Below are 72,089 nucleotides of genomic sequence, written 5' to 3' on the forward strand. Positions count from 1 at the left end.
ACAGCCACCCCGCTATGTGATTGACAGCCAGGCTGTGTGAATGGGGGATTTGGTGCATAAAAAGCCAGTTTCTGGGACTGGAAGGGGAGAACCAACGAGAAGCTGAAGGAAGACGACTGCTGCAGCTACTGGACACCCGGTGAAGCCCTGCTGCAGGTCCAAATCGCCTGAAACTTCGACTACAGAGGAGATCTGCAAGGAATCTTCTCCCCTTTAGCTTGGTGGGAACAACCAGCTCGTCAAACACCAGACACCAGTCCTCATCCTGGTCGAATTTGCTGTGCATTGCTACAGTAGATCGAATAGCCAGTAGGAAGAGAACCAGTTTCGGTTTTAAGGAGTGCACCTTTTATTCATCGTTTTGCTCCGTTGCTGGCTTCATCCCTGGGCAGTGCAGGACCCTACAGCTGTCCTCCTCCTTGTCCCCACGACGGAAGCTTCTGGAACCGCGAGCCTGCAGGAACTGCCAGGAACAACTGCCTCAGCTACAGCATTCTTCTTCTTTTAAGGTACTGTGCAAATTCGGTCGTTCGTACCATCCGACCGCGTTGAAAGTGCGGGAAACCTTTTGCCTCCCCGAAGGCATGTCCTTCTCTTGTCCTTTATATAACTTTTCCGCCGACCAACTTTGTTTTGAACTCTTGGCAAAGACTTAACAGCGAACTACTTTGAACTGTTTGACCCTCTGCAAAGACTCTGAACCATTAACATTGGCCTAGACCTATTGACTTGAATCCTAGTTGTAGTAGCCTTTTCTAGATTGCCCTTGTTTTTGCCTGGTGTCTGGCAGGCTCTCTGCCATTGCAGTCGCAAGGAAAAGGAAAAGGAGGAGCTTCACTACAAAACACCCGACCCCGCCGGAGCGGAGTGTAGCGCAGTGTTTCGAGTGTGTTGCCTGGTGTCTGGCAGTCTCTCTGCCATTGCAGTCGCGAGGAAAAGGAAAAGGAGGAACTTCACTACAAAACACCCGACCCCGCCGGAGCGGAGCGTAGCAGAGTGTTTCGAGTGTGTTGCCTGGTGTCTGGCAGTCTCTCTGCCATTGCAGTCGCGAGGAAAAGGAAAAGGAGGAGCTTCACTACAAAACACCCGACCCCGCCGGAGCGGAGCATAGCGGAGTGTTTCAAGTGTGTTGCCTGGTGTTCCCTGGTGGTCCCTGGAGGTCTCATGGGCCCCGTGGAGGCAGAAAGCGGTGGTTGTCTCAAGACTTTAATAGGATGCGTTGCCTGATTCACCACCCTTGAGACCAACAACGCTGACACTCCCGTACCCACCCTCCGTTACAAAACAACATAGCCGAAAGGAACACGGTAAGAGCACGGTAAGAGTAATGAGAGGGGTTATTATGAAAGCAAATACACGCGCACAAGCAAAGCGAGGGCTGTCTGCGACGTGCGCTCCAATCGGAATTTACGGTGAAGAAATTAGAACTGAAAAACAGCCCTCTGCAGCGCCTGCGGAAGTCACTGCGGTGTGTGAGTGTGACCCCAGGACGGTATGTGACGCCGCCGTGCAATTACACTCCAATAAGGAGCTACCCGCACAAGAACTAGTTGGTGTGGCGTGGTTGCGGAGAGAAAGAGACGTGAACGATACTCTTGATACCCTAGACCTGAGGAGTGATACTGAAAGGGACCAAGATCATGACCTGGTCCGGGATGAGAAGAGCGAGATCGAAATTATGGATGTGTACGAGCCAGAAATCAAGGGGCTAACGGAAAGGTGGAAGAAGTTGAATGAAAACACACAACTAGTCCCCACAGAGACATATGGCAAAAAAGCCAGCCCGACGTTGGGTCAGGGAGAAGAGGTAATGGGATCCGGTGCGCAAGAAAAGATTGGTGGTGCCAATGATAATCAGACGGGAGGGAAGAGTGAAGAAGTCTGCACCGTAATGATACACCAGGTCTGGAATGCGCAGCCTTCTTCAACTACCCCTATCCGTAGGTGGAGACAGGAGACACCGACACGTGACTCGGAACAAGTAACACAAGTTAAGGCTGGAAGTGAAATGAATCCACAAAGTGAGACAAACACGAGCGTGCATTTAAAATCGAGCTGGTCTCTAAAATCATTGGCATGGCTAAAGGTGGCTGAGATGCACAATCCAGAGCTAACCAAAAAAGACAATACACCCATGATGGGAAAAAGAGGTGATCAAATGAATGAGAGAATACAAGAAACGAGGGACTCTCTTGGCTCCACATACACAAATATAAGCATCAACCCGCTGGAGAAAACAAACGAGATTAGTGAGACTCTGCAACCACACGAAGTTTGGACCAAAAGCATTATGCTGCCAAATAATGCCCCCCATAACATGCTAAATCCAGGGGGAAGAAGAAACTCTATAGGGATAGCTGACCAAGTAATAAAAGATCTAACAAAGATGAACGCAAGTCTATCGCAAGCCCGAAGGATCTCCCAATTTAGCCCAATCGAGGGAAGCCCATCCAACGCTGAGTCATATCACCTTAAGCACAGGAGCATTCATGAGGTAATGACCCTAGAATCAAACTCTCCAGCGTTTGAATCGAGAAATGAAGAGATTGCATTGTCGCAAAAGAGAAATCGAAGAAGTGAAAGCTTTGAGAGTGAGAAGGGACACCTGAATAAACGATTCAAAAGGAAAAAACAAGAGGATAGCTCGTGTAGAAACGAAACAGGCGAGATAAGCTTGCCCAAAATGTCTAAACAGCGTACCACCTCAACTTCAACTGTGGAATCAGAAGGTGACGATGATGGGATAACTATGAGAAAATTAAATTGTGGGAAGTCCAATGAGATACCCTTGAAGGGAGGATCCAACACAGATGACATCTCACATGCCGTCGAGATAATAATATCGAAGCTAAGCCCTATTTTGATATCAGCTACAACGATAGCTGTCGCCCCCCTGATGAAGCTCTATGAGAATTTAAATGAGAATTGCAGAGACCAAACAACCCTGATCGCTATATTGAACTCCAAAATGAACAAATTAGAGACGGATCTCAAGGAAATGAATTCTGAGATTTTACTGACGAAAAGAGGAAACGATATTTCATTAACAACTTTGAAAGAATCGTTAAGAAATAATTCTGAAGACAAGAAACTTCTAGCGGAAGTGGTGAGGCAAGCTCTCACATTACTCCAAAATGAACGAGAAGGAAGGTGTGTTCTAGATAAAAATCGAGCCGCAGAAATTGCGCCAACGAGTATGAACACAGGGAACCCCCAGGAGTCAGTAGAGTCTTCGGAGAATCCAGGTCAAGCTAATCATCTGCCCATGAAAATGAGACGAGCTGAGCAAAAGAACTCCCATCGGAACTGCTGTTACAACACAGAGCTAGTAATCAGTTCTGAGGAAATTAATTGTGGAGAGATGGTCAGCCCGGGCCTGGAAACAATACAACCCAAGAAGATTTGCACAACCAATGTACCCATAAAATTTACAGAAAAAGAGGGTGAGACCAGCAAAACCCAAAGCGAACAAGTCGCAGCTAAAGAACAAGTTCTTCCACCCCCCAATCCACCCGAAATGTTAAAATCCAATGACAAAAATAAAAAGCCTACATGTAGCAATTTCGGAGATGACTCACCTAAAAGGAAGGAGGGTGAGTGGTTTGATATATTTGAACATCCGAAAGCTCAACTGGGAGCGAGCAAAGAGATGAGATCCAAAATCGACAAATCTAAAACAAATGTCTGTAAAAAGAAAACGAAGAACCAACAAGCCCAAAAGAACAAGAACTCACGTAGCTCAGCAAATTTCTTTCGAAACATCAAAGCCCTAAATATAACAGTGAATAATACTGAGCACACCGACATTAAAAGAGCAAAAAAAGATTGAGGAAGTGCCAATCGTGGAAGATAAAGCACAAACCGAAATCCAGGGTGGGGATAACATGCTTCAGAGTGAGAGCATTATAGAGGTGGACTCTGAAGACATAGAAGGCGATGAGGATGAATTGTTGAATATGTCAACTTACAGCTCGCCTGTGGCTGAGGAAAATAAGGAGGCCAATAAGGTGGCCAGCACAAAAGAACCAGCTAAGAGTTGCAAATTCGGTGGCCGTGAGGCCAAGACGGTGACGCCTAAACCATCAACATCTGAAAATGAAAGAAAAAAAGAAAAGGTACTGTTAAGCAAAAGAGTGATTACCTGGCATGAAACACCTAAAAAAATCATGCCCAGACCGAAGAGAAGTGGGAAAATGGCGGATGATCCGCCAATCTTCTCAACCCTAGAAGAGAAAAGGATGAAAAGTATGATGAAATTGAAATCCAACTCTAAATCCAGGGAAGATCCTCAAGATTCTACAAGAGATGATCAGGAGAACACTAAGTTTGATGTTGAGTTTCCGAAAGAGAATACAAAAAAATCAACACGAGTTGAAGGAGCAGATAGGGGGAGTGCAGAATCGTCTGCCAAGTCACAAAAAACTAACATGAATGTTGTCAAGAAAGTCGTAGGAAGGAATCATCAATATAGATTACTTGTCAAAAAAATTGATAGCAAAAAAAATGATACCTCACTAAACCGATACACCATCCTACAGATATTCCAAAAAATACCGTCATTGAGAGCAATAAAGAGCGATCGGATTGCACGTGTAGAAATTATTGCTGATATGATCCAGAAATATGTACTCTTTCACATAGATGACAAAAAAGATGTCGATTTGATCATGATGAGCGAGAGGCAACTCCTGGAAGTTGGGTATCAAGTATATGAGGTAGACAACTCACTTGGAGACTGTGAAGGTGAAAAAACAAAAGAAATTAAGGCTCCTAAAACAAAAGGGAAAACCTCACCGATACCTGAATCAACTGAACAAAGTACAAATTATGAGTGCGTGGCTAAAGTCAACTCAATAGAAGATGAAAGAGAATCTGAATTAGCATGTCTACCCGAAGAGATAAAAAAACAAGAAAATTAAAATAACAGTGGATAATTGTAAAAATCTAGGTGGAGGGAGTGCAAAAGATTTAGAACTTAAAGCCGCTGAGGATGAAAGGAAAAATTGGTCTTGGTTAGCCAAATCATTGAACTCATCAACGATGAGTTAATGTCACGCTGAAATAGGGCAAATGAGGTTAGCCTCGTGGAATACTAGAGGATTTGTACACCTTCTAGGAACTCCACCTGAAATGATAAGAAAGGCTGATGTAATATGCTTACAAGAGACATGGGTGACCAATTTACCATGTGTGGACGGGTTTGAAGTAGCATTAAACCCAGCCATAAAACAAAAAAAAGGACGGCCCATGTCAGGCCAAATGACATTAATTAAAAGATCATGTGGATTAAGAATCAAGGAAGCATGTAATTTGTCACCTTTCCTTCAGAAGGTCTGTCTAGTACAAACAGAGTCCATAGGGCAGCTGGTGAACCAACTGTATATACTAAATATATACTGGAACCCAACCCCCAAGTCCGATCACAAGCTTGAAGATGACATTATTGAAGCCATAGACGTAAATCAGAATGGAAGACTCAAAGGCCCCAATCATACTATGTGGGGATTTCAATATGAAATTAATTGAAGTAGACCCACAAAAAACATCGAGGACTAGCTGTGAGACTCTTAAAAATGAACGCTGGCTAGAAGAAATGGCAAGCAGAAATCTTTCTATGTTGAATGGAGTAACAAGAGGAGACATACCGGCAAAGCCGACCTGGAAAAGAGGAAGTCAGCAGTCCATTATAGATTACATCTTCGCATCTGAGAATATTCTACATGCAACGGTCTCTTTCAGAGTCACTAAAAACACGCAAAGTGACCATAATATTATATCAATGGAGTGGAAGTGGTGTAAGGGGGAGGAAAGGGAGCAGTGGAGATGTGGCATATCAGTGGTACCAGGGAGAAATAGATTAAGGATAACGAAAACGGAGATAAAGGTAGTATCTGATCAACTGCAACGATCTCATGAGCACGGGACAATTGAAGCATTGGAGTATCAACAGCTGATTGAAATATACAGAACCAAGAATAAGACCTCGCTAAGGAATCAAAACTTTTACAAACATAAGTATGATCCGGAGGTAGCGAAAAAAAAGAGAGAACTGAGAAAAACTCTAAGGGCGATCGTCGCTATTAAGGGCCAACAGAACCAAAGCCTGTCAAAAAAAGCAAGAAACCAATATAACAATTGGTGCAAAATACACAGAGCGAAGATGGAACAAAGAGAGGCTGAAACAATTATGAAGACTCTAAATCAAAGGAATTCGAAGGGATTTTGGGCTGTAATAAATGACTCAAGCAACTCAGAAAAGGCGATAATAACTAACATGGTAACGGAAAGAAAATGGGAGTGTCATTACAAAAATTTATTTAAAAGAAGGAAAGACATAAAAACAACAGAGATCCAAACTAAAGTACCATGGGATTTGAAAATAGACAGAGCGGACATTAAAACCTCAATTCTAAAGAGCAGTGCGTCGAGAGCCGCAGGACCCTACGGCCTGTCGAATGCGGATCTTAAAGAAAATATCGAGGAATGGTCAGAATTCTGCAATATTTTGTTTCAAGCAATAATAAAAGAAGGAAAGATACCTACAACTTGGAAGTTGGGAATAATCGTCCCAATATTTAAGAAGGGAATACGATCTGAGCCGGCAAATTATCGACCCATAGCCCTTCTCGATGTTATAGGTAAGGTTTTTGCAACCCAACTTCTTAACCAACTCACAAAATGGATTAGTCAAGAAAAGATCTATGACGAGCGTCAGTCCGGGTTTGTGAAAGGAGTGGGCTGCAGCACGAATCTCCTAATATTAAATCTATTAAAAATAGACGCCATACGAACAGGACAAAAAATCTACCTGGCTTTCATCGACATGGCAAATGCGTTCGATAGTGTAAACAGGGAAATCTTGTGGAGTAAACTAAAAGAGAGGGGCTGTCATGGAAGCTTAATTGCGGCTATTAAAGAACTTTACTCAGACACCTGTATTCAAGTAAGGCTAGAAAGTGACGGAAATCTGTCCAAATCAATACCCACAGAGACAGGTGTCAAACAGGGCTGCCCGTTAGGGGCGACCCTGTTCAATTTCTACATTTCAGAGGTCGGAAGTGCCCTGGCAAACGTGATTTCATTCCCACCAATCATCAATGGTTTCCAGCTGCACCACATCCTATACGCAGATGATATGGTGATCTTAGACCTTACGCCAATCGGTCTCCAGAGAAAACTGTCAGCTTTAGAGATCTACACAGACGAACTTGGGCTAGAAATAAACATTGCCAAATCTGAAATTATGGTTCTGGAAAACAAAAGAGGCAAGAAAGCCCACAAGTGTAGATCAAGCTGGTTCTTGGGAACAAAGAAACTAGACAAAGTACAATACACCAGGTGCTTGGGTACAACGATCAATTCCAGTATAAATGATGAGCTGATGGTGAAAAAAATCTTAAACAGCTGCAGACAACGAACCTCACAAGGATGTGTATTGCAGAAGAAATTTGGGAAATTCACATATGAGCCAGTGAGAAAATTTTACCAAAATAAAATTACACCAATCCTAATTTATGGGGCAGAGAACATGTTTGGCTGTGACCACAGGATATGGTCTAGGTGCGAAGGACTTTTTTGGAAGAAAATTCTCCAAATACCTCAAAGCACGCCGACTGCTTGTGTCCTATATAAAGTAGGAATCTCCACCCTGAACTCAAGGATTATGTGGAATAAGCTACTGCTCTTTCGGAAAACATATGAAGAAGCGAACCTACCACCATTCAAAATCCTGATGGGAAATGAGACAGGAAAAAGAATATCGGCCCTAAGAGACTGGAAATATCAATGTAGGCAGATCCTAAAACAACTGGGGACAGATGAGCTAACACTATGGAACAACCCAGAGTATGTAAAGAGAAAATTGCTCGATCTAGACTGGATTGAAATCGGGGAAAAAAGAGCTTCACAAAAATCCATGCTAAACCAACCTGAAGAAGCAAAAAAACGGAATACACCCCAGAAATATCTGGTTCTATCTTCATTTAAGCGTCTTAGAAGATACTATTTGAAGTTCTGGCTGAACATCTTAGAAACAAAAGAAATTCTGAGAAACAGGCGTGTCATTCCGAGGGGCGATGTCCTATGCCGATTTTGTGGGAAGGAAGAAGAAAATTTAAAACATCTCATCCTAAATTGTTTTGAATTAAATGGCCAACGTGAAATCTGCCTGGGAAAGGTGATGACAAACTACCGGACGCTTTCTGTAGAGGAATGGTGGAAACAACTGCACTTGACAGAAAGTAACTCAGTGTGGATTGCGTTGACGAAATTCCTAGAGCAAATACAGAACTACTTAGAATCGAGTCCAGTGGTCTCGAAAATAGAGGCCTATACGGAGATAAGTGAAGAGAACAAATTTGCAGATGAGATCCAGATTTAAGAATAAAGGAACGAGTGCCACCTTCGAGATCTACCAGAAGATAGTATCCAAGGATTCGACCGAAATAAGGCTAGAGAGGAGGTCATGTAAAGACGAAAGATGTAGCGTTTTGTATGTTTTAAGTAAAAAAAATAATTTCAAAAGTTTGTACAAACTAAATGAAAATAAAAAATAAAAAAAGATTGCCCTGCCTATAACTTGTTGGTGTTGTTGATTTTGAATAATCTTGTCTTTCCTTGCTTTTAAATAGCTGGAGTGCCATTTTGCTCACACTTCATTTTGAACTTAATTTATCCAGAATTGATTGGGTGTCATTGTAGTATATTAAGACTGTGATTTTCTGCTGCTTTATGATAGTGTACTGTTTTATAACTGATGGTGTAAATAAATGTATATTATTTTACTCAGACATATTGAATCAGTGTTTTTTGAATCATAGTAATTGTTGTCCTTTGTGTAAACTCTTGTACTGCTCACTTTACTCTTGCGATAAGTCTGGCTGCTCAGCCATTGCTACCACTTTACTGCGTAGTGCAGGCTTGTACCAAAGGTGAATTTGTACTGTCACTTCTAGTCTTAATTGTGTGTGGTGTTCCCAAAGGGTACTGCATATGATTCTGCCTAACAGTAAGGCACGGTTAGGAGGTAAGCAAAAGCAAGACAGTGAGGTGTGGGGCAAGGTGTGTAAGTAGGAAGAGGACTGGTCTTAAGTAAGTTTAGCATAAGACAATGAAATGCCACCCTGTGGTCGATGGCCAAAAAACAACTAGGGATATGCCAAGAGAGATCAAGGGACAAGCTAAGAAGAGGGAAGAGCTGGGTAGTGTGGCAAGGATGAGCATTGCCACACCATACACAGGAAAAACAGGTTTTCAGAAGGAGGATTTTATGTAGACTGTTAGGAATGGGATAACACAAATTGCCAGGTGTCCACATCCTCCATGTTGAGGCAGTTAAGGTGATCGGATTGAACGCCTTAAAACCTTTGAAATTCAGCGGATGTGGGAAGTGAGTACCATCTTAACTGGGCACCCCCCCTGTAGAGGTCCACCAAGGTGCCATTTTGTATGTCATTGTGAATCCCTTCTGTTACAAGATGCATGTTCTCATGGGCTTGCAATGGGGGGACGCTCGCTGTCTCCCCTTCAGTTTGATAATTTTCCTATAGCACTCGCCCAGGTTTCTTTTACTCTATCATTTCTTTTGATCTCCCAGGAAAGAGTGGGAATTCAGTCTTATATTTTCTCTCACCAGGGGCATTTGAGGTACTATCACACTAGACTTGTTTTTCTATATACCCTGGCTTCCAGGGTGGGTCCCTGAAGGAAAAAGGTGGTTAATACCGATATAGCTGCACAAAAGGTTATTTCAGCTCTGTTACACAGATGGAGTAGACTGCATTCTTTGATTGGGTCCTTCGCAAGCATCAGGCTAATGAGCTCCATTACGTTTGCTATGGAGCAAACAAAAATGTATGATCTCTTTCTGTAAAGGGTAGTTTTGCTAATAATAAGATTTATGTGGCCATGCCCCTGAGACTATGGCCTGTCAGTATTGTTAAGCATTTTAAAAGGGGCGTCACACTTCAGCCCAGGACTCTTTATACTGGCCAGGGATGCAGCGCACAATCAGAATGCTTTTAGATTCATGAATTTGAATTCAGCTTTGAGAAGGCAGCCAACCTGTCTCACCCACCCCTTAACATACACCCCATGTTGCAATGGACCATGAACCAGGCCGGTCTGTAATGATAACATATTTATTTATTTTTTAATTATGAACAAAATCAAACACATTCATGTTGTAAAGATGCTTGCATCACAAACAACAATAAAAAACACATTCAAAATAGGGCAGCAATCACCAGTGTGGTGACAATTACACAATAAAATGGTAGAATACACTTAGTTTAACCTTCTAGCATAGGATATACAATGCACAATTGAAAGAAAGCAAGCTTAGATTTACAGTAGTGTTTTTAAATGGCACCCCAGTTAAACATTCCCCCTGCAACTCCCCTCACATCTCTGTTAACCAAATTGTGTGTGGGTGGAGTTGAGTAGCAAAGAGTCAGGTATACTATGCAAAAATCGAAATGAAAATCCGACCTATCACCCCTGAACGGGAGGTCAAAATCGGATTAAGCTCCTAAGAAAAACGAACAACATGGCAGTCGGAATTACAGTTGTTTTACATGTGCGGTTGAATAAAGAAGGCAAGAATGTGTGTGGCTGTACTAACGAGGCAAGAAAACACACAAGCTACAAAGCAATGTGCTAAACAACGGGCATACAGCTTAGAAAATCGACTATGGAAGGAAACCCAGTGCAGCGAGAATCATACGTGGCAAAATTGCAATTGCTACGTTTCACGGGTTTAAAATAGCAAAGCAGCTTGGAAAATGAGCTAAACAGACAAATTCGGGATGCGGTTTTAATGCTAAGGTACTAAAGCACATAACATGGATGATATAAAAGTGAAAGGGTAACTGGATGGATGACTGTATGGGACTCTATGGGACTGTACGGGATTCTTTAAAGGAAAGGAAATCTTTTTTTTTTTTAAATGAAAACAGTTTCACAGGCATCTCAGTTTTGTTAGAAAAATGATTTATTCTTCTGCAACTATATTTTCAACGGCTAGATTGTTAAAGAAAGACACGGTACACGAGGAGGTTACTTGCAAGCTCAACATATCCATGCTGCGTTCAGCTCTATATGGGAATTAATTAAATTATTCAAAATAGTACTAAGGACTTATACAACGGACTGAAATGATTTGGAAAGAATGGCGCTAACACATGGAGATTACTACGGATTTTCCTAAGGACAGGATACACAGAGGAGTCTGACAATTTAAGAATTTACTAGGGTATTTATAGGATTTCTATGGGATTGGACATAATACCAGGTAACAAAGCAAGGGATGCGGTTTTTGGTTACTGGGGAAAGGAAATACTTACAAAGAGCCTTGAATGGGGTTATTTGGACAGCCAGCCGGGCCTCAGGACATAGGACAAAGATCTGGTCACTTGGGCAGGAGCGGGGCTCTCCTCTAGGGAAACAGTGGGGCAACCGGAGTCTGGTCTCAGTAGACAGTGGGCGCATCAGCTGGGCAAAACAGGTAGCTGGGCACAGCAGGTAGCTGGGCAAAGCAGGATAATCCCAAAAGGGTTCAGCAGCCTTCTCCCCTTTTCCCCTGAATTTTTGGGATTTTTGGAGGATTTAATTCTGGATTAGATGTTCAGCCTGGGTAAGAGGTTCTGATCTTGCTCTGGAGACTGGAATCTTGCAGGGTGAATATTGTATGTCTGGATCTCTGGATGTCGAGTTGTATTTTTGAATCTTGGATTTTTTTTAATGTCCTGACTGTCTGTATGTCTCCACCTTCTATAGACCGGATGACCTCAGAGGAGTTTTTACTATGTGGGCAGAACTAAGCTAGACATACCTCCAAATCGGATAGGCCAGCCTATAACTGTCGCCGCCTCCCTGTAAGCAGATTGGACTGAAGGAAGTGACTCAGGTTTAGTGTGGGTGTTTTTTTATAATGTGCTTTATTCTACCAAAGTAACTTTTGCCAAAATCAGTTATGACACAAAATGCTCATTTTTATAAACGTCACCCTTATAAAAATTAGATAGGCAAATACCATATTTCACAAGGAACATTTCTGTCCACACGCCAAGTTTGTACAATACTGTTTAGTCATTCTAGCAATCATTCACCATTTCCATGTAAAACATTTCACCTAAAATTCTACAATGTTCTACATATACACACATTATCACTGGGCATATTTTCATTAAGTTGCAAGACTGTACCATGTTCGCTTTACCCAGAAATGACATTTTACTGGCGTTTGTGCCCATAAAATGTCAGGAAAACCTACAATGTCTTATTTTAATGGCACAAAAATGACATTTAAAATGGTCATAATTTCACATTACTGTTTCTTTAGATTACTGAAATAAATGTCAAGTACGCACAGACTTTGAAATCAAATGGGCTGGCTTTGTTTCCAAATATGGGCATTCTTTCCAACCCCCCAGGAAAATGTCCTTCCCTGCTCAACTGACACATGGAGTTGCTATGACTCCCCTTTGATCCTAGGCAGTTTGAAGCTGAAGAGAGGTGTCAGGGGATTTCACACCTCTGCGGCAGGGCAGTCCATTGTCTCATGCTGCAGCAATGCTGCTTTGTCTGACGAAGTCACCACATCCCACACCTCAGGGCCATACATGTTGGAAAGGAACTTCCTTTCCCAGGGGCTGTTACATTTAGAAGTGCCTGCCTTGCAAGACCAGGTTTGGCAGATATGTTCAGGGCCAAGTCATGAGGTTTGAAGTTCTTTTTGTAGGGGAATATACAGTACACAGAGTACAATTTACTTATATTTTTGGCAGCTTTTCTTCACAACATATGTAGTTTTGTTTCAGGGCATGTCACAGTATTATTTCCATTGAGCTGGTACAATTTTCACTCACTGCTTTGCAGAGCAGTACAACCCGGGTTCATTTTTACTTTCCCTGATCATTTACAAATGCGATTTTCCTCGCATCTTTAGTCTGAACATTTCCATAGCTCTGGTCAATTCCTAACACACAGGAATTTATTCAAAAACAAGGTTTCTTTGAAACTGACATAAGCAAATGGAGAGAGAGAGCTTTGTGTGAGGAATTTGCCTGTGTTACTTTGTTGCAAAAGTTAAATGCTTGTATGGCCTGGAGTGAATTCCTCTGCTATTTTACAGTTTTTACTTGACACACATGCCATTCAGTGAGGAATGCCCGCCTTTGCTGGTGTACAACCTGAAGATAGATGGGCATGGATGTGTCTTATCAGCAACCAAACTGTGTAATGTTGAAAAGATGGAAATAGCATCAGTGCGCAGTCATTTTAAAAACAGAACATTTTCTCTTTCAGTGAGAAATCTTGAGCTTTCAGCATAGCAGCGCTGCACACCAGGCTGCTTTTGAATTCTTCTTCTTGGTGCATATGAAAGAACAACTGTAGCAATTCTCCGGGTGTTCTATGTTTCATCTCACCCCGTTTGTGCTCAACATGGCCAGCGCAGCCATTATTTTTGGTAACTGCCAAATGCAGTTTTGATGCAAAGGAATAAGTGCTCAGAAGAGCCAGTGCTGCCATTCTTCATGTAACTGCTGAAAATGCAGTTTGGTGATATAGGGTAAGATCTGATGGGCTGGTAAATGTGCCCCACAGATTTATGTACGTGCAGGAGGCAGGCAGCCACCTTTCATCTTTGGTATACCTCAAAAGTAGACACTGGAGCAAGGAAGCCGGACATGTAAGTATTGCGGGCCAGTGAAGGTCTTAAATGCAGGTGGCGAGAGGGGACAGACGATCAAAAACAATATAATGTTGTGCAGACTTCCTGTCTGGGAGGTGGAATCTGCCTAAAAGAAATGATTGTGGCAGAGTGGTAGCAGCAACTCTGACTTGAGCTCTGTAGGATGCCATGGGGGAAAGAATGAAAAGCATTATGGCCACAGGGGAGACAAGGGCTACTAATGGATCCAGGGGAAAAACACAAGTGTGTTCAGAGGAAGTGGAAGGGACAGCAGTGGCCTCAATGCAAAGCTAACACAGAGGTGGTTCTACGCCAGGATGCGGCACATAATGATGAGATCATGGAGGCGGTACTATGCCATTGCAAAGTGACTTACAGAGGAGAAAAGGTGGAGCTAGGAGAATCCAGTGGAGCAGCAGAGACAGCAGAGAAGGCGGGCTCAACCGATCGGCAGGTAGAACATTGGTCCTCCCAGGAGAGGCAGAGATCTGCCAGGCTGTGAGGTGGAGGTGGCTGGTGAGAGTGATTACCGTGAGACAATAGCAGGCGAGGGGTGATTATACAAAGGGCAGTGGGTGAGTGTTACTAGAGGTCTAGCAGCAGGGGAGCTTGGCAGAAGGAGTTTATCTGGAAAAGGCAATGGGGTCTTGGGTTGGAGGGCACAACTGAAAAAGGTGACAAGAAAAGTAAATAAGGAGAGGGTGGGCCAGAGGGTAGAATGAGAATAGGGTTCCATGTTCTTTCATTGTCAGGCTTTCTAACACCTGCTGTTTCAACTTGGAAAGAACAATGATAACGTTCATCAAATGCCACCACCCCAAACCCCCCTTCACCCACCCCTTTTTAACTATTCCTGTCCCCCCCTAAGCCCTTATCTGCCCTTGTCCACCCCCCCAAAAAAATTCAATGAAATGTTTTGTTATTCTTTCCACGTTTAAAAGCTTGCCATTAGAATGCCTGGCAATAAAAGAACATCATATCGAGAATAGCTATAGATAGGCTTGCTCTTGTAATGGGTGGGTCCAATTCAACAAACACCAGTGAAGCACCTTTTTGGGGTATTCTCTTAAAGAGAGGGTAGAATGTGGTTAAATTACAGACCTCCAGCAAAAAGGTGTGTACCACGCCTAAATGCAAGGTTAGGCACACATGTAGCAGTTGCAAGGGGTAGCATTTGGTTACACAGTGACTTGCGGCAGCCAACCGAGGTGAGGTGACACATAAAGAGAGTGGGATGATAAGAGGAGGGGGTTGCACAAAAGGACATGTAGACAGGTTAAGGTGCTGGTGCTGGGTGCCTGACATCATTTTACCTAGATTACACTCAGGATGTGGCAGGGTTGCTGGGGGAATGGCTTTGTGTTTGATTTTATGTTTGGGGCCCAGACTGGGAAGATAAGCAGAGAATTTGAGGTCAGAGAAGAAGTCATCTGTTGCGATATTGGGAAAACTGTAGAGGTTATCGCAGGGCAGTTTGAATGCCCCATTGAGAGATTGAAAACAAACAATGAAAAGCAAAGCATATCATTATTTAAGATACTCCGCCTTATGTTCTAATATGTAGTGATGATTCAGTTTGGGCAAGTTAGAGTTATCCGTATGTTAAATCTCACCTTTCAAGGCTCTTTATGCACATAACTCAAATACATTAATTTATTGCACTCTAACAAACAGGAATAGACAATATGCATATCTAGATGTTCTCTTGACTTATATTGAAGCTAGACATTAGAAAGAGTGTGTAGAAACCCAATCTCTGGAACTGGATATATGATATGATAGGTTATTTATAACACGCTTAATACCCAGAGGTTTCTAATCGCAGACCCGGGGATCGAAGCTGTGTTGCTCCATGTCGTCTTGCTTCCAAGGCGAGCGCGCTGCCTGTGAGCTATCCTCCCGACACCCCTGGAGAGACGAGATGCCAAGAGTGTCATGCAGCTGGGGACACACTCTTGATCATTCCGAGTCCGGCGGTAGCCATGCCGGAAGAACAGGTAGGCTGCCGCCGGAAGTGGAATGAATTACTGCCTCCGGACTTTACTGGTCTGGTAATTCCGGAGGCGGAATAACGTTACTCCCCATTCCCGTGGAGCCCCATAGGACTCAATGGGGATGGGGACCATGGAAACACTGGCAACGCAATTAACGGTGCCAGTGTTTTCCATTTTCATCTGCAGGCGGGTGGCGTTACTCTCGCCAGGTCAGATCTAGTGGGAGTAACACCACCCGCCTGCAGAACTCTTAGTTTACTGGTCCGGAAACAACGGTGGTGGCGGGTTTACGCCACCGTTGATTCCAGACCGGCAGGATCATAATGAGGCCCAGTGAGTCCGTCTACTAAAATCCTAAGACCTTCAGGGGGTGAAAGCCTTAAAAAAGGGCAAGGATTTGTAGCGAGTCGCACCCCTCTTTCTTTCAGAGCGTGGGTTACAGTAGCTTGTTTCTTTAGGAACATTCACCTTGGAACTTTTTGCAGATTCTCCAAGTATTAATGTCGAGGTTAGCAGGGCATATAGACCCACTGCCTTCTACCTGTCTCCCCAAAGCGCCTCGATTGAATAAATAGCGTTTGGGAGGGTAGTGTTAAAAGATTGGAAACATTTAAAAACAACTCATGCATGTGTTTTTCAAAATAGGTCCAGAGCAGGTAAATTAGCACTAGCATAATTAGGTAACAGCCCTGAGGTTGTCATAAAACCATCAAAAATGGCGGGGTCATAGTGGTGATGAAAGCCACTGCTTGTTACCAGGAGGTGATTGAGAAAACTAACAGAGAATTGGCAATGATTCCACCAATGAAATAATTTCCCTCAACAATGAGGTTGTTGGATAGATCGCCGAGAACAAAATGCCTGGTTCCTCCTTTAGAAATCTACATGCCTCCCTATGTCCTATGTTCCCCCTAAAATCTAAGCACTTCTGGCCCCTCCACTCCCCACGCCTGGGTAGACCTATTATTTTGGGGATAATCTCCCTACTGGAGCCTTTGTCTGAATGCATTGATGTTCTTTTTTCTTACAGGGTTTAGTAAAAGACCAGCAATTGAATGTGAAGGACACCACATCCATTCCACATGTGATCATCATACAGGGATTCTTGTTGCAAAGGACATGGCATCACTCTACATTGATATCAACATACCCTTAGAGCCATAGACCATGCATGTCACACACACACACTCACACACAATTATTGCCTTGCAGTTCCAACTAGGTGTATCATGAAGTTTGCACAGAGGCACCCGGGGGGGGGGGGGGGGGGGGGATAGGAACTGTGGCCCTCTCATCGGGCACCTACCTACTCTAGGGTAGGAATGCCTCCAGCATCCACGCTAGTATGCCTCCCATCTCCCTATTCTCTCTTGACAAGGTCAGATTGCTGACCTTCTCACATATACTATATCCCTGTGTGACTTTAGGATGTAATTCATTCATCCATTTGAGTTGGTTATATAAAGCGAAAGGTAGGTTTTTTTTCTATATGAATAACACTAAACTTTGCAAAATAAATCACCACGAAGTAATGAGATGGAGGGTGGATTATCATAAATAACGCCTCACCTTTGTTGTTTTTTGAGATAAGTGGGCCGGACCAAGCAAATATCAGAACGGTAGATTCTGACTTGAGTGAACTCCCCTTTACTGATTGGCCAATAGAACATTGGATTATCTCACCACTAGGGGAGGAACAGTTAGTTTAACTTGATTCATCGTGTGTCATTTCCTGTGCAAATGTTTGTGAATTGTTTTATTGATGATGAAGATTGATCAGTGTCCATTCCAAATATTGCTCAGGAGTACTCTCTGGTGTGATGGTCTGCGGAAGGAGCAAAGAAGACAATGGCCCTCATTACGACCCTGGCGGAAAGTAACTGACCTGACCGCCATAGCGTAAATAGCGTTTCCGCCATTGCACGATGGAGTAAAGTGCGGCTAATTCTGACCCATCGGGCACGAGCATTACGCCATGGCGGAAGTGCAAAGTCCGCGATGGCGGAAATGTCCCCAAAACGCCCCTCACCGCCGTCGTACGGCGCCCTAGGTGCAATTCCGCCACCCATCATAGCGGTCACCGTAATGAGCGGTAATCGCAAAATACGGTGACCGTAAATATACGGAAACGGAAGTAAAAACATGGGGCCGGAACGGGAAACAGCACGCCGTACACCTATAAAATCAGAATCCCAACACAACCATCAAAAATCCGACCCTGAGACACATCCCAACCCGTTAGCCACCCTAGTTAAAACAATCAAAATGGGAAAAGTTGCTAAAAAAGCGTGCGACCGCAAGCGGCAGGTCCACTTCTCCAATGAGGAACTCACCGTGCTCACAGAGACCCTCCAGGAGAATGCTGCCGTCGTCTTCTCGACGCAAATGACCAGGACGGCACTTGCGAACAAGAAGGCCATATGGGCCCTGGTGGCACAGCGGGTAAGTGCGGTGGGGACCGCACCCCGCAACCCACAGCAATGCAGAAAGCGATGGGACGACTTGCAGATACGCGTACGGAGCATACTATCAGCCAACCGTAACATTGCCACAGCTACCGGGGGAGGATCGGAATCACCCATCAAGTTGACCCCCTGGGAAGAAATCTGTGCCTCCACCATTGGAATGGAGAGTATAGAGGGAGTCAGAGGGATGGAGAAAGGAGTGCAGACATCCGAAGAATCAGGTAGGTGGGCCAAATAAAACAATGCTAAATCCACAATGTCCAATCATGTGAAGTACCATGTGTCCACATAGTGCAACAGAAACACATGTCCAGGAGAACGTCCACATACATTGGCCTGATAGCGCACTTTAAAACTCACATTAAATACATAAATAATCAAAAATCTTAAAAACACCCTCTACACATGCACACCCTAACTGCAGGCTGCAAAACAACTGCATCCTCAATCCACACAAAAATGAAACCACCTCCAAGGCCCTGACCCAAATCACCCTCAGGTACCACCCCAATGCATGTGATACATTGCCATTCCAATTTCCACAGACCCATAAATAACGCTCGCCCTCCTTTACTCCACCACAGGGTCCGATTCAAACGACGAGCTTCAGGACACCCCTACCAGCACACCTGCAAAGAGGGCCAAGACCAACGGCCAAAGACCCTCCACCTCAGCTGCACGGATCAAGACACGGCAGCAGCACAAATCAAGTGGCAGCACACAGGAGGGGACTTCAACAGGCACCCCAGCAGCCAGCATGCCCACAACAGCAGCACCACAGGTCCCCCCAATGGATGCCACAGAAGGCACTGCTTCTGGTGGCAGCAGCACCATAGGTGACACTGCATTAATGCCAGCATGCTCCGACACAGACAACGGTGCTGACGATGTAGGACCCATCCATGACCTGTCTCAATCCCCCTGTTTGTTTCATCCCGTACACCATGAGGATACCACGCAGGGGCACCCACAAGACGACGACTGGCCATCCCCCACAAGCCCTGTGGCAAGGCAACATGAGGTGATCAGCCCCTCTGTGACACCACCGCAAATGGGCATGGCCCAGCAGAGGCAACAGTCCCTCGACCAGGTGATCGTGCAACAGCAGCAACTGGCCACGCTCCTCAAGGAGCATGCTGATGAATGTGGGGGTTCTAAGGCAGCCATAGAAACATCTACTGAGACACTTAGGGCCCGAATGGAGCGAAGTACAGAGACACTAAGGGTACAAATGGAGAGAAGTACAGAGACACTAAGGGTACAAATGGAGAGAAGCACCGAGAGCCTGAGGGGGGAACTGCATGCGACGTCCAAAGACGTATGTGGTGAACTTGCCGCTGTGCGCCGTGTGCTCACTGAGCTCTCACAAACCCTTAGGGACATGCATGGACGTGAGCAGGCAGAGACATCATCCGTTGCAAGTTCCGTCCAGGGCAGCCCCCAACGTACATCTGGGAGGAACCTGCGCTCCACAGGCAGGGGTGCCCCTGATACCCGGAGAGGGGGCTTGCAATAGCGTCTGCCCACTGACAATGAGCATCTTTGGACACTGGTGTTCGGGGGGGAGGTAGGAGGGTGGAGGGGGGGTGTTGGGCTTTCTTGGGTGGCGGGTCGATGGGGTGTGTAATGTAATTTCACATATGCTATAAACATTTCATAATCATCCAATGAGGTGTGTGGACATTGATCTTTGTGTACGAGGCCTTTATAGGCGTACAGTCCACATTGTGCATGTTCCAGACACACACAGTGCCACAAGTCCCGTGTCCATGTATCAGCCACCAGGCGTGAGTGCTAGAAGCATGAATCTATGATATTCTGACGAATTTCACGGGCCTCCTGTGCCTCGCGGACTCCTTGAGGTGCTGCCACATCCCCACCCTCATCATGACCATCTTCAGGTGCTTGCAGTTCTGCGTCAGGGGGCATGGGCACATTTCTACGTACGCACATGTTGTGTAGCATGACACATGCCATCACCATCTTTGCAACCTTCTCATGGCGGTACAGGAGTGCCCCGCCAGACCTGCTGAGGCAGCGGAAACGAGCCTTCAGTAGGCCGAATGCCTGTTCTATGACTACACGGGTACGTGAGTGGGCATGGTTGTAGTCCTCATCATGCTGGTTCTGTGGGTTCCGGAGTGGTGTAAGGAGCCATCTCTTCAGTGGATACCCGGCATCACCTGTATGTGGACAATAAAGGATGTTTGTGGAATGACATTGCTACGTACGCACCCCCCCCCTTCCTGCCAGGTCATTGCCGCATCACATACCCCACATTATCATGCATGAAATGAGACACACCGAGTAGCCAGGATCTGTTCCCTGCGTGTCGCTCCATGTAGCGTGGTATTGTAGAGTTCCTCAAGACCATAGAATCATGGGTTGATCCAGGAAATCGGGCACAACAATGTGTAAAGATCCTGTTGGAGTCACACACCATTTGTACATTAAGAGAATGATATTGTTTCTGGTTGCGGTACTGGACCTCCATGGCATGTGGGACAACCAATTCCACATGGGTGCAGTCGATGGCACCAATGCAACCCGGTATGCCGGCAAGTGCATGGAATCCCACTTTTGTGTTTGTAATCTCCTGCTCCGAGCGTGGTAAAGAGATGTAGTCGTCTGCGTGCTTCAGGAGGGCATCGAGCACTTGCAATAGTGTCCGTGACAACAGTGGCTGTGAAATGCCATGCAACTGTCCGACTGTGTGCTGGTAGGTGCCTGTGGCCAGGAAGTGGAGTACAGACACCACCTTCAGTAGGGGTGGGATGGCGGTTGGGCTATCTATCATGCTGACAAGGTCAGCGCGTGTCATGTCCACAATGGCGGTTATGGTGTCCCGGTCCAAACGGTAGAGGGTGTGGATCTGCTCAGCAGTGAGGTTGAACGGATGAGCTCAGAGGCGTGGGATTGCGGGCTGCCTGCGTGGTGGTAGTGGCTGTGCTGGTGGGCCTTGCTGGCCCTGCTTTGCCCTCCTCCTCCTGCGTCTCCTCTGTGCGGCCGGTTGTTGTAGTAGTTGGTGTTCGTCTTCTTCTTGAAGTTGGAGTACTTGCAGTGCTATCAGGTCCCCCAGGGCCAACATCGCTAGTCCTGCCGGTAGCATTTTGGAGTGGGTGTGGTTGTGGGAGGGGGTGTTGGGTGTGCAATTTATGTGTTTTCAGGCTGTATAGCCTCCACTTGTGGTGATTCATTCCACCTGAGCCAGCTGCAATCCCCTTTGGGCGAGCACTGTACCGAGGTTCACCGACGGGCGGGGCGTCCCATTTGTGAGTGAAGCCAGTTGCCATTTTCACCCACTGCCGCACTACATGGATGAATTTGTGATTTCAAGCGGTCACAGATGCCTTTTCGACGTGATGTTGCAAATGAGGAATTCGAAGGACAGCGCTTTCGGTTTTCAGCTAGCGGCGAGGAGACGCCCACAGGTCTGACTGCAAATATAACGTTCAATTGTTTAATGTCCTTGGGACAGGGGCCATGGCGAGAATGCAATGATTGATATGAATAGTATGGGATGCGCAATAGCGTAGTGGACGATAAGGCAGGACGTTCCCAAATACATGTTACTTCACAACACTAGAATTCCGGGCTGGAGCACAGTGGATTTTGCAGACTGCATTACCACAGACTCAATGGAAATTTCAAATGTTATGTGAGTAAATAATCAGGCGTTTTTATACCGGGATGAGGGAATGATGTATGGATGCATGGACAGATGATTTAATTGAGAGTTTGCCATGTACATGGCTTTTTGGAATCTATCCCGTTCCCCTGCGCTATGTGATGCAGAGCTGCCATAGTGGGACCATCGTCTATCTGCCCTTGTTGAACCCTCCCTGTCTCGACGCGCCTTCAAACACTTGTGTCTATGCACGTTACTAATCCCATCTAATGGATTCTGTTTTAACAGACGCATGCACACAAACACTCGTTTGTAATAGTGTTTTCACCTCGATTAATATAGTTATGATTCGCAAGTGATTTTTGGGTGGAAATAATCCTTTTGAATGGGCTAGCATGCATATGGCTGTAGATTTAGTGTGATCATTGAAGTGAGTAATACAAATGAAGTTCTGATGCCCATACTATTCTTTTTCATTTCATTTGGGTGACAGGTATCTCCTCCCCTTTTGCCGTTGCCATCTGTATGCCACTCCTGCAGATGGCTTTTACTCCCGACACCTGCTGCTTCGAGTTAATCAGTGGAGCACCATTACGATCTTATGGGACGATCGCCAATGGGCCACATGCCCTTACGCAGTACTAGTGGCTAGGAGCAACATATCAACCTTTCAGCTGGACTAGTGCCTACCTAATGGGACGGCCCTGCGGTTCTAGGCGCTTCCATGTTGCCTTTTTGAACGTGAATGTAGCCCCTGTGTACCATGAAGGAACAGTGCATCACACAAGAAGAAGCTGGTCATTTATTGCGGATGCAGCCCACAGTAATGAAAAATATTTTGGGGTTTATGACCTAATAGCTGTATGGGCTTGGTGAATTTGATGTGCATTAAAATTTTATTCTGATATTAACCGTGTAGCGTTATTCTTTGCAAGTAATGTAGCATATTCCTATTTGTGGAGCGATGTATTGTGAGTAGATCTGCATTGGGTTCCGGCTTCCGAGTATAGTTGCGTGGTACTGTACTGGCCGCGTTTGCCTACGAAGCCCAGTAAGGTCAGGGATAGGGGCTGCCATTATGACTGTTTCAATGATGTCATGCTCAGGGGCGGGGGATTAGCTTTTGTGTAACAGATGCCGGTCAGCCAGGTGGATTGGTGGAATGATGTGATTATCAGAAAATGGCTGGTCACAGGTGCCTGTGTTTGCGTGCGTTTCTTGGAGGGAGACTGAGGTCATGTCCATTGGAATAGCTTCTGTATTCGTGCCATCTGTGCCCTGCAGCTCCCATTGGCCCCTCTTGAGATGAGCCTGGCTGCTCAGTCACTCTGCCAACTTGTGTGGTACATGCTTATGCTGATGGTTGGTTTGTTTACTGGCAAGAGTACAGGGCTGGTGCAGTCTCCCTCAGGATACTGCTTTGAATGTTGCCTTACACTGGTGTCAAGCGATGGGGGCCTGTTGTTGTTTTGTCTCATATTTCTGTTCATATTGCTGTACTTGAACCTTCACATGCCTGTGCTGCATCGGTACGGCAATGGTGACATGCCAAATATGGATGGCCACTCACAAGGCACTTGGAGCCCCTACATTCATTTGTTCGTTGGCATGCATGGGTGACTTGTACATTTCACTGGTTGCATTGTGTAACTTCATTGCACCTACGAGGAGTTGTGCAATGTGGGCAGGGAGTGGTGTACAGGCACTCAGTAGGGCCATTTACGGTTGGTTCACGATGCCGTAATTCTCACCATGGCGGAATGGTACTTTCCGCCATGCTTGATGGCGTTAAGTAAATGTCCGCTAGGGTCAGAATTCGCGTACCGTTGCGCCATGGTGGTAATTACGGTTTTGCATGGCGCGCGTGCGCGTACTTGGTGCAGTTAGCGTTGGCGTTCACTACGGTGTCGCTAATGGCATCGTACTTTACGGTGACGGGTCATAATCGCACCGAGCGGTATTTGATGGCGGTATTACATTTCCGCTATCGTTTTTCGATTTCCGCCAGGGTCGTAATGAGGGCCAATGTGAGGTGCAACCCACTTTTCGGTTGCTGTCACTGAGTAAGTTAAATTCCTAGTTCCTAGGAAGGGGTATCTGGGATTTGCATCGAAAGCCATAGCATCTAAAAATGTGCATTGAATGCATGTTTTGGGGGGATAAAGATCTAATTTTAGTTCAGGTGGATTTTTAAGGGTAAAAAACTGAGGTTTAGGGGGTGGTACCCCCCAAAATAAAATTTCAAAAAATGTACCTAATTTAAATTTTTTAGATGGAAAAATGTGATGCAAATGGACCTCGATGCAAGGGATTCGATGCAATGACCATAAACCCTAGGAAGGTAGTTTGAGGGTACCATTGATATAAATCATGAAATGTCCATGGATGTTTGGCTGCATTGTATTTGATTTGAACGCTGTAGCTCCTTTCTAGAGTGGTGTTTGAAGTTCATGGCGGGTCAGATCACGATCTGGGTGACTTCGTGTTTTTCGGCAGAATGATAAGGGACTGGGAATGCAGGAATCGAATGCAAATGTTTTTATCGATGATCTCAGAGTTGGACATTTATCAGTAGCAAAAACACCTAGGCCAACTAAGTTCAAACTGCGTTTTCAGAAGCCAGGTGCCTGGCCCTTTAAAAGGATCGGGCTATTCCAGTTCCGAATCAAAGGTTTTAAAAATGTCAAATTATGTATTGAAACTAGATATAAATACTGTATATCAAAGAGTTCTTAATTAGCATAACTTATTTATGTCTCTCTGTCATTGTTCCATTTGACTGATCACATGTCATTGAATATTCAATCACATATTCTTATGCATCAAACCGCGAGGTTCCTAAATCATTGAAAATCCAAAATCTATTTATTTTGGCAAATTGCCATAAATTAATAAAACACATGAATATATGCCACAAAAAGGGTGAGACACATGTGAACATGCATGAATACATTTGATCTCGTGAGCAGTACAGAGGTCTAGCAGATGCAGATGCTGGGGTACACGATGGAAATTCTGTTTATGCCTTCCAGATACCACAAGGTTACAAATGCATCTATTGTCACTGGAATAAATGACAAGTAGCAGCTCTATAGATTTTGGTCAGGTGTTTTGCATTGTGCACGTATTAGGATGTGCCGCTCCCATTATTACTGTTCTGAACTGGGCCGTTTTGTGAGCCTATCAACTAACACAGACTGATCACAGCGACCAGCTCACAAACAGATTTTCTACCAACAATCAGGTCGGCATTGTGTGAATTGTCTGTCTGTGAAGACTTGAGCCAGTGTTCTTGCTCTGGTGTACTTACAATTGGACAGAACAACACAAAATGCAAAGTATCCTCCATGGCATCGCAACTGAAACAGCACACAATGCTCGCCCTACCCCCTGACCATCGGGAAAGTGTAGATTATTCAGAGACAATGGAATCTTGCTAGTCTTGATATTTCTTTTACACAGATTGTTTGAATGTTTGTCCACAAATTCTAGAGAAGTCAAAGTCAACACGTGTTTCACGCCTGACTGCTGATTCTTCCGGGCTTTAACATACATTTACTGACAATAGCTGTTTTAAAAAGAAAAAAAGAATTAGAGAAGAAACAACCTATTTAGTAGAGCAAGGATTTCCATGACAAGATACTTGTCGTAGGTTTTCCAAAGTTGATTAAGGGCCCCTTTACACGGTAGGCGGTAAGGGTTTACCGGTACCGGTATTTTACTGGTACCGGTAAATCTTTACCGCCTTACTACGAGGTCCCTTTGCGGGTTGGGGAATTTAACGCATGCTTTTTGCAGGCGTTAAAAACCAACCCGCAAAGGGACCAGTGGAGCTAATTACGGTACCGCAATTTGCGGTACCGTAATTAGCGTCTTCCCCATTCCCATAGCGCCCTATGGGGCAAAAATGGGAAGGGGGAAGGGCAATGGTGGAAGGGGGAATTACCGCCCCGCCAACCTTGGAATGGGGCGGTAATTCCCCTTTCCACCAAGGCGGTGCCGGTATTTTACTGGCATGAACTATGGCGCTAATAGCGCCATGGTTCACCGCCTACCGTGTAATGAGGCCCTAAGTGTCACAGAACCTACACTAAGGGCCTCATTACGAGTTTGGAGGTAGCCATGGTGCTATTAGCGCCATGGCTGCCTCCAAACTCGGGTCCGGGTTCCTTGAATGAGGAATTACCAGGTCATTCCAACTTTGGAGGACCGGTAATTCCTCATTGAAAATACCCATCCCCATTCCCATTCGAGCCCCCATAGGGATCAATGGGAATGGGGAGGGAGCTAATAACGGGCCGTTAATAATGGGCCCCTTATTAGCTCCCTGGTCCTTTAGCGGCTCCCGGTAAAGGACCTCGGAATGCGGCGGTAAGGGGTTAACGGCGCCGGCATCCTTACCGGCGCTGTTAACCCTTACCGCTGCACTCGGAATGAGGCCCAGTCTCATATTTGGAATGATTCTCCGCCTCTGCATGACAGCGTTCTCGTCTGCTCAGCCATATTTTGTAATCATTTCCCAAGCGCGTGCTAAAAAGCTTTGGGAATCCGGGCAGCGGCCTGGGCTTGTGCGTCTTTTAACGCTCTGGCCAGGAAATTAGCATTAATGCCCCCGCCATCTGCCGGCAAAGTGCGCTTCATTATAATGAATCCTTTTGGATTCTCCCCATTTTTTTCTGACGTAAAAAGCAAGTGGAAATGCATAGGGATTCAAGCCTCTCTTCACGCCTCAAAGTTAGATATGGATGGAGACGCTGTTGGTGTCCTCTCATGGAGTGAGGAAACGCAGGGAGTGTATTTCCTGCTCCAACAAGGGAAACTTTCATAAAATGGCATTGAGGTCCCTGCAATTCTTCCTTTCCGTGCCATTTTAAAGCCCCGTCAAAATGAACTGATGAGTTATCTGAGTGGAAAGAGAATTATTCTACCCAATGTTCAACTGATAGGCGGTAGAGCTGAGTAACCAAGCAATTGTTGTATGTGCTATAATCTTTACAATTACAATGCAAGGAGCTTTTGCTATTCCTAGTTTGCTTTTTCTAGCTATAGAGAAATATATGATAATAGGCGCTATTATGCAAATCGTTAAGTGAAGTCATGTCCTTCACAGATAACCATAAGTGCTAACAGAGCACTATCATACTGATCTCTAAGAGATGTGCTTCAGAAGCTGTTGCTAAAAGTTGTCAGACATTTCTATTTCAGTGCGATTTTATTCAGCCAAATGGAAAACACTTACCTTAATTAAAATGACAACACCTCGTGTTCCAGGACGTCAGTGTAGTGGAAAAAGAAGGAAATAATAAGTGTACCGTAGTTTAAAGCTGTGGCTCATGTTCTGTTGGATGTTTGTAACTGTGCCTGTCTCTCAATGTCTGCCAGGGTCACAAACATAGAGAACAGACTACATACTTCACCAGCCCAGGGACAGCCACTCTATGTCGTACCTTCCTGTTCTCTAAACTGTTTGGCACCCCCCATCTCCACCATCCCCCTCTCAGCAGGACCCCTTGATCTTTTTTCTCCTAACATTTGCAACACTTGCCTCTTGTCCTCTGCATTATTCCTATGCCCCCACTTAACCTCTCCCTTTCTCTCCCTGGAACAAACTTGCCCTGCATGCCCGTCCTTTTTAACCAAATCCTTCTCATTAGCTTCCCATTTTCTGCTTTTTCAATTGTCTCTCCGAACTTAGTGCCCCCTTTCCACCTTTTATAATCTGTCGACTTGAGCACCCGTGAGTCTGCCATGGGTGTCCCTCAATCAGTGCCCACACGGCATCCACACTCAAATGAGGACGTGATTAGAAATTATTTTATTACTCGGATCCCTGCCGTGAAGCTCTTGTGCCTACTCGGTCACTTCACTTTCCTCCTCCCTCTATCCCGCCCCTTCCTATACAAAATCTAGACCGCTGGACAGGACATCACAACCCACAACCTGCGCCTGTTTTAAACTAATAGTGTCATCCCATTTCTTCAATGGGTCGATGAGTTCGCATTCGTGCCCTTTGCAGCCTTTTCTGCCAAACTCCACTCCACTTTTCTGTGACGCATCTGATGGGAATCTCTCGGGCGTCACTTTCCAATTCCTCACCATCTCCTTGATAAGAAGTGTCTGATGATAGCTGAGAGTGCTCTCCACTGTAGTCTCTCCTCCTGGTTCTCCAGACTTCTCCTATCAGCTTCTTGAAATGCAATGAATTTCAGATTACTTGGCGATGGTTTCCTGCCGCAGTTATCAATGATCCTTTCTTCTGGATGATGGCTAGAGGGTCTTCATGAAATGCTGTCGAGTGTTTGCAGTTGTCCCACTACCACTACATCTCAGACTTCCAAACTGGACTCTTTGGCACTTTGTTTCATGTCAGCATGTCTCTTCCTCTTTTTCTTTGCTTCTTCGTCTCTCTTCCTCATATTTTCATCTTCTTGATATGCTTCAGAAGTCTTCAGGACGTAGGGTATTCGGGTTCGAATGTTATGCCCAAACATCACTTCTGAGGGATATTTGCCTGTTTGCTGTGCACAATTCTTCTGTAATTCCCACAAACATTGATACAGTAGCTGTTCAGATGGTTTTCCCATGAGGTATGCTATGTGTAGTGCTTGCTTCAAATTTGCCATGAATCGCTCTACTGTTCCATTGGCTTCAGACCATAGGGGTGTCACTCACAGGTGCTTGAATGCCATACATTTCGCAAATATTTTTAAGGACGAGTATACTCGTCCTTTTTGCATGAACTTCAATAATAGTTTGGCACTTAAGGGTATCCTGGCCCATGAATAGGGGCACATTATCTGACTTAACGATCCAAGGAATGCCATATGCTGTGAACTTTCTATCCAGAGCTGGGATGACATGGTGGGCTGCACTTGATTCTATTACTTGTGCTTCCAGGAACCTGGAGTATTCGTCTACTGCCACCAGTACATACGGTCCCCATCTGTCAGCCCAAGGAAGTCGATGAAAACTTCATCCCATACCTTCTCAGGTAATTCCATCATCTGCAGGGGTTGGGGATGCGTTGTTAGTGGTATGAGGCAACACGTAGTCATTCCTAGACTTGAGTGTCGAGCCTTGGAAGCCACACTTTCTGCCTCAGGAGTCGTTTTGTTGATACTATGCCCCGGTGCCCTTCGTAGGCTATTTCCATGACCTGTCATCTCATGGACAGAGGTAGGACTAGCTTTGTTTCCTTGGAGAAGACCTTCTTCTGACATGGAGAGCTCCTGCTTTACCAGTAGGACATTGTTAATGTCGCTTTGTACTTCCTATAGTTCCCTTTCTCCATCTTTCTTGGCTTTCTTCCACCTCCCTGACTTGAGGCATTCCCCAATGACCCAGAACGCGCTGTCCTGCTCCGCCTCCCTTAATATTTGTATATTGTCCACTCCTTTGGGAGCGACTTGTTGGACTATGTAATGAATGTATCGGTCAGCCACCAATGGTTCTGGAATGTTCGATTTATTCGGGTTTTCGGGAGAGGAAATCCACATGGTTTTCTTCCTGCCCAGGCTTATGTATCAGCTTGAACACATAGTGCTGCAGCCTTTGACCCCACCATACAATGCATGGGGGCATTGTCGCTTGAGTTGAAAGGGAGTGTGGGAGCCCCTCTACTGAGAATGAACATGGGATAAATACCCTGTTCTATGAAATTTCTTCCACTTAGAAGGGTCTGCACACACGTTTTAGCTCACTGTACCCTTCAGAGAGGAGAAATATCCATTTGCATATCAATCTTTGTCCCACCCACAAGGGAAGTCTAGCACCAAAATGCCAGGCAATTCTCCTCTGAACAAGAGTACCATCAGCAACCCCAGACACTTGGTTCGGCCTTGTTGGGCCTCCACAATGAGGTGAAGCTGAGCCTCTCCAAGGCACAGTGAGCAAGGGGTACACGTCTGGATTACTCTTCGTTACTTAAGGTGAGACCCAAAGTTTTGCAAAATTGAAAGGCAGTGTGGGAGCCCCTCTACTGAGAACGAACATGGGTCAAATACCCTGTTTTATGGAATCAGACTTTGTCCCACCCACAAGGACAGTCCAGCACCGAAATGCTAGACAATTCTCCTCTGAACAAGAGTACCATCAGCAACCCCAGACACATGTTTCGGCCTTGTTGGGCCTCCTCTGTGAGGTGAAGCTGAGCCTCTCCAAGCCACAGTGAGCAAGGGGCCCACGTCTGGATTACCCTTGGTTACTTAGAGAGTTACTGGTTTACCCTTGCTTGATGGTTGCCATAAATAATTACGCTTGATGGTCCGTTATTATCATGAAAGGTTTTCCGTGCAGGAACAGGTGGAAATGCTTGCATGCCCACACCACTGCCAGGATTTCTTTTTCAGCTTGGGGGTATGCCTGTTCCATTTTCGACAGGCTCCTACCGTCATATGACACTATATGATGCTGGTGTGATGCATCTTCACCCACTTGTGTTAGTATGGCTCCTAGTCCTACCGGATTTGCGTCCACAGTCAATTCTGTCTCTTGCGTGGTATCAAAGAAGGCCATGTTTTCCGCAGTTGATATTCTTCTGCAGATGTCATTCAACGCCTCTTGACATCTGACTGGCCACTGATATGGCGTGTGAGCTCCGTCAATGGTTTGCTGATGATCGCAAAATCCCTGATGTATCTGAATCTTGTTCAGGCCTGCGATTTTCTCGGGATCTGGCGTCATCCCCTGCGCCGAGAATATATGCGTAAAGAATCACAGTGTGCCTTTACAAAATTCACATTTATCTCTGTTGAGGATGAGGTTGGCTGCCTCCAGAGCCATGCACACTCTGGCTAACGTATCTTCATGTCATTCTTTGTTAGTGCCGAATACTAGAATATCGTTTCTGTAGTTTAGGCAGTTTGGGGTGTGTTTGATGACATTATGAATTTCGGCCTGAACTATTTCTGCTGCCGGCCACACTCTGAAGCTTAGTTGCTTGTATTGGTAGAGACCCAAAGGCATTACAAATGTGGTGATGTATTTTATTTCTGGGCTCAGTTCTAGCTGATGGTAGCCCATGTTCAAATCTAATTTTGAGAAAACTTTCACCCTAATCAGTAGATGTATCATGTCTGTGATGCGTAGGGCTTCATGACATTCCCTCCTAATTTCTTGGTTGGGCCTTCTCATATCCACGCGCAGTCAGATGACTTCTTATCCTTTTTTTCGTACTGGTAAAATGGCTCTATAATGTCTTATTCCAACAGCTTATGTAGTTCACCCTCCACTTGCCTTTCAATGTTTTCTGGTATTCCTTTGTAATGGTGTGCTACTGGGGGAATTGTGGGGTAAATGTGCAACTGAATCTGCCTGTGTTTTAATTTTCCCAAACCCTTGAATGGTGCTGGGAACAGTTGGGCCATCTTGGCCATGGTATCTATGTACTTGTGCACCATCAGTCAATAGAGCACATGGATTAGACCCATTTCTATTGTGTCTTAAAGCTTAATATAGAACTGATTTCTGCCGCTGCATCTAGAACATGTATAGGTATTTTCTTCTCCTGTGTCTTGTACTTGCATTTAGCGTTGAAGTATCCCTTGCACAGTAATGGGGTTTGACCCGTATGGGTAGTTATCCACTTCGAATGGATTGAGTCCTGCACCTATTCCTCATCTTATGATATATCCATATCCAGCTTTAGCTGCTTTGGAAACATGTTTTCAGCAGGCGGCGCTGCGCGTCCATGCCTGTGGACTCGATGTGCCTGAAGGGCCTCCATCTCAGTGTCAACGTCATTGATGGCATATAGCACGCCTGCGACCATTGGCTTTAGTTCTGTTTTTCTGCGAAAGCTTTCACTTCAGAATATCGGCACGCTTCGGTTCCTTGATTAAGAAACCTTTCGTTTAGTGGAATGGCATTGTCATCAGCATCATCAAATCCGAGATCGGGGTTAAAAAAATGTCACAACTGCGGGGCCAAAATGTAAAATGTCCCTTATGGACCCCCATCTTGTGTGTCTGTGGCGCTTAGGATACTCTCATTTAACATCGGAGTGTGTGTCCTGCCTATCGATGACAGCAAAAGCCCTGAAAGAACATAGAGGGAAGCTAGCTGAAGGTAGATCCCATAAATCCCCTTCGACAAACCCGTCGAAAAGTGATCCTCCGATGAGTCAAGAGATGTCCCACCACTCGTCATCATCCTCACTACGGTTGAAGAAAAGGCGCCACAGGTTGCCATTTTCATTGTCGAGTTCCTCCCCGGGAATGGGTCTCGTGCCCGACCAAATCGGCCTCACCGGCTGAGCGGGAGAGGTTCAGACTAAAGATGCTCGAAGTATTTGAGAAGGCGGCCTCAACCAATGTTCCCTCTAATTATTTTTCCCTAAGTGCGGGAATGGTTAGATTTTGTGTACACTTTATTTTCCATGTGTACAACTGAATAACGAGGTAAGACACTTTGTGAGCATGCGTACTTAGTGAGCTACAATTTCCAAAGAGTTTGGAAGGGTATTGCCCCTTACCAAACACTGCACTTTTTTACAAATCTGTGTAAAAGTTGCATTTTACAACAATTTTTCAAAATATATATAGCAAAAAAAGAAATAGTTTACATGTGATTATAAGGAAAGCTCATCAACTATTCCAAGACTTCATAGTACCTACCAAAAGTACTCCAGTGCATAGAAAAAAATGTCTATGCACAAACAAACTTTGTATGCTCAGGATAAACAATAGCTTGACCATTTTTAATACCTTTGAAATAAATATAAAAAACAAATATATTGCTTATCACTGATGTGGTTGTCAAAAACTTCAGATAAACCTGTTGAAGAAAATCACATATTGGCCTTCTAAATCAATAGTAGCAATGCTCACAGGTACAACAGATTGAGTGTCTTCTTCTTTAACTAGGGATACCTCTTCTGAAATTCATGGATATCATTTGAACAAGATGCATGGGGATGCTAGAGGCAACAAACGCAAACACATGATTACATTGAAAGCCCTCAGCAGCTGAGAATCAAAAGAAACAGAAGGTGCAGTTTGCTAGACTGTTACTAGAGTGCCCTATCCTTTAGGAAACAAACAACATATTTCCTTCACTGTACTGCCAAAACATCTGATTTGGTATTTGAAAGTTGCTGATTTGTTCTTCACCCATATGGAGTGTTCCCCTGTGCCCTTAACCTATACCTGCCCCCGGCTCCTTTGCTAGCCTCCAATACTAGTTGGAAGGGCTAGGTAAAAAGTGAGGTAATATAGTAGTAAAACACTAACTGGGATATTTGTATAGCCACAATGCTTTGCAAGCAAAACATATTTAAAGCCTAACCATGACATTATGTGAAAATGTCATGAATCGGCATGTGCACAATTACTTTGAAGTGAATACAAGATTGTTTGCAACATACCCACCTTAAATTGTGCGGTAGGATTAGTCAAATGTTCATTTGAACCATTTTTGTATAACAATGAATTACCATACAATATGTTATGGTCTATGCCCCATGGAGCTCTGAAAACTGGGATTGGATGCAGATTGGGTAAAAAGCATTCTAATTATCTCAATATCTGTTGCCATAATAATATATTCAAATAATGCCAGGCATAGTCCATACCCATTATTCTTGGCAGGTGTGGGATGTTTTCCCCCACTAGTCCAGGCCCTGCAACATTACTGTGCATTGCTAGCATCAGGAACATCAGAATGGCCACTGGAAAGCATTCTGCTTGCTAAAATCACCCAGAAATGCGCAGTACAAATCTGAAAAATAGGCAGCCATCCACTTTTGCCTATGTCAGTGGTAACACAGGAGACCACTGCCAAAACCCACCATTGGCTGCCCACAGAGCAAGGCTGATTGCAAAAGAAACACAGAGCTGTGTGGAAATGCGTTTTTCTTGGTTGTCAAATTTGCAAAAATTATGGCTCACAAACCACCCAAAAGACCCAACCTCCTTGTTGGGTGTTAAACATCATTCTGCTTCAAGAATCCACATAAATACAATGTCCACAGAAGTACACTTATCAGAATAAAATCCACATTGAAGATTTCTTGCGGGAAAGAAATCTGTCAAAAATGGGTGTAATACAGTTACTCGCCTCTGTCAGGTGGAGACAATTCAAAACTATATTTTAAAAAGGCTTGAATTAAGAAATTGGTTGATGTATTTGTTAAAAAAGTAATTTATATTTTTGGACAAGACAATTTCAGACATTGTGTTTAAAAGTTAAAGTTTCCCACACTGAGCTTCAAAAACATTCCACACCTTCTCCCAAACAAAGGAATCTTTCCCCTGCTCTCTGCTAAGAAACTGGCAGGCTAGTGTGAAAGGAACTGGGAGGGGCACTCTGGCATGTTGCTCTGAGTGTAGACAAAGGAATCCTTTGAGCTGAATGAAAATGCTAATTCGGGTGTGACTGACATCAAGTGCCCTGGCAGGAAGAAGCCATGTGACTCTCTGACTCAGCCAAGCTTGGAGGCGGGCCAGACTGGAAATGTGGATTGGAAACTAAAGTAACTGTATTTTTTGGGAAAAGACTTATAAAATATTGTGCCGAACTGACAAAAATATGAAACTTAGAGGTTATTAAAATGAAAAATTCGCTCACAGTTTAAAACTAATCTGGAATCTGTGTGACATTCAGAGAATGAACCACAACATTTTTAATATTGTAGCTATTGTGATTATGCTAGGAACATGAAAAATTACAGGAATTTGCCCACAGGGTATCTGCATGTATGTGTAAAAAATGGTAGAGATCCGAAAATGTGTAACCAATCAAAAGCGAGAAATATTGTCATTTATGAACCAAAACTCGGAGGAAGATAAGATTTGGACAGAAACGTACCTTAGGCAATCTGTGATGTGTATATGTATTATTAATAAGTTGTGCATATTGGAAATATGTTTTTGGGGAAAATAGATTTTCTGGGTAAGAGCAAATGGGAGGTTCTTTTCTAGATTGTAAATGGCAGCATCACTCTGACACATCATGACACACTGTTCCTTTCTCAAAATAGGAGAGGGGGAATTCTTTGACCTATCAGATCCTTAGAGGTTGGGCATAGACAATCAGCCTCCCCAACCACTTTGGAAAATGGATAAAAAGGGACTGTTGAGGACCCAGAAAGACACACTTTCACTCATCACTGATCTACCGGTGAAGCGCTCTGCAGGAAGAACCCATCTCTAGAACCAGACTCCAGAACCCTGAAGCAGAGGCCCAATCCAAAAAATCTGAACCCTTTTCAGCAGGCCTTTAAAATTCTTGCAAACCTGATTTAACCCCTAACTTCCACGGGGCCTAACCTAATCCATTCAACAGCCTGGCTAAGCTGTTTGCTGCTTCTGGCCAACAACCTTTGCTAGAACACAAGATCCAGATCAGTCCAGCAGAGCTGTAACCCAGAACCCGTCAGATCCAGTCCAAGAGGCCGCGCAGAGACCAGAGTGCTGAGAGCAGAACCAAGGGCCTGAGACCTGTCCGGTGGCAAGCGAAGTCCAGTCCAAACCTTTGACCAGATCTTTGACGGGCCCATTCCATTTTAAACCAGAGTTGTGAGTATTTAGCGTAGAACTGTCCATAGTCATCTATTAGTTTAAAGTAATCCATCCAACCCATTCCAACATATGCAGACTGCATTGTAGAATCTCTTTGTCCATTCTGAATCATTTCTCATCCATTTAATCTTGTGATAATTGTTAGTGTAAGCCAACCTGTTTGTAATTCAAAGCGCAATTTCATTAGAAATCTTGACTCCTTTTGAGAAAAATCAACCTCTACTAAAACCTCTGTAACTGTTGAACCGTATGTACTAGGAATGAAATATGAATGTAATTTTGAAGCTAACAACCTCAGCTTTCCAAGAAACCCAAAACGACATTTCACTTCCTTATAGTTCTTCCTTAATTGCGTTTCCCGCACGTGGAAAAGTTGCAGCAAATTTGCATTTGGCTCAATTGCATTCCGTGTAAAACAGCTATTTCTTGCTTTCAACTTCTGAATTTCGTTTTCCATCTGCTGAACCAATCCAAAGCAACTCTCACTTGTTCTGAATCCTATTTAGCAAATTAAAGTCAATTTTAGCATTTTTCCCATTCAATTCAAACCACAATTCAAAGCAATTGACCTGTTTTAAAATCATTACTGTTCTCTCTAAGCTTGCTGGAGGGAAGTGGGATTGAAACTGAAATTGTTGATTGTTATTCCTGATACCTGTGTGCCCTCATTCCATCTCGTCATATTGCATAGTGGGGGGAGTGAGTAGTCACAGGGGAAAGAGTGATCACATTGTCTTTGGTTGAATTCATATCAAGTTTTATTTCTGTGTTGCATTCTTTCCTATCATTGCCATTTCTTGAACCCACACAAAGTTATTCTCTGCTATTCCTATTCCTACTCCTAATTGATTAAAGAGATCGTTGATTATTGTAATACTACCCATTGCTGATCATTGTTCATATTCATAAGTGTGATATTCAGATATTATTCATATTCATAAAAGTGTAATCTATATATTGTTCAATTCTTCAAATAAATCTTTTAACTTTGCAAAACAACCTTCTTCTTGGTTCAGTGAGACCGGGGGGATTCAATGAGAGGGGCGTTATATAAGGGTACATCATCCAGAATTAAAAGAACTTTTGACACAAAAATATATAAATAAGGGTTTCCATTGGGCATCCCATACTAGGCATTGACTTAGTTGGAGTGCTGGATTGAAATCACTTACAGATTGGGGGCTCGTCCGAGATTTCTGGATTAGAACTACCACTTGTGCAGCTTAATACAGTGTGCTAACTTTCAGGATACATAAATCCAGTTGGGCTACCACACTGTGTTACACTGTAAAAGCACCCCTCAAAAGGGAACGCTCTAAGGAAACGGTCTGTTTTGCAAAAATAAAATAATAACCTTCTGGAAGTTAGGAAGGAAATTATTATTTCCAAAATGGCGACATTGATAGACATCAAGATAGCTAGAGCACACCTTTTGCATAAGTTATTTGTGAGAGGTGAGTGGACTGAGCAGGACCAGAATATGTGGTTGCAGGCAATCACACAACAGATCACTGCAACAGTGTTAGATACCTGGAGAGATCAGGGTCCCTTACATGTGGCCCTGAGTGAACTATATATGGCCCCTAAGGCCAAGGATGAGCAAAATAAGATTGCCAAGATAGCGGCATATCTATATTTATCTATGGGAGCCATACAGGACAAATATGCTGAAGGCCAAGATCTGGCAAGTAGGCAACTGAGGGCCTTAGAAAAGGCCCAATCGGATCTGGACTCTTCTGAGCAGAGGCTGCAGAGGAGCCAGGAGTCAGAAAATGAAAGCAGGCAGTATATAGTTTAAATAAAAGAGAACATGGGAATCCTGCAGCAGGAAAAGTCAGACCAGGATACCAGAATTCTGGTCTTGCAGAAGGAGTACCAAGAATGTTTGGACTCCCTACTGCAGAGCCAGAAAAAGCTGGAGCAACAACTGGATTTCAACAGGGCATGCAAAGAGCAGGTAGCACCCTGCAAAGCCACCTAGATAGAGAAAAGGCAGAGAGCAACAAATTAATTCTGAAATACCTGGATACCCAGGCAGAAGATGAGGAAGATAGCCAGAAAGCTGGTGCCCTTCAAAGACAGAGGGGCGACCTGGCGGCACAGAGGCAGGCTCTTGCTCAGGAAAGGGACACCTTAGGCCAGGAAGTCCGCCACTTAAAAGGGAAACTGAAAGAAAATCACCTGGACCTCCAGGGACGGGGTGACCTCCAAAAAGAGCATGATAGATTGTTAGAGTACATCAGGAGGGTGGAAGATGCTTTGGCAAGGAAGGAGTAGGTCAGTATGGACAGGACTCAGGAGGTAACCCTCCTGCAGTAAAGACTGGCCCAGTACTCAAAGACAAACCAGGAAGCACAGAGAGAAAACGAGGCTCTCTGTCAGAACAATGATAGGCTCCACAGGCAGGTAGCCATGCAAGAGGGACTGATAGAGACTAGTAAGGCCTTGATTGAGGAACAGAAAGCTCAGATTCTTGCATGGCATCAGGGAGCAGGTGCTGATAGAGATGAGGTTCGCTGGGAAAGGGAAACACCGGAGCATAACCTCAGGAACCCTAGTACCAGAGGCCTTCATCTTTCCCAGTCCCTGGACTCTGCCACCCCCATGTCCACTGGGGCACATGAGGCCAAGGCCACAGGGATGGCAGATCCAGTCAGAAGTATGGGACTCATAGACCAGCACCTCCCAGATATGGATGGGCGGGCATCTGGGTATGGGTACCCAAGTACAGTGAAATTTAGTGGGGAACTCCAGGAGAGTAGGCCAACTAAGGGCATCCTAAAAACCTCTGCCCAGTTAGGACAGTGGGGGGGTACCCATCAAATCCTGGGAAAAAGGAGGAATCAGAAGACTCCTCTGAGCGCGCCAGGACACAGGAGACTAGGTCCCCACATTCTGCCAGCCATGCCCAGGCTCGCAGAATCCGGGAGAACCTAGAAGACCAGACGGCCACCTCTGGGAGCAGTGCCTCTGAGTCAGAGGATGATTGGACCAGGGTGACCCGAACCAAGAAGGCCAATAAGGCAAAAAAGGGCCTTGCTTAAGGACCCCTTAAAACAGATCAAGGCAATAAGGAGCGTCATCACGCCTTATCATAAGAACGCTAAGTATTCTGTTTGGGAACACTTAGAGCTCTTTGAGCAGATGATGGAAACTTTCCATCTGAAAGACAGCAGTAGCTGCATTCAGTATGTGAAATGGACCTTTTCACCAGAATACTCCAGTTTCTTTGCGGGGCTGGAGGACCAAAATCATTCACGATGGTCCACATATAGGGCGGCCATCTTGAAGCATTTTTCTGTTCACAGAAATCCCCAAGAGGCTCGCAAGGCAGCCTACAAATTGCAATGTGGGGAGGATCAGTCCCCACAAGAATTTGTGCAGGAGTTAAAGCGTGCCTTTGCGTAGACTACCAGAAGGGTGCGTACGGACAGCAAAGAATTTGTTAATACTTTTTTCCATGCTCTACCAAAATACATCATGAGCCAGCTAGTGAGAGATTTTCATGAGAAAAGATCACTAGACTGGGTCATTGAACAGGCCACCCGGATCTATGCGGTGCAAAAGCCCATAGACAACAAGAATACTCAGAAAAGCCCCAAACCAACCAACACCCCTGCTGCGGCAGAGGTAAAGGTTGCCCCCATTTTAGATTTGGAGATGGGGGCCTAAAAACTTGCCTGCACAGCAGAATAATTCCAAGCCCAGAAGGCCCTCGGCCCAGTCACAGACAGGGAGCCAAGGAGGTAGTCCCACAAATGGGATCCCTCACTCCCCTGACTATATTAGTCCCCGCTACAAGGGGAACAGACCCAGCCTGGGTTATGTGTGGACTCCTCCAGCCCAAGGGGGGATCCAACCAAGCAGAACCTAACCCAAGGAACTTCCCTCCTCACTTCCCCCAGGAGGGCAGAAACTCCCCAAATCCTGGACAGAACTTCTTCCCCAGGTACCCACAAAACTTCCAACCCCAAAATCATCCATCCTTCTTTCCCCAATTCCCACCTAATCCGAGAGAAGGGAGGCCAATGGTGGAGGGGTACCCAAATTTTCCAAACCCAGGGTATTACCAGAGAAGGGATAGCTACCCTTCCTGGGATCAGTCCAAGGGAGAAATGAGAACCCTGTATCAGCCTAAGCGGGTTTCATAGCTAGAGCGCCAGGTCCAAAATATGGCACAGGATCTGGGTTGCATGCTGAGGGCTCAGCAGAACCCTCAGATGAGCATGCCGGTGCAGAATGCCCCAAAACTCTGGACCTGGTGCTCGAGAACAATGACGGGGGCAGCACCCTGACAACCCACCGGTTCCCAGGGAGGAGGCACAAGGGGAAGGGGGGGTGTAAAAAGCCCCTGGAAACCCAGGAACCGGAACCAAAATCTCCTACCCCTGAAAGTCTGCCACCCAAGGAGCAGAGGGGGGTAGGAGAAACAAAGGACCCAAACAGACCCATTTTGAGGAGGAGGTACAGATCTTCCAATTTGAAGGAGAGGGATCCTCAGAGGATCCTGGGAAAAGGATCTTCTCCTTCAGAGATGGGGGAACTCCTCCCAAGGAAAAATGGGTCCCCAAGGATTCAAATCCATACTGGGTAGATGTGGGGACTGAGATAGCGCCACCCATCATCCAACCCCAGAACCAACAGCATCAAAATCCCCTGGTTCAAACCCATCCTGGTGACTGCGTCCAAAAAGGGGGGGGGGGTGGCCCAGAACTGGAACTAGGGGAACTCAAAACTTCTCCCATCTCTAGTTGCCACCTTTTTCTTTCAGATTCCCAAGACTCCTCACAGAATTCTGCCCAAATCTCTTCTCTCTCAATGTCCGAAACTAGAAAATTAGCCCACCAGTTGTCCAAAAATGTGCATTATCTGTGCCCCCTTGCGGAGAAGGAGGGAAGATACTATGCCCCGGTTCAAGTACAGGGGCAGGGTTGAATTTTGGCACTGGTGGACACTGGATCCCAAGCTACCCTTCTGTCCAAAAAGGCCTTTGATGAACTGAATTCAGGAAGGGGGGAGAAATACCAAATTCCTCTCACCCCTCTTCCTGGACAATTTCAGAACTTTGACGGGAAGGAAATTCCCGTCGAGGGGACTGTAGATTTGGACATTAAAATTGAGCGACACAAGTTGAAGCACCCGGTCATAGTTGTGACTCCAGAGGGCACCCCTTGTTTAGTAGGGAATGACCTCCTGAGAAGGCTGTCACCCCTAATAGATTGCGTAAACAAGGTCTTCTGGACAAAGAGTAGCCGACCAATAAAGTTAAAACAGAGTGTCAACCATGTTAGTTTAAACAGCACATGCCACATGGTTGAACAAACATCTGACCAAGTAGAATTTCACTTCCAGAACAATCAAATTCCAGACGTGACAGTAATAGCATTAGGACCACATACTGGTGATGGGGGGTCCTCTCTATTTCTGAAAATCAACCTTCCTTCCAGTCTAAGGTGGTATTCCACACTGGAAGGAAACACTCTGAAATTCTTTACCAATCCACAATCAGACATTCCCACTCCACTAGTCCAGAAAGATGAGAAATCAGCTCCGAGCCTGGCTGATATTCAGTAAATTGGTAAGCAGTTGTTCCTCCCTGTTCAGTTAAATGAAGGGAACAACTCTGTTCTCGCCCACGTGTGTGTGGACAACGGTAAGAGCTTCATCAGCGAAGCCATGTTCCGCCAACTCCCAAAAGATCCAGCCATTCCCACATTTACACTGATAGACAAATGGGAAAGGGATCTGGACACACCCAATTCCAAACATCTCCTGCCAAGCAGGTGAATGCTCAAAATCTCCATAGGCAAAACGAGCATAGTCCATAATTGTTGGGTCATGCGAGACGTTAATGCCGCCTTTTACTTAGGCAGTGACTTCTCAATCGCTTTGCCATTAGTTTGGACCTAATAAACTTCAAAGCTTGGTCCTGATTAGCGGTGAATCCCATGGGCTTTGATGATCCAGAGAAAGCATTTAGGTAAGCTCAAATGCTGCCTTATGCAGTTGAAATTCAAATTGGAGAGGAAGTCACCATCCAAGAAAGGACCCGACAATTCTCCCTGGAAGTGAAAGTTAAAAGAGGACAGAAATTGAAAAACCCTGATGCCTATATTCATCTAATTGCTTCTCTCCAACAGCAAGGGTTGGGGGTAAACCCAACACCACTAGTCAATATAGAACATGACATCATTCCAATAGAGGTGGATAACAGCGACTTAAAGAGTATCACTCTAGCCGCAGGCACCATTATTGGAATGGCGGTTGATGACCGACATTTTTCCATAGATTTAGGACCAATCCCCAAGGACTGGTTTGACAGTAACAGTGATGACAACACAACACCAGACGGGATCTTTACCCAGCATGGTGGGAACCTCCTGGTGTACACTTCCTGCCCTTATGGTAAGGAAGATGTGACCTGTGACTTCAGGAGGGATGAGGTGATTTTCCAGGTCCATGAGGGATGCCTTTCCCACCTGAAGCCACCAGTCCAAATCAGCACTATGACCAGGGACCTCTCCACCCAGCTGGAGGAGGCCGCTGAGATAGCGAAACCAGAAGTCTTTCCAGGCTTCAGGCAGATGGTTGAAGAGAGAGTCAACCTAGCTGATGCCTGTGAGACTCTGGAGCAGAAGCAAAAGTTGAAACAAGTTTTCTTGGATTTTCAAGATCTCTTTGCGGTGGACTCATATGACTGTGGTCGCACCGACATCCACACAACAACAATTCCCATGGACCCTGGCATGACTCCAGTGTTTGTGAAGCAATATCGCTTGGCTCTCGCATCAATGGAGTCCCTTACTGAAATAATTAAGAACCTTGAGTCCCGTGGGATAATCCGTCCAGTCCACAGCACCTTCAATAATCCGGTGCTGGGGATATTGAAGCCAAACCGCCAGTGGAGTAAAGTAATCTCCTATGCGAGTAAAACTTTATCCTCTTTGGAAGAAAAATTCAATGATTGTTGAAGGCACTCCTGGCAACGTTGTGGGCATTGAAGAATTGCCGTCCATTTATCCAGGGGGAACATATCATAGTGTAGACTCTGCAATATCTCCAAAGTGATATAATCTGGGCTGGAAATGTGAGTAATTCACAAATTACTTCCTGGATTCTGTCAATGTGTCACGTCTCGGCTAAATTGGAAACTGCCTTGGCGATTGTCTGAGCGCTATCCGGCACGTAAAACTCCTTGAAACTACAACTCCCACAACTCTTGCTATTATAGCCACGTGACATACACGCATGACGTTGCTGTGTTTTCATTTGTTGGGAACTACATTTAACTCCCATCTATCCGGAGATCGAGTGCTCCTAAACTGCTGTTAGTTACGAGCTCTGTTCCCGGATATCCGTTTGAATCCTTGACTACCTGGCGCTTGAATCAAGTTATTGTCTTTGCCTTGTCCTTGTCTGCCTCCCGACGCCTGCCTCCTTCGATTGTTCCCCTTGGATTATATGAACCCGGCTTACCCATTATTGACCTCCCACTTCTAAATCCTTAAGTTTTGGTGACCCGATAACCCGAACATTTCCGTAAGGGAAATAGCGTGAGGTGAACGCTCGCTTCCCTGATCTTTTCATTTCTTTCCTTGCCCACTCCTGTTGCTTTGAACCTTTTTGGGACGCTCTGCTGTTTACACTTTGGATTGCTTCGAACCTTTTTGGGACACTCTGCTGTTTACACTTTGGATTGCTTCGAACCTTTTTTGGGACGCTCTGCTGTTTACACTTTGGATTGCTTCGAACCTTTTTGGGACGCTCTGCTGTTTACACTTTGGATTGCTTCGAACCTTTTTTGGGACGCTCTGCTGTTTACACTTTGGATTGCTTTGAATCCATTTTGGGACGCTCTGCTGCATTGACACTGGATTACTTTGAACATTTTTTGGAACGCCCTGCTGCTTTCACCGTGGTGTTCCTAGGATACTGGTACACCTTCCCTTCATCCTCCTTGTTTCCTGCATTTCGATACTAGTAGGTTACTGGTATATAGTTCCTACGGAGCAGGTAAGAGTGAGTAATTGTGGGCGGTGTTGGCTGTTTATTCTCCGGCACAACTTGGCTGCATTTCCTGAACAACTGTATTGTTCTTTGTCCCTCTATTTCTGACGATTCTGCTCCGGCCTTTTCGCACAAGCCCCCGGCCTGCCAGGTGTATTGATTCCTGTAGGCTGAGCTCTTGGGAGGGAAGTCTTTGGCACATCACCATAAAGACCCAAGGTTCCTTGAGTGAAAGGAACTTCCCTAGGGGAAGGATTATCTGCAACGACCAGAAAACAACCTCTGAGTTGTGACAGATTTAGGAGCCTTATAATAACGCCTATTGGTTATGGAGGCTGCATCAGACCCGATGGCAGCTCTCATGCAGGCTTTTTCTGCCTTGCGTACCGATATGGCATCTGCCCATGTGACCTTACATCAACGCATGGATGTATTACAGAGCTTCGTGCAGCCATTACCCCATGATGAGGAATTCGGTGATGCCGCTGCAGCAACACCTCCTCCTGTATCCCCCCCAGCTCCAGCTCCGGTTGTCCTTCCTGGGCCCTTTCCTTTGGCCCCACCCGAACGCTTTTTGGGGGATCCCAAGGCGTATCGGACTTTCGTGAATCAATGTCGCCTTCACTTTCTTTGTCGTCCCTTGGCGTTCCCAGACGCTACCACTAAGGCGGCCTTCGTTCTCTCCTATCTAGGTGGCACTGCCGCAGCATGGGCTAATCCTTTGCTGGAAGCTAATGATCCGGCTCTTTATGATTTCGATATGCTAATTCAATCCATGAACAGCGTTTTTGATATGCGATATAAAGCACAAACCTCGGATTTGGAATTTTTGGCTATTAATCAAGGCAAGACGGATCTCTTGACCTACCTGGCTCGTTTCAACCAGTTGGCGGCTGAGACCACGTGGCCAGAACAGAAGAAAGCGGCTGTTTTCTACAAAGGTTTGTCGGATGATCTAAAAGATGCCTTATCAGTGGTGCCCGCCCTTCCACCTGGTTTTCCCGAGTTACTCGACCTGGTTCTTCAAGTTGATGCTCGGATTCGGCAAAGACGGGGTGAACGTCGGTATCCTGATATTCGTACCTCTTCCCGATCAGATGGCACTACTCCTGTTTCTCAAGGCGAAGCCGAACCCATGCAAATTGGGGCCGTCAGGGGTCCATTGTCCAAGGCTGAACGAGAGAAACGGGTACTGAATAACCTATGTTTCTATTGTGGCCAGTCAGGACACTATATTCGGTTATGTCCTAAAAGACCCGCCAAACCGGCGGGAAACGCCAGAACTCGTCCGTAAACCGGGCCTTTAGGATGAGTCAAATGTACCCGGGCTCGGATGAGTGTTTTCCGTCTTCACATGTGTATCTTACTATGTGTTTCAAGGCCCCTGGCATCAAATCTTTTTCCAAGCCTGTAATGATAGACTCAGGGGCTAGTGGGAATTATATGGATTCTAGGTTGGCTGAACATTACGGACTACCCATAATTCCCAAAATACGACCTGAGGACATACATGCTGTAGACGGTTCCCGTTTGATATCCGGACAAGTTACGGAGCAAACGACTTCACTACAAATGTCCACCTTACAAGGTCATTCAGAATCTATCACATTTGACCTTATTACGGCCCCCCAGTTCGGTATGATTCTGGGTCTATCTTGGCTGCAAACCCATAATCCTGTAATCGATTGGGTTGAACAAACCGTGCGGTTCTCTTCCTCTTTTTGCATACAGAAATGCCTTGGGTCTCACGAGGCAGCAGTCTTCTCTCCTTGCCTGGCCCTGGTGACTAGTGTTCCTTCCATCAGTGCCTTATCCTCTATCCCGGTCCCTGTACTTCCATTGGAATACTGAGAGTACTCGGATGTGTTCGATAAAGGCTTGTCAGAAAAACTGCCTCCACACAGAGACTATGACTGCCCCATTGATCTCATACCTGGGGCAGTCATTCCACACGGTCGTATCTACTCACTTACTCAAAAGGAAGAAGAACACCTGCGAGACTATGTGGACAATGCTTTGCGCTTGGGACACATACGTCCATCCCGTTCACCAGCGGCCTCCCCGATATTCTTCGTACCTAAGAAGGAAGGGGATTTACGCCCATGTGTGGATTATCGTGCCCTCAATAATGTCACGATAAAAAACCAGTATCCACTGCCACTTATCACGGAGCTCCTTGATAAAATGACCTCCTCTACCGTCTTCACCAAGTTGGACTTACGGGGAGCATACAACTTGGTGAGGATACATAAGGGGGATGAATGGAAAACCGCATTCAAGACGAAATTCGGGCTTTATGAATAATGTGTAATGCCCTTCGGGCTTTGCAATGCCCCAGCGACGTTCCAACACTTTGTTAATGATATTTTCAGGGACTTGTTGGATTGTTACGTCGTAATATATTTGGACGACATCCTGATATATTCAGAATCCTTATCTCAGCACATACAACATGTACGCTCTGTCCTACTCCGTCTAAGAGAGCACTCCCTCTTTGCAAAACTGGAGAAGTGTGTGTTCCATGCATCGTCTGTAGAGTTCCTGGGATTTCAAATATCTCAAAAGGGAGTGCTTATGTGCACCTCCAAGGTCAGGGCAGTACTGGATTGGCCTGTCCCGACTTCAGTAAAAGCCCTCCAATCATTCTTGGGTTTTTCTAACTTCTACAGACGCTTCATCGCTTCCTTTTCCGAAATAGTTGCGCCACTAACTCGGTTGACTAGTCCAAACGTCCCTTTCCTTTGGGATGAACAAGCGCAATCTGCATTTCACAAATTGAAGGAGGCTTTTACCACCGCTCCCGTCTTGCAGCACCCTAATCCGGCCCTTCCATTTATTGTGGAAGCCGATGCCTCTGCAATTGCCGTGGGGGCCATCCTGTCGCAAATTTGTCCAGCTACCCATCGACTACATCCGGTGGCGTTCCATTCTCGGAAACATACGCCAGCCGAACGTAATTATACGATCATGGAGAGAGAATTACTGGCGATTAAGGTGGCATTTAATGAGTGGAGACATCATCTATTAGGTGCTAAGCATCCCATTACTGTGTATACGGATCATCGGAATCTCCAAGCATTGTCCCATGTGAAATGCACCAATGCTAGGCAAATACGGTGGCATTTGTTTTTTACCATGTTTGATTTCACTGTGACATATCGCCCCGGTCCGTTACATGGAAAGGCGGACGCATTGTCACGTATTGGTACGGATATGGAAACTATGAAACAGTCAACCCCAGTATTATCCTCAGGGACTGTAGTGTGTGTTTGTTCGGTTTCTCCGTCCATCCTAGATGGGTTAAGAAGATGGGCTAAGGATCATGCTCCTATTCTTAAGGAGTTGGACGCCAAACTCATCACCGGTCTTCCTTATGTCAAAGGCTTACTATACCTGCCTGATAATCAAACTCGGCGAAAAGCTCTCGAATGGTCCCATGATCTCCCGTTGGCAGCTCACCCTGGTCGGGCTAAAACCTATGATCTTCTCCACCGATGGTGCTGGTGGCCTGGTATGAAGAAGGACACTGAACAATATGTCTCCAAGTGTGCCGTATGTACACAGTGCAAAAGACAACCGGGCAAACCCGTAGGTCTTCTAATGAGCATGCCATTACCCCCGTATCCGTGGCATACGGTCACCCTTGATTTTGTGGTGGAACTCCCTTGTATCGGGGGCATGTCCACCATTCTTGTGGTTGTGGATGTTTTCACCAAAATGGCACGATTTATACCGTGCTCGGGAATACCTACTGCTTCTATGTTAGCGAGTCTGTTTTTTGACCATGTGGTACGTTTTTTTGGACTTCCTACGGTTCTGATTTCTGACCGGGGGTCTCAATTTACCTCGCGTTTTTGGCGCTCCCTTACTTCCTCTTTGGGTATCGATGCCCGCTTGTCCTCGGCCTACCATCCTCAGACGGATGGCCAGACTGAACGTACCAATGGCACTATGGAACAGTTTCTTCGCTGTCTGTGTCTGCAACATCAGTCTAACTGGTTCTCGCTACTAGGTGCAGCAGAATTTGCCTATAACAATTCGATACATTCATCAATTGGCTGCTCTCCATTTTATGCTTTATATGGTCTGCACCCAAGGACTCTGCCACTTTTCTTGCCTTCTTTAAAGCAGTTTCCCGCAGCTAATGCTGTGAAGGATTCCTTACTTGCCATCCGTAAATCAGTGTTATCCCATTTACTAACTGCGCAACGTCGTACCAAAATGCAGGCTGACAAGCGACGCGCACCGGCTCCTTCGTATTCTTGTGGTGACCGTGTATGGCTCTCTTCAAAACATCTGGCCATTAAGGGTAAAAGGAAACTGTTGCCATGTTACCTGGGTCCTTATACGATTCTACGGTGCCTTAACCCTGTCACTGTTTGTCTAGAGATTCCATCTCATTGGCGGGTGCACCCGGTATTCCATGTCTCCTTGCTTCGCCCCTTTGTACCTGGCACACGGTTACCTGCTGTCCCCACCCCAGTTAACGTCCATGGGGAGGACGAGTATGAGGTGCGTGCCATCATGGACACTCGCCTATGTCGTGGGGTTCGGTCTTACCTGATTGATTGGAAGGGGTATGGTCCAGAGGACAGGTCCTGGGAACCGGCCTCTAATTTGAATGCACCCCGTTTGTTACGTGCCTTTTGGTCTCAATGCTTGCAAAGACTCAGGAGAGAGCGCTCTTTGTGGAGGGGTACTGTCACGTCTCGGCTAAATTGGAAACTGCCTTGGCGATTGTCTGAGCGCTATCCGGCACGTAAAACTCCTTGAAACTACAACTCCCACAACTCTTGCTATTATAGTCACGTGACATACACGCATGACGTTGCTGTGTTTTCATTTGTTGGGAACTACATTTAACTCCCATCTTTCCGGAGATCGAGTGCTCCTAAACTGCTGTTAGTTACGAGCTCTGTTCCCGGATATCCGTTTGAATCCTTGACTACCTGGCGCTTGAATCAAGTTATTGTCTTTGCCTTGTCCTTGTCTGCCTCCCGACGCCTGCCTCCTTCGATTGTTCCCCTTGGATTATATGAACCCGGCTTACCCATTATTGACCTCCCACTTCTAAATCCTTAAGTTTTGGTGACCCGATAACCCGAACATTTCCGTAAGGGAAATAGCGTGAGGTGAACGCTCGCTTCCCTGATCTTTTCATTTCTTTCCTTGCCCACTCCTGTTGCTTTGAACCTTTTTGGGACGCTCTGCTGTTTACACTTTGGATTGCTTCGAACCTTTTTGGGACACTCTGCTGTTTACACTTTGGATTGCTTCGAACCTTTTTTGGGACGCTCTGCTGTTTACACTTTGGATTGCTTCGAACCTTTTTGGGACGCTCTGCTGTTTACACTTTGGATTGCTTCGAACCTTTTTTGGGACGCTCTGCTGTTTACACTTTGGATTGCTTTGAATCCATTTTGGGACGCTCTGCTGCATTGACACTGGATTACTTTGAACATTTTTTGGAACGCCCTGCTGCTTTCACCCTGGTGTTCCTAGGATACTGGTACACCTTCCCTTCACCCTTCATCCTCCTTGTTTCCTGCATTTCGATACTAGTAGGTTACTGGTATATAGTTCCTACGGAGCAGGTAAGAGTGGGTAATTGTGGGCGGTGTTGGCTGTTTATTCTCCGGCACAACTTGGCTGCATTTCCTGAACAACTGTATTGTTCTTTGTCCCTCTAGCTCTGACGATTCTGCTCCAGCCTTTTCGCACAAGCCCCCGGCCTGCCAGGTGTATTGATTCCTGTAGGCTGAGCTCTTGGGAGGGAAGTCTTTGGCACATCACCATAAAGACCCAAGGTTCCTTGAGTGAAAGGAACTTCCCTAGGGGAAGGATTATCTGCAACGACCAGAAAACAACCTCTGAGTTGTGACACAATGCAAGGCTTTCCTGAGGAGGTCAGATATGGCCAAAACAAGAAGAGTCCCCTCGCGCAAGGTCTGGCTGACTTGCATGATTGTCCCAGAGAAAACTGTCTCGAGGACGAGAGTCTAAAATCAAGGACAACATGGAGGCATACTCCAATTCCCCACACAAAGTCTTTGAAGAAGACAAATGTGAGGGAATGCCCACTGTCTATGTGGATGGATGCTCTTACCATGTTGACAACAATGGGGAAAAAGAACTTGTGGCCGGCGTAGGGAATGCATGGGTGAATGAGACCCCAGAACCCTCCGCTGGGTACAAGATTGGTCCCCAAAGTAGTCAAGTGGCAGAGTTGATGGCTGTGCATCAAGCCATCCTCACTGCTGTCCAACATCAACTCCACGAACTGGTCATAATCACAGATTCTGATTATGTACGGAACGGGTTCGTGGAACACCTGGTTAACTGGAAAACCAAAGGCATGTTATGTGCTAATAACAAACCCTTGAAACATGGGAAATTAATTCAGAATATTGATGACCTAGTCACCTTGAATGGGATGACCATCTACTGGAAAAAGATCAAGGGTCATTCCAAAATAGAGGGACCAGACAAAACTTGAAATGACTTAGCTGATCAGCTGGCCAAAACCGGGGCCATCCAAGGGGCTGTAGAGATCGAGTCCCTGTTGGGGGAAATCCAGGTCACTGCTATCACTAGTTCCCAGACAAATGCTCACAATGACCTCTCAACTGCACAATGGAGTAAGGAGACCCCAGATGCTGATTTGATTACAGCTCAAAAAGGGTATCCAATAATTGGTAAGTTTTATTAACACATTGAGGACCCCGAGAACTTTCCCCTGACGGATACAGATTACCTAGGGAAAGAGGACCTCAGAGTGTTGATGAAATGTCCAAAAATGTTCCGAATCCAAGACAGTTTGTTGGCAAGGAGTTCCCTAGCTGGCCATGATCCGTGGGTGGTCCCTTCCTCATTCCGAAGTATGATGTTAAGTCACACCCATGATGCGACCACAGCCGGTCATAGGGGGTTTCATACAACACTTGAAATATTAAGAGAGGTTGCATACTGGCCACACATGGGGCAGGACCTCGACCAATACTTGAAGGGGTGTCTTGTGTGTGCACAATTTCAGCCAACATCCCTCACACACCGTACACCTCTCCAAAAGAGGGGGATAACACTGCCATGGTCAGATTTGCAAGTCGACTTTATCGGCCTATGATTTGCTCTTCTAGGGGAAACAAGTACATGTTGACCGTGACATGCTTGTTTACTAAATGGGTGGAATGTCTGCCGGCCCCAAACTACAAGGCAGAAACAGCAGCTGCCCTGATGATCAACCACATCTTTTTGCGTTTTGGACTACCCCAAAGGATCGAGTCAGACAGAGGTAGCCATTTCACCAGCGAAGTAACGACAAAGATGTGGGAGATACTTGGGGTTAAAAAGAAGCTACACATTGCTTACCAGCTAGCCTCTATTGGTGCAATGGAGAGATACAACAAAACCATTGTGAGCATATTAAAAATGTTTGTGGCAGATTCTGGGCCAAGTTGGGATATTCGATTACCTCTTGTCCTAATGGCCATCAGATCTACCCCTTCATCTGCAACCAAAATGTCACCATTTGAGCTGATGACTGGACACAGGACGGTGCTTCCCCAGCATCTGCTCTACAGAACCCAAGAGCAGACATTGATGAATACCTCCACAACTCATTGGTTTATTGAAAATCTAAGAAAACACCTTCAACATGCTTTTGCCTATGCTCACTGAAATCTAGAAAGATCAGCCGACAGCATGAAGACCCACTATGACTCAAAGACTACTAGAAAAGATTACAATGTAGGAGACCGGGTCTACCTATACAATTTCCAAAGGAACCAGGCCAAACAGCGCAAAGTTTTGCCTACCAGGAGAGGTCCTTTCGAAATGGTAGACAAAATCTCACCAGTCGCCTACAAAATCCACATCCCCAAAGGCAGTTTGGCAGGGGGGAAGATAAGTGGGTCCATATAAACCAACTAAAGTGCTGCCATCCTAGGCACACTTTGCAGCAACTGGAGGAGTCTTATGGAACCCCAGAGGGGGTCACTCCAGTTCCATAAAATTCCAACTCTAAAATATTCCACATATAGCCTATAAAATACAATAATACAAATGTGTCCTGATTTATCAATTGTATGTGTCCGCCCCACTACATTAATAGTGGTGGGGAAATGTCTACGAATATGTTTTTGCTTTGTAATCCGAGGATTGATAAACCATGGAGACGGAAACCAACGAGGACTACCCGGGGACCGGGAGCAAAGATCCGAGGGGCTCAGAGTATCGCTCAATACTCACATCAGGAATGGCGAGGAGAACCGATCGATGCACCCCTGATGGAGGAAAAGATGAGGAACTTTGCCATTTGTGGAATCAGAAGAGATGAAACTGACATCCCAGTCTTGAGAATTCCCATTGATGGACGACCAATGCCAAATCGCAAGAGGGGAGGCTTGTGGGATGTTTTCTCCCACTAGTCCAGGCCCTGCAACATTACTGTGCATTGCTTGCATCAGGAACATCAGAATGGCCACTGGAAAGCATTCTGCTTGCTAAAATCACCCAGAGATGCGCAGTAAAAATCTGAAAAATAGGCCGCCATCCTCTTTTGCCTATGTCAGTGGTAACACAGGAGACCACTGCCAAAACCCACCATTGGCTGCCCACAGAGCAAGGCTGATTGCAAAAGAAACACAGAGCTGTGTGGAAATCCGTTTTTCTCCGTTGTCAAATTTACAAAAATTATGGCTCACAAACCTCCCAAAAGACCCAACCTCCTTGTTGGGTGTTAAACATCATTCTACTTCAAGAATCCACATAAATACAATGTCCACAGAAGTACACTTATCAGAAGAAAATCCACATTGAAGATTGCTTGCTGGAAAGAAATCTGACAAAAATGGGTGCAATACTGTTACTCGCCTCTGTCAGAAGCTGGTGATTTCTAAAACCTGTCATGTGTAAAGTTAGACATTGAACTCAAAGTATGCCAAAGAAAGACTTGCTATCAGAAGAGGTGGAGACAATTCAAAACTATATTTTAATAAGGCTTGAATTAAGAAATTGGTTGATGTATTTGTTAAAAAGGTAATATATATTTTAGGACAAGACAATTTCAGACATTGGCCCTCATTAGGACTCCGGCAGAAAACCATGGTGCTATTAGCACCATGGTCTATGCCGGAGTCCGCCATGGCGGAATGGAGAATTACCACCCCATTCCAAGGTTGGCGGGGCGGTAATTCCCCATGCCACCATGCCACCATGGCCCTTCCCCATTCCCATTTTTGCCCCATAGGGCATAATGGGAATGGGGAAGGCGGTAAGTACTGTACCGCAAATTGCGGTACCATACTTACCTCGAGAGTCCCTTTGCGGGCCCCTATTTTAATGGCTGGTCTAAACCAGTCGTTAAGGTCGGGTCCCGCAAAGGGACCTCGTAGTAAGGCGTTAAGGGTTTAACGGCACCAACACCTTTTACAGCGCCATTAACCCCTTAACGCCTGGGTCCTAATGTGGCCCATTGTGTTTAAAAGTTAAAGTTTCCCACATTGAGCTTCAAAGACATTCCACACCTTCTCCCAAACAAAGGAATCTTTCCCCTGCTCTCTGCTAAGAAACTGGCAGGCTAGTGTGAAAGGAACTGGGAGGGGCACTCTGGCATGTTGCTCTGAGTGTAGACAAAGGACTCCTTTGAGCTGAATGAAAATGCTAATTCGGGTGTGACTGACATCAAGTGCCCTGGCAGGAAGAAGCCATGTGACTCTCTGACTCAGCCAAGCTTGGAGGCGGGCCAGACTGGAAATGTGGATTGGAAACTAAAGTAACTGTATGTTTTGGGAAAAGACTTATAAAATATTGTGCCGAACTGACAAAAATATGAAACTTAGAGGTTATTAAAATGAAAAATTCGCTCATAGTTTAAAACTAATCTGGAATCTGTGTGACATTCAAAGACTGAACCACGAAATTTTTTATATTGTAACTATTGTGATTATGCTAGGAACATGAACAATTACAGGAATATGCCCAGAGGGTATGTGCATGTATGTGTAAAAAATGGTACAGATCCGAAACTATGTGTAACCAACCAAAAGCCCAAAAAATTGTCATTTATGAACCAAAACTCGTAGGAAGATAAGATTTGGACGGAAACGTACCTTAGGCAATCTGTGATGTGTAAATGTATTATTAACAAGTTGTGCATATTGGAAATATGTTTTTTGGGAAAAATAGATTTTCTGGGTAAAAGCAAAGGGGAGGTTCTTCCCTAGATTGTAAATGGCAGCATCACTCTGACACATCATGACACACTGTTCCTTTCTCAAATCAGGAGAGGGGGAATTATTTGACCTATCAGATCCTTAGAGGGTTGGGCATAGACAATCAGCCTCCCCACCCACTTTGGAAAATGGATAAAAAGGGACTGTTGAGGACCCAGAGAGACACACTTTCACTCATCACTGATCTACCGGCAAAGCGCTCTGCAGGAAGAACCCATCTCTAGAACCAGACTCCAGAACCCTGAAGCAGAGGCCCAATCCAAAAAGCTGAACCCTTTTCAGCAGGCCTTTTGCAAACGTGATTTAACCCCTAACTTCCACAGGGCCTAACCTAATCCATTCAACAGCCTGGCTGAACTGTTTGCTGCTTCTGGCCAACAACCTTTGCTAGAACCCAAGATCCAGATCAGTCCAGCAGAGTTGTAACCCAGAACCCGTCAGATCCAGTCCAAGAGGCCACGCAGAAACCAGAGTGCTGAGAGCAGAACCAAGCACCTGAGACCTGTCCGGTGGAAAGCGAAGTCCAGTCCAAACCTTTGACCAGATCTTTGATGGGCCCATTCCATTTTAAACCAGAGTTATGAGTATTTAGCGTAGAACTGTCCATAGTCATCTCTTAGTTTAAAGTAATCCATCTAACCCATTCCAACATATCCAGACTGCATTGTAGAATCTCTTTTGTCCATTCTGAATCCTTTCTCATCCATTTAATCCTGTGATAATTGTTAGTGTAAGCCAACCTGTTTGTAATTCAAAGCGCAATTTCATTAGAAATCTTGACTCCTTTTGAGAAAAATCGACCTCTACTAAAACCTCTGTAACTTTTGAACCGTATGTGTCACAAGTCTCTCCCCGTCTCACCTGTTTTTGTTGAGTACTTGCGACCTTCTGGGATTTCTTCTTTTTTACGGTCCGGGATTTGTATAGACCCGAACGCTGATCTTCGGCGTCCAGCGTGAGGATAGCGGTTCAGTTTCCAGGAACGTTCAGAAAGTCCAGGGTAACACCAGGAAGCAAACAAGTTACGCTCGGAGGCATGCAGGACCGTGACTTGAACACAGAAGGTTTTCCAGTAGATTGGAGAGGGTAGGAATAGGACAGGGAATCAAGGAGCTGGGAACAAGGAATCAAGCGAGATCCCCGATCGAACTCCGGCAAAGCACTTCCGACTACAGGTAGGGGTAGCGTTGAGACGCGCAGAGCCGCGGGGGCGTGTCTCTCTTGTAGGATGAGCAGCGTGGAACGCAGAGACTGATCCGGAGCATTCCGTTCAGAGCGGCCATGTTGGAAGGAATACTGCATGCAATCCTCTGCGAGTCAGGGACCAGGAGGACCAGAAAGGACGTAGACGACGGTTCATGACAGTATGCCTCCTCTGAAAACCAGCTCCTCCGTGTTTGCCCGGATGGATCAGATGAAATCGTCGAACCAATCTGGGCGCATTCATGTTTGACACTGGTTCCCACGTACGCTCACTGGAAGGGTAACCTTTCCACTCAACCAGATATTTTAGTTGACCTTGTCGATATCTTGAGTCACAAATCCTGGAAACCTCATATTCCAGTTGATCATTTACAATAACAGGGGTAGATCTAGGAGCTGTTCGGGATGACTGAATATATGGTTTTAGCAGAGAAGTGTGAAAGACTGGATGAATCCTTTTCCAAGATTCAGGTAACCGAAGTCGAAAGGTCACTGGGTTGATGATTTCTTGTATGGAAAAGGGACCGTAGTATCTGGGAGCCAGTTTATTAGGACACAGGTGTCTAGGAAGACCTTTGAGGATAACCAAACCTTATCTCCTACTGAATAGGGAGGTCCAGGTCTTCTCTTAGAGTCAGCATAACGTTTGACATCTTTTCGGGCCCTTTGTAGGTTTTCTTTAAACTCCTTATGGACTGTGATGAGGTTTTTGATCAAGGAGTCTACTGCAGGTACTGTGGTAGAATGTGGGCGTACGGAGGGTAGGACAGATGGATGGAATCCTTGACTACAGAAGAAGGGACTGGTCTTGATAGCTGAGTGATCTGAATTGTTATAAGCGAACTCGGCCATAGGTATTAGAAGTGACCAATCGTCCTGAACTTTGGTGGCGAAACAACGTAGGTATTGTTCGAGAGTCTGGTTGACACGCTTGGTTTGTGGGTGGTAGCCAGAGGATAAGGCACGTTGGATTCCTAGAATACGACACACTTGCTTCCAAAACTGAGATATGTACTGGGGTCCTCGGTCTGAAATGATTTTGGAAGGCAGCCCATGAAGTCGGAATATGTGTTTCAGGAAAATTCCGGCAAGATCTAATGAGGAAGGTAGTTTGAATAAGGGTGTAAAATGAGCCATATGAGTAAACAAGTCAATAGTGACCATGATTGTTGTATAGCCTCTAGAGGGTGGTAATTCCACGACAAAGTCAGTGGCGATGAATTCTCAGGGTCTTGTTGGTATTGCTGGTTGGAGTAGGAGTCCGGCCGGCTTCTTATTATCATGTTTGTTCTGATTGCAAACGGCGCATGTTTGGACATGGATCCTAATGTCATCCTTCATCTTCAGCCACCAAAACTATCTTTGTATTAAATGGAGAGTGTTGGTAATTCCACAATGTCCCGAATGTAAGGTATCATGACATAGCCTTGTGATTCTTTGTCTCAGTCCAGGAGTGGGAATAACTAGGTGATTGTCCTTGAATAAATATCCTCCTTTGCTGTGAGATTCCATCTGTTACTTCTCTTGTGCTCCTTCCAGAGGTCCGAAAGTCGAGTTTGGCCTTGGATATTCTCAGGGAGGGGGAGTGCTTGGGCAACAAAGATTGTGTGGGGAAACATTTTTGGAAAGGTCCGATCCTCAGGGTTTTCATGGTCAAGACGTCTGGAAAGGGCATCAGCAATTATATTCTGTGATCCAGGGATATGATGGATGTGGAACTGATAGTGGGCAAAGAAGAAGGCACAACGGGCCTGACGACTGTTCCTACACTCCAAGGTATGTAGAACTTGAAGATTTTGATGGTCCGTACGGACCTGAACTGGATGCCTAGCTCCCAGGAGTAGATGTCGCCACTCTGTAAAGGCTTGGCGGATGGCTACTAGCTCCTTTTCTAAGACAGAATAATGAGTCTGACTGGGAGTCAGAGTTCGTGAAAGGTAAGCAATGGGGTGGTCCAATTTGTCCTCAAATTCCTGTTTTAGGACTGCTCCTATGGCGTAGTTAGAGGCATCCGTCTCCACTAGGAATGGCCGGTTAATGTCAGGTTGAGCTAGGATGGGGGCTTGCGTGAACTCTGTCTTTAATGGTTGGAATGCCTTGTCTTGGGCTGCGGACCAGAGAAATTGGGTATCTTTCTTCAAGAGAGAAATGATTGGTTGAACAATTTCAGAAAAGGACGGTATGAACTTTCGGTAAAAATTAGCAAGTCCCAGGAAGGATTGAATTTGTTTCACGGAAGTGGGAGCCGGCCAAGATAGTATGGCCTTTACCTTTGAAGGATCCATTCCAATTCCTTCTGGACTAAGGACAAATCCTACGTAATGAACAGAAGTGACGTGAAATAGGCATTTCTCGGGTTTAGCCAGGAGTTTTTTTTCACATAATCGTTGTAGGACTGCCTTAACATGCTCTTCATGCTTTAGAAGGTCCTTGGAGTAGATCAAGATATCATCCAGATAGACGATGACAAAGAGGAATAGCATATCCGAGAACACCCTATCCATGAAACGTTGAAAAACTGCTGGGGAGTTAGCAAGTCCGAAGGGCATGACTAGGTATTCAAAATGGCCGAAGGGGGTTCTAAAGGCTGTTTTCCATTTGTCACCTTCTTTTATACGAATGAGATGGTAAGCACCCCTTAGGTCTAATTTAGTAAAGATTACTGCACCTCTGACTGCTTCTAGGATATACGAGATGAGGGGTAAGGGATAACGGTCCTTGAGAGTACACTGATTTAGACCACGGTAGTCCAAACATGGTCTGAGTTCCTTGGTATCTTTCTTTGGAACGAAGAACAATGAAGCGCCCGCTGGAGATTTGGACGGGCGTATGGTACCATTTTCCAGGTTAGTATCCAGGTATTCTCAGAGAGCCCTCTTTTCAGGTTCAGATAATATAAACATTCTGCCGAAAGGAATCACTGCAGAGGGCTCGGTATCAATGGCACAATCCTCTGGTCTGTGAGGAGGCAGAGCTTGAACTATAGCGGTCGAAAAGACATCAGAAAAGGCTTGGTAGGCTCTGGGAACCTGGATGATGTTAGAAACGGTGACTGGACTTTGTTGGTTCTCTTGAAAGTCTTCAGAAGGCTTCCGTACGGTATCCAGGGATAGGCAGTGAGCCATACAATATTCAGATCCAAGAAACAGTGAGCCGGCTGCCCAATTGATGTAAGGATTGTGCCTTTGTAGCCAGGGCATTCCGAGAACCATCGGATAATGGGCTGATTTAATGAGGTCAAATTTGATCCTCTCTTGATGGTGATTAATAGAAAGTAGAATCTCTTTAGTCTGAAGGGTAATGGGTCCTGAGGAAAGAGGCCTTCCATCAATGGCCTCTACTGGTTGCATTGTTACTCGGCTTTCATGTGGAATGTTGTGAGCAGTGACCCAATCTTGATCTAGAAATACGCCCATGGCTCCGCAGTCAACTAATCCCAGAATGGGGTAGGATTCTGTCTTGGAAGGCGATAGAAAGTCCTGAAGAACCACAAGGTTATTTTGTCCAGGAGAGTTCAAGGATGGAATTGAAGTGGAGCAAACATCTCTCTCCCGACACTGTGCTCCATCTAGGATCGGGAGCTGGCGTTTCCCGAACGCCGTGGAGGAGCAATAGGACATTCTCTCACCAGATGTTTATTGGAGGCGCAATACATGCACAGAACAGTATGGATCCGTCGCATCCTTTCTTGAGGGGTAATGTGTCCATGGAAGGCTCCTAGTTGCATAGGTTTGAGGTCCTGGGTAGAAGGAACAGTAGGCTCTGCTCTAGGAGTATGTTCCGTGCTGGTCTTTTGGAAACTCGCCTTAGACTTCTTTTTCTCTGCTCTTCTTTCTTGGATTCGGAAATCTATTTGTAAGGATAGGTCCATTAGAGCCTGGAAGGAACTTGGACGGGCCACCCTTGCTAGCTCATCTTTTATTTCTTCATTCAGCCCCCTCCGGAAGAGAGTAAAACTAGCTTCTGGAGACCAGTCTGCTTCCTTTACAAGTTGTTTGAAACAAGTAACATAGGTGAGCATATCCTGGGACCCTTGTTGAAACTCGAGTAGTCTCGCTTGAGCACTGTACAATTGTTCTGGGTGATCAAACATTTCCTTAAGGGCTCTCACAAAGCCATCATAGTCATCCAAGAGGGCATCGCCTGAATTGACCAGGGGGGTTGCCCAAGTCAATGTATTTCCAGTGAGGTGTGAGATCATAAAACCCACCTTTGCTCTAGGAGTGGAGAAATAGTAGGGTTTGAAGGTGAAGTGAACTAGACACGAATCAAGGAAGGCGCGGAGAGTCTTGGAAGAACCGTCATACTTGTCCACTATTCCTCCCAACAACACACTTTCTTTTGTCGCTGAATCACGTGATAGAACTAACTGCTTTAATGCAGCGTTCTCTGCCTTGAGGTTCTGTACCTCTATTGTTAACTCCTGCATGCCTCGCAGTAGGTCTTGAATGGCGGCTTCCATCTCTGTATCTGTATCGTTTTTTAAGGCGTCTCAATCTGTCACAAGTCTCTCCCCATCTCCCCTGTTTTTGTTGAGTACTTGCGACCTTCTGGGATTTCTTCTTTTTTACGGTCCGGGATTTGTATAGACCCGAATGATGATCTTCGGCGTCCAGCGTGAGGATAGCGGTTCAGTTTCCAGGAGCGTTCAGAAAGTCCAGGGTAACCCCAGGAAGCAAACAAGTTATGCTCGGAGGCACGGAGGACCGTGACTTGAGCGCAGAAGGTTTTCCAGGAGATTGGAGAGGGTAGGAATAGGACAGGGAATCAAGGAGCTGGGAACAAGGAATCAAGTGAGAGCCCCGATCGAACTCTGGCAAAGCACGTCCGACTACAGGTAGCGGTAGCGTTGAGACGCGCGGAGCCGCGGGGGCGTGTCTCTCTTGTAGGATGAGCAGCGTGGAATGCATAGACTGATCTGGAGCGTTCCGTTCCGAGCGGCCATGTTGGAAGGAATACTGCATGCAATCCTCTGCGAGTCAGGGTCCAGGAGGACCAGAAAGGACTTAGACGACGGTTCATGACAGTATGTGCTAGGAAATTTAAATATCATTTTGAAGCTAACATCCTCAGCTGTAACGCTCACCTGATTCCCACGGAGGCGCTGGTCTTGGCAGGAAGGTGTCTGTGACTCGAAAAGTGATGTGCAGGACTCGATTGGCTTCTGGGGTCGAACCTCTTCGCACTGTGTGTCGAACTCGTAGGGTGAGGTTTCTGCAGGTGAAAGAATATGGGGATTAATGGTCTGGGTTGTTTAATGTCCCTCTCTCTCTCTCCCTAGCTTCTCCGTAGAGCCCCCAGGTCAACGTGCTCACCTTAGATAGGTGAATGCTGGACTCTCCATCTGCGTCTGGTGCAGGGTGCCGTTGCCAGTTCCTTCACTGGTGAAACATAGGCCTCTTGGACTCAGAGGATCGTTACCGTCGTTAACTGCACGAGCGGTGAGTTTCCAGACACCTTTTTAGTCTTTATAGTCTTTATGTGCGTGGCACGTTAATATTGAACAGGACTCTGTATAATGCTTTCCCTTTTGTCTTGCAGGACTCTTGAGATGGAAGATGGAGTGAAGCGCCTGGAAATGCGTAAGTAAATGCAAGCGCTCCAACTGTCTTTTCCCTTGCAGCTTAGTTCGTGCTGAAGAGACGCCGGAGTATTTGCAGGCGTTCTATTGCGACGAGCGCGATGGGCGTGAGTAAGTACCTATCTAATGTCTCTTCTTTTGCCTTTCAGAAGTTGGGTTGCAGCGCCGGAGTCCGCGGAATGCCCGTAAGTGATAACAATGCTTTTGTCTTCACAGGCGGCGATGCAGCGTGAAGAAATCCGGAATTCGCAGAGTGCCGGTGAGTAACAACAATGCTTTTGTCTTCACAGGCGGAGGTGCAGCGTGAGGAAATGGTCGCAGCCGATGGATCAGGTGAGTAAGCACTGCAAGTAAAGGCTGCCTTGCTAACCTGCTGTTTCTTGTCTTTGCAGGTGCTGCTGTTGACTGGATACAGGAATGGTAAGTATGATTCTTGCCGGTTCAGGATCGAAAGAAGAAAGGCTGGAACAGACTCGGTGAGCGTTCTGCTGCAGATGCAGAATAACGCGAAGCACGTTTCATCTATCGGGTGTGGTTTAAATAGCCTTGGAGTGATGAGGCGTCTTCCTCCACGGCCCCGCCTAGGTAAGAAAAGAGTTCCAGTTCCAGAAGATTTCCAGTGCTGTATCCAGGGAGTGGAGCTTGCCCCACCCAGGTAAGAAAGTAGTTCCTGTTCACAGAGGACTTCTAAGTGGCTGGTAAGTAAGCAGCATGGTCTGCTGCAGGTAAGTCCACCCAAGCATCTGCACACATATTATGAGCCCGGCGCTTCCAGTGCTGGGACCGATGGTGTTGATGAGCCTGGTGCCACCGGCGCCAGGACAAGGTCCAAAAGGTCCCAGTGGGGACCGGCTGGTGCCTAGGATTAGGGTTAGGGGCCTGCTTCCAAGGACGTTGGGCTGGTCCTGGCTCCTTGGAAGCAGTGATCATGACAGCACCCCCCCTCAAGGCCCCTCCTAAGCGTGTCTTCTCCGAGGGTTTTGGCTTGTCGGGGTGATTCAGATGGAATTTCTTGACCAGACGAGATGCGTGGACATATTCTGAGGGTTCCCAAGACCTTTCCTGGGGTCCGTATCCTTTCCAATCAACCAGATAATATAACTTAGATTTGGAGATTTTGGAGTCTAGGATGTTCTTTACTTCGAATTCGAGTTCTCCATCTACCAAAACAGGTTCTGGGAGTTCAGTCAATCGGGGTTCTGGTTGTACTGGTTTTAATAAGGAGACATGGAATACTGGATGTATTTTCATATGCGCAGGTAATTCCAATTTGACAGCCACCGGATTAACTATGGTAGAGATGAGATAGGGTCCAAGGTATCTCGGGTTGAAGGTGCGGGGTCCTTTTAGAGGCAGGTGCTTAGTGGATAACCAGACCTGATCTCCTACTGCGTAGTGAGGGGCCTCTTTACGGTGTCGATCTGCTCCTTTTTTGATTTGAGCTTTAGCTCTTTGCAGATGGGCAGTGGCTTCTTTAAAAGCACGGGTGATCTCCGAGTGTAAGTGATCCACAGCAGGTGTTTTGAATTCTTGGGGAGGATCCAGGTTAGAGGTTCTAGGATGGTGTCCGTATAATAGGAAGAAGGGAGTCTTCCCGGTTCCAGAATGAGTCGAATTGTTGTAAGCGTATTCAGTGATCCAAAGAATATCTTCCAAGGGTTTTCAGTTTGTTGGAGCATGCAACGTAGATATTGCTCTAGAGTCTGATTTGTCCTCTCGGTTTGTCCGTCAGTTTGGGGATGGTGACTGGTTGAAAGTCTTACATCAATTTGGGCTAGACGACAGCAACTTCGGCAAAAGTGGGAGATGAATTGACTTCCCCTATCGGAGACTAAAACCGAGGGAAAACCGTGTAACCGAACGATGTTTTCTAAGAATTCTCGGGCCAATACTGAAGCCGAAGGTAGGCCCTTCAGGGGAATGAAGTGAGCCATCTTGGAGAATAGATCCACGACTACTAAAATGGTATTATACCCTGAGCATGGAGGTAAATCCGTGATGAAATCCATGGACAGGGTATGCCATGGACAGGGAGGAATATCCAGAGGGTGTAATAGGCCGGCTGGTTTCTCCTTCTGACTTTTATTCTGGGCACACACACCGCAGGAGATTACAAAGTCTCTAATATCCTTCTTCCATGATGGCCACCAGAAATGTCTTTTGATCTTTTCCATGGTTTTGGTAATGCCAGGGTGACCCTCCATTAGAGAGTCGTGATAACAGGAGATTACTTGTTTTTGTATTTTCTCACAGGGCAAGTACAATCGTCCTCGGAAATATGGTAGGTCTTGATCCACTGAGAATTCTTTTCCCTTTAATTGCCAGTCCTGCAAATCGGCCGGAGTTAGGAGTGATTTGACTGTAGTCTTGATGTCTTCAAAGGATTGAGCGCTGACCAAACCCAAAATCCTTTGTTCTGGGATTATGGGTATTGGTTCTGGATTGGTCAAATGTTCATCTACTCCCATCCGAGAGAGGGCATCTGCTTTTCCGTTTCTACTGCCTGGTCGATAAGTAATTATAAAATCAAACTCAGCCAGAAACAGAGCCCAGCGAAGCTGTCTGGAAGACTGAGCTTTGGCCGTCTTCAGATATTGTAAATTGCGGTGATCAGTCATTACGGTGACTGTGTGTCTGGCTCCCAAAAGATAATGTGGCCAGGCTTTAAAGGCCGATCTGATAGCTAAAAGTTCCTTGTCTGTAATTGAATAGTTGATCTCGGGAGCCGAGAATTTGCGGGACCAAAAGGCTACAGGATGTAATTGGTGTGTGACCGGATCTCTTTGTGATAAAACTGCCCCCATAGCAAGACTAGAAGCATCCGTTTCCACAATGTAGGGGAGTTCTGGGCGAGGATGTTTTAGAACAGGTGCAGAAATGAATTTAGCTTTTAAGTCCTGAAAAGCTTGTTCTGCTTCAGTAGACCACTCAAAACGTTTGTTCTTCTTTAACAGAGCGGTGATGGGCTGGACTATCCGAGAGAATTCAAGAATGAATCTGCGGTAAAAGTTAGCGAAGCCTAACATGCTTTGAACTCCTTTTACAGAGGTTGGTGATGGCCACTTGATGATTGCATCGACTTTCTTTGAATCCATATGGACTCCGTTAGGTGACAATATGAATCCCAGGAACTCAACTTCAGTTACGTTGAAAACGCATTTTTCAAGCTTAGCAAAAAGGTTATGTTGACGCAATCTCTCGAGAACCTTTTTAACGTGTCTCTGATTTTCCTCTTCAGATGATGAATAGACAAGAATGTCATCAATGTAGACAACAACACACACATCTATGAGTTCTCTAAGGACATCGTTCATAAAATACTGGAAAGCGGCAGGAGCGATACAAAGTCCAAAGGGCATCACTTGATATTCGAATAGCCCATACTTGGTGCGGAAGGCCGTCTTCCATTCATCGCCCTCCTTTATTCGTACCAAGTGGTAGGCTCCTCTGAGATCCAACTTTGTATATATACATGCGTCTTTGACTTGGTCCAGGAGTTCAGGGATCAAAGGTAACGGGTATCTGTTTTTAACAGTGATTTGATTCAGGGCGCGTTAATCTATACAAGTCCTAAGGTCTCCTTCCTTTTTCGGAACGAAGAACAAAGCCGATGAAGCTGGAGATTTAGAAGGATGGATAAACCCGTTAGCTAGGTATTGGTCCAGATATTGTCTGAGGTGAAGATTCTCTGGCTCGGTGAGGGCATAAATCCTACTGCAAGGAGGAGTTGTTCCGGGTATCAGATCTATTTGACAGTCGTAAGACCTATGAGGAGGCAGGGTGTTAGCTTGATCCTTCCGAAAGACATCTTGAAATTCCGGGTATTCGGGAGGTAATTTGGGAACCTCAGAAGAGATTGCCGCCAGGGAAACATCAGGCCGAGGATAACAAGTGGTAAAACATTCCGGAAACTGAACCGTCTTTGCTCACCAGTCGATCTGAGGATTGTGCTTCTCTAACCAAGGGATTCCCAGAATGATCTGGAACTGAGGGGCCTTGATCACATCGAACACGATTTTCTCCCGGTGTCCATCTTGGCTCACTAGCGTCACTTCTTGGGTGGCGTGCGTTAGTGGTCCGGAGGCTATCTCCGTGCCATCCACTGTAGTAATGACGTCTTTTACTGCCTTAGGGACAAGGGGTAGATTCATCCTTGATACCATTTCACGGTCCACATAATTACCGATTGCTCCGCTGTCGATGTAAGCTTCAATTGCATGCAAACGATCCGGACGTTCAGGACTAATGAGGACCATGGGCACCACGAAATGCGAGGTCACGGGACAGATCTTAACGCTCGGCAAGAGGACCTCTACACTTGCCGGGCTAGGTCGTTTCCCTGCTCAGAACTTGTGGTACAGGTATCTGCGGCTCCTACAGCCTTCTTAGCTGGTTTCACTGGACAGTCTCGAAGAAAGTGCCCTGAGTTCCCGCAATAGAGGCATAATTGCAGCTGTCTTCTTCTTTCCCGCTCCTTTTGGGTTAAAGGACCTTTCATGCCCCCTATTTGCATGGGTTCCACAGTGTCAGCTCCCTTAGTAGAGGTCTGGGGTTTAGAAAACACTCGGGTATCAAATTTAGAACGATCAGCCTTCCTGTTCTGTAATCTGTGGTCCAATTGGACAACTAAGTCAATATAGTCTGAACATTCTTGTGGGGGGTTCACAACTTGAGCTAACACATCCTTGAGCTCTCCACGCAGGCCTCTGTAGAAAAGCGTTATTCTCTTATCCTCGGGCCATTGAGTTTCCACTATGAGTCTGTTGAATGAGGCTATATAAGTCAAGAGGTCTTGATTACCCTGTCGTAATGAAAGAAGTTCATTGTCCAAGGCCTGCCCTTGTGCATGTCTTGCGAACAGTTTCTCCATGCTGGACTGGAAGGCCTGGAAATCATGTAAAACCGGATCATCCTGGGTGACTAAAGGGATCGACCAATCTGCGGCGCTGCCACTGAGATAAGAAAGCACGAAAGCCACCTTGGTCTGGTCTGTTGGGAATGCAGCTGGTCGACATAAGAAGTGTAAGCGGCACTGGTTGATGAACACTGCAAATTTCTTTGGGTCACCAGAAAAGCGTTCGGGCGGAGCCAAGGGCACATTACCGGGTAGATTGATTTGCACTGGATTTAAAGATGATGCAGAAGGATAACTTCCTCCTGGAGCGGGCCAAGGTGTCTGTCCTGCCTGCGTTTGTAGCAATTGCCTAGCGAGGTCCTCTGTTCGCTCCTTGGACATTACCAGTTCTCTTCTTAGAGAGTTTGTTTCCTGACGAGCTGCATGTACTTCTGCTCTTAATTCCCCGAGCAACTGGGCTAAGTGATCAGTGTCTGAGGTTTCCATTGCGCCTGGGTAGGAGTTTTGCGGTGGGCTTCGCGTTCTGTAACGCTCACCTGATTCCCACGGAGGCGCTGGTCTTGGCAGGAAGGTGTCTGTGACTCGAAAAGTGATGTGCAGGACTCGATTGGCTTCTGGGGTCGAACCTCTTCGCACTGTGTGTCGAACTCGTAGGGTGAGGTTTCTGCAGGTGAAAGAATATGGGGATTAATGGTCTGGGTTGTTTAATGTCCCTCTCTCCCTCTCCCTAGCTTCTCCGTAGAGCCCCCAGGTCAACGTGCTCACCTTAGATAGGTGAATGCTGGACTCTCCATCTGCGTCTGGTGCAGGGTGCCGTTGCCAGTTCCTTCACTGGTGAAACATAGGCCTCTTGGACTCAGAGGATCGTTACCGTCGTTAACTGCACGAGCGGTGAGTTTCCAGACACCTTTTTAGTCTTTATAGTCTTTATGTGCGTGGCACGTTAATATTGAACAGGACTCCGTATAATGCTTTCCCTTTTGTCTTGCAGGACTCTTGAGATGGAAGATGGAGTGAAGCGCCTGGAAATGCGTAAGTAAATGCAAGCGCTCTAACTGTCTTTTCCCTTGCAGCTTAGTTCGTGCTGAAGAGAAGCCGGAGTATTTGCAGGCGTTCTATTGCGACGAGCGCGATGGACGTGAGTAAGTACCTGTCTAATGTCTCTTCTTTTGTCTTTCAGAAGTTGGGTTGCAGCGCCGGAGTCCGCGGAATGCCGTAAGTGATAACAATGCTTTTGTCTTCACAGGCGGCGATACAGCGTGAAGAAATCCGGAATTCGCGGAGTGCCGGTGAGTAATAACAATGCTTTTGTTTTCACAGGCGGAGGTGCAGCGTGAGGAAATGGTCGCAGCAGATGGATCAGGTGAGTAAGCACTGCAAGTAAAGGCTGCCTTGCTAACCTGCTGTTTCTTGTCTTTGCAGGTGCTGCTGTTGACTGGATACAGGAATGGTAAGTATGATTCTTGCCGGTTCAGGATCGAAAGAAGAAAGGCTGGAACAGACTCGGTGAGCGTTCTGCTGCAGATGCAGGATAACGCGAAGCACGTTTCATCTATCGGGTGTGGTTTAAATAGCCTTGGAGTGATGAGGCGTCTTCCTCCACGGCCCGCCTAGGTAAGAAAAGAGTTCCAGTTCCAGAAGATTTCCAGTGCTGTATCCAGGGAGTGGAGCTTGCCCCACCCAGGTAAGAAAGTAGTTCCTGTTCACAGAGGACTTCTAAGTGGCTGGTAAGTAAGCAGCATGGTCTGCTGCAGGTAAGTCCACCCAAGCATCTGCACACATATTATGAGCCCGGCGCTTCCAGTGCCGGGACCAATGGTGTTGATGAGCCTGGTGCCACCGGCGCCAGGACAAGGTCCAAAAGGTCCCAGTGGGGACCGGCTGGTGCCTAGGATTAGGGTTAGGGGCCTGCTTCCAAGGACGTTGGGCTGGTCCTGGCTCCTTGGAAGCAGTGATCATGACATCAGCTTTCAAACGAACCCAAAACGGCATTCCAGTTCCTTATTGTTTTTCCGTAATCGCGTTTCCCGCACGCTGAAAAGTTGCCACGAATTTGCATTTGGCTCAATTCCATTCCATGTAAAACAGCTATTTCTTGCTTCCAAATTTCCTATTTAGCAAATTAAAGTCAATTTTAGCATTTTTCCCATTCAGTTCAAACCACAATTCAAAGCAATTGACCTGTTTTAAAATCATTACTGTTCTCTCTAAGCTTGCTGGGGGGAAGTGGGATTGAAACTGAAATTGTTGATTGTTCTTCCTGATACCTGTGTGCCCTCATTCCATCTTGTCATATTGCATAGTGGGGGGAGTGAGTAGTCACAGGGGAAAGAGTGATCACATTGTCTTTGGTTGAATTCATATCAAGTTTTATTTCTGTGTTGCATTCTTTCCTATCATTGCCATTTCTTGAACCCACACAAAGTTATTCTCTGCTACATTATTCTTCCTATTCCTACTCCTAATTGGTTAAATAGATCGTTGATTATTGTAATACTACCCATTGCTGATCATTGTTCATATTCATAAGTGTGATATTCAGATATTATTCATATTCATGAAAGTGTAATCTATATATTGTTCAATTCTTCAAATAAATCTTTTAACTTTGCAAAACAACCTTCTTCTTGGTTCAGTGAGACCGGCGGGATTCAAAGAGAGGGGCGTTATATAAGGGTACATCATCCAGAATTAAAAGAACTTTTGACACAAAAATATATAAATAAGGGTTTCCATTGGGCATCCCATACTAGGCATTGACTTAGTTGGAGTGCTGGATTGAAATCACTTACACAGGCCAAGTAAATGATGTTGTAATGTTGCTCTCCACTTCTTATAAGGTAATGTCAGCAATGCAAAAGTAGGAGGCACTGAACATGACATTATCCTACTCAGAATCTTTAGAGGGCAAATTAATATTTGAGTTTGATATACAAAGTGCTTGTGTGACACACATAAAAACACTAGGAAGCATGAGGTGAGATTGCACATCCAGGTAACCTGCTTACTTACAGTCGGTATCCGACATTTGCTCTGACAGTTGGGTTATATAGTCTAGGTGATGCTTTAGCTAAGGCACCATGAGTAACACAATTCTTGTGCTTGAATATCATTCATATTATAACAAACAAAAAACAAGTGGATGTAGGTACAAGTCTGGTAATCTTTTGCAGAGCCAAGGTAGGCAAAGTCACGGTTGTCTGGTAATATCTGAAAACGGCCTGTGGCGGGAATTAGTCATAAGGTGTAAGTGTGGTAAAGTCAAGTATAGGAGTCATGGGTGTAGAGGGAAGCCTATTTGGCTAATGTGTGCAGGCATATTTTAGCTATATCTTCTGTTCGTGGAGCCACTTTTTCATATTAGTTTTTACCCTCTTGTAGGTGCATTCTGTTTTTAGGATTTTGGGTTTTTTAAGGTCAAGCTTGCATAGCAGGGTAATGAAAATAGGCTAGAATAAAATATCAAGACTAGTTAGTCCAATTTAGCTTTATTTTGTGAGAAAGCAAATATTAGTTGCTTGCTGTGGCTTGTGCCTTCCTAAATATTTTTGAATTGGTGGGAATTATCTGAGGGCCCTGTTAAAATTCTTCTGAGCGGCACACAGAAGGAAGCTGGGCAAGCGCATATGCGCACAGCTTAGAGCGAACCTTGGTCTGGACTCTGCCACAGGCTGGGAATGTGTTTTTGGGAAGGCAGTGTTACATTCTGTACACACAGGCCAATACATTCTGTACACACAGGCCAATAAGCAACTCCTAAATTATTATTTGATCAAAATTCAGACTCTCTCCTCACAGAATACAAACGCTGCACTGGGAGTCTATCCTAAGATGAGGAATACGTGGGAGGACACAATTCATTGGAAGAACAAGTTACTTGACTGTGTTAAGGTTCTTTTCGACTCAGTGTTCCTCCCACGTATTCCTTATTGCCCCTCCCAGCCTACCCCGCAGTAGAATTTCCATGTCATTGCAGTCTATGCTCTTTCAGGGTGAGTAGCTGTCAGGCATAGGATAAACCAATACACGTAAAAATCAGAACAGAAGCCTACGGTTGCTGCGCAGGCTATATACCATCGATGACGTTGGCACTGAGACGGAGGCCTTCGAGGGACATCGAGTCGACAGGCATCGACGCGCAGCGCCCCCCTGCTGACATTCTTTGCTGAATCAGGTAAAGCTGGATATGCAGATATCATACGATGAGGAATACGTGGGAACATCCAGTCGAAAGAACAATACCACAGGTAAGTAACTTATTCTTCTGAGGGTAATAATCAGTGTACTTTTGGAATAGTTGTGTGTATCTCTTCGCTGACTACATTAACTGTTGCCCCTGTATCCACCAGGAATTCTATCTGTAAATTGTTGATTTACAGCTTTAAGGTTGTGTTCTGAGGCTTGCTGATTTCCCAAGGCATACAGATAGCCTTTGCATTTGTGATCATCGGCTGATGAGCTTGACTTGCTGTCCGACGTGAAGTGTTCTATCAGGTAGCGTACATGGCATCTCATCCTTCTTGTGGGTGAGTAGAGGGGGCATGAAACCTTCTTATTTCTCCCATTCTCTTGTCGTCCACCAACCTTTCATCCCATTAGCTACCTTCTTTGTCCCTTCCCGGAAATCGCAGCCGCCGCTGTGGATGCAGCTGCCGCCATGGTGCCTGTTGTTTCCTTTGGTCTCAAGGTCTGTGGTCCTTCGCCTTCACCTCTTGGAGAGTTTCTTGACATTCTACATACCGCCTTGAAGTGGTTTTCCCCACCATATGCTGAGCATAGTTATCCAATTGCCGGACATGATCCTTCGTGTGGGAATTCATACCCGCACCGGAAACAGAATTGTTCGGCTTCACCACATGATGGGAGCACCGTGGCCATTTTGTTGATTATGGCTGGCGTTGCTTGCTTGATTTTTGTTCTGCTCCTTGCTACCGCCTGTTGTTCCACTGCCAGTTCTACTCTTGCTAGCATGAGAATGTCCTCTAGCAATTAAGGTTTCTGAAATAGCTTCATTCGAAAGTTCAGGGATTCACATCCCGCTAGTATTTGTGATATCAGCGTCTCATTGTTGAAGTAGTTGTTGAACGCACAGTGTTTCATCCGTATCCTTAGGCGCATCACAAATGCATCCATGGTTTCCCCTTTGTGCTGCATCGTGGTGTGGAAGATGTGTCTCTCATAGTCCACATTTGTGTGCGGGCTGAAGTAGTCACTGAGCGCCCTTCTAAGCCCTCTGAATGTGTCAACTGTGTCTTCGGGTAGCTTGTCAATGATGTCTCTAGTGGCTGGTCCACTAGTGTGAGGAGGCATTTCCTTCTGTGATCATCCATTAGGCCCAGGCCCCTATGTATACTTTGAAATCCCTCCTCCATCCCTCCCATTGGGGCCCCATATTACTGGTGTTTTCCAGGTCAAATGCACCTGGCAGCTGTCGTGACACAGCGTCTTGCAGTTTGGCAGAGCCTGGGTTGGGCAGGGTTACTGCCACTGTGGCTGGGATGTCTGGTCTGGGAATGTCCGGTTACCGGGCGTGTCTCCTCATTTCAACTGTCCCAACGCCTTGATATGGATGTGTAATCCTCCTAGCCAGGGCATTCGTGCGTTGCTGGATTCTTGCCATGTGAGTGTCACCCCATATGCTTTTGGCACCCCTTTGCAAGGATGTGACTCTGGGTCTTGTACCTTCTTTTTGGTTGTAGGCAGCCCCTCATACGTGTGTGAGGAGGAACCCCCTATGCGTCTCTGTTCTCTGTGCCCACTTATCTGTAGTTCTCGTGTCATTGGATGCTCTATCTTTCCTTTGCACCTGCTTGGTGCTGGTGTTCTCCCTCCAATCTGAGTGCGCGTGTGCAGGCGCTTGCTTCAGCGCCTCTGCTGGGTCCATCACCACCGCTCCCCACAGCGTGACGGGACACTCCAATGCCCCTCCTTTGTTTTGAGTTCCTAAGGCCAAAGGACCCCGGCCTGGCCATCTCGGCACGGTCACGGATACGTGTCACCAGTGTCGACTTGAGCACCCATGAGACTGCCATGGGTGTAGGGCCGGCCTTAGGGCAGCGTGGGATGGGCCCTCTCCCGGGGTGCCATACCCCCCCAAGGCGCCATTAGCCCCCCACCACGTCAGATCAGTTGAGTCTTTCAAGGGCTGCCCCGAGCTGGCGTAGTGGGAGAAGGCGCGGCAGGTGACATTTTGTTATTAAATGCGCCCGCGGCGGAGGGGCGCATTTAATGTTATGTTATTTTATGTTACTTTGCATTTATAGAGCGCCGTATATACCATTGGTACGGTCTGAAGGCGCTGGTAGGTTGAACGCCCTTGGGAACCGAAGTTCAGATCTGTAGAGAGAGTAGAGAGAGTCAAAGGTGCGTGTGAGCACGGGGTATGTGTGCAGCTGGTGCGGTATTCGTGTAATAGCTGCTTCTTAGCGATAGGTGTGGTGCGATATCAGCGGTATGTGTTCGTTCTGCCAGGATTTATCCAGACCGAATGTGGCTGCGTTAGGCCTGAGGAGAACGCCTGGCTGGGGAGCGTGAAGCCAGCAGTGTTTACTTAGAATGATGTGGAGTGTGCAGCAGATGTTGGTATGAGAACAGTTATACCGAATGGTATCATAGTATCTCTGTGTTCTAGTTGAGTGGTGGTGTAAAGGAGAGAGTAAGCGTGGTGGTGTGATATGATGGGTTATATGCTCTTTCAAACGTTCTCTGCATTCCAAACCATACTATATACGTCACGCAATTCTATGCACTCCAGTCCGTTCCGTGCACTCCTATCCACTCTATGCACCCCGGTTTGCTCCACACACTCCGGTCCGCTCAACGCACTCATGCACTCCAGTCCGCTCAGCGCGCTCCAGACCACCTCGCGCGCTCCATGCGTCCCCTCGTACTCCAGTTTGCCCCACGCATGCACT

This window comes from Ambystoma mexicanum, chromosome 8, assembly GCF_040938575.1.
Source record: "Ambystoma mexicanum isolate Mex_15411 chromosome 8, UKY_AmexF1_1, whole genome shotgun sequence".
NCBI classification, from domain to species: domain Eukaryota; kingdom Metazoa; phylum Chordata; class Amphibia; order Caudata; family Ambystomatidae; genus Ambystoma; species Ambystoma mexicanum.